At 35.2% G+C, this 71,811-nt stretch overlaps 3 protein-coding genes and 1 long non-coding RNA gene across 6 annotated transcripts; 1 reads left to right on the top strand and 3 right to left on the bottom strand.

The window, feature by feature from the left end:
- Nucleotides 1-7,138: 7,138 nt before the first annotated feature.
- On the bottom strand, nucleotides 7,139-11,565 carry LOC112727138 (CAAX prenyl protease 2). Of its 3 annotated transcripts, none has more exons than XM_025776781.3 (9): nucleotides 11,293-11,565; nucleotides 10,207-10,455; nucleotides 9,690-9,749; nucleotides 9,120-9,332; nucleotides 8,783-8,894; nucleotides 8,115-8,186; nucleotides 7,894-7,956; nucleotides 7,669-7,746; nucleotides 7,139-7,369 (listed from the first exon to the last, which is right to left on the bottom strand). In XM_025776781.3, exons 2-9 carry the CDS (start codon nucleotides 10,411-10,413, stop codon nucleotides 7,215-7,217), a joined length of 960 nt encoding a protein of 319 aa, XP_025632566.1. In that variant the 5' UTR covers nucleotides 10,414-10,455; nucleotides 11,293-11,565; the 3' UTR covers nucleotides 7,139-7,214. The 3 variants fall into 3 exon arrangements, with proteins under 3 accessions (XP_025632566.1, XP_025632565.1, XP_072065132.1); XM_025776780.2 differs by having other exon boundaries at nucleotides 10,207-10,519; nucleotides 11,293-11,529; XM_072209031.1 differs by having other exon boundaries at nucleotides 10,207-10,542; nucleotides 11,293-11,477.
- An 8,950-nt stretch (nucleotides 11,566-20,515) lies between these two features.
- On the bottom strand, nucleotides 20,516-23,105 carry LOC112727137 (photosystem II reaction center PSB28 protein, chloroplastic). Its single transcript, XM_025776779.3, has 2 exons — nucleotides 22,851-23,105; nucleotides 20,516-21,120 (listed from the first exon to the last, which is right to left on the bottom strand). Exons 1-2 carry the CDS (start codon nucleotides 22,921-22,923, stop codon nucleotides 20,654-20,656), a joined length of 540 nt encoding a protein of 179 aa, XP_025632564.1. The 5' UTR covers nucleotides 22,924-23,105; the 3' UTR covers nucleotides 20,516-20,653.
- A 15,530-nt stretch (nucleotides 23,106-38,635) lies between these two features.
- On the top strand, nucleotides 38,636-40,018 carry LOC112729837 (uncharacterized). Its single transcript, XM_025779982.1, has one exon. The coding sequence runs from the start codon at nucleotides 38,636-38,638 to the stop codon at nucleotides 40,016-40,018; it is 1,383 nt and encodes a 460-aa protein (XP_025635767.1).
- A 7,360-nt stretch (nucleotides 40,019-47,378) lies between these two features.
- Nucleotides 47,379-48,688, bottom strand: LOC112729188 (uncharacterized). Its single transcript, XR_003166392.3, has 2 exons — nucleotides 48,352-48,688; nucleotides 47,379-47,641 (listed from the first exon to the last, which is right to left on the bottom strand). It is a non-coding gene; the product is annotated as an uncharacterized lncRNA (long non-coding RNA).
- Nucleotides 48,689-71,811: the final 23,123 nt, after the last annotated feature.

Genomic DNA, 71,811 nt, shown 5'->3' with positions numbered 1-71,811 from the left:
ATCTAGCATATTAGGCTATTATGAGACAATATTACATAATCCGGATGGCTAGTACATCAATAAGTTCAGCAACATAATATGACACGTCACATACCTCTGTATACTGATTTCGTCAGTCAATTCTAAATTCTCTTTTAGATTTCGCAGCCATGTCAGTTTTATGCAACTTGATCTACAGTCCTCCTTACGAGGTGCAACCCCAAATTGAAGGAAACACTCCGCCTCCATAGCTTCAAAACTACTCATTGTCATCCCTGTGACTGGAAGACCATCTGTGGGAAGACCAAGTATTAGAGCCACATCTTCAAGAGTCACGGAACATTCACCAATGGGAAAGTGAAACGTGTGTGTGTCTGGGTGCCAACGTTCGATTAGAGCATTTACCAATGCTTTCTGACACTGAACTATCCCAATCTGAGACACATGATAGAACCCGGTAAAGCATAAATGGTCCTCCACCCTATCGTTATACCGATCCGGAGGCATTGGGTGGTTACATGTCAACATTCTTAACTTCTACAAAAAAACATAACAAATTACTAGTCATATAATTATCAATTACTAACTTCCCATCATCAATCATTTCACTAATTCCTTATATAACTAATTCTTTTAACTTCTAAAATTATTTAATTAATCCTTAAAATTATTCATAATTACAAATAAATTTCATTACCAATACATTTATTCTTAATAAAAATTCTCAACAATATTACAACATCTTAAATAGTATCTAATACTAATTACACATTTGTTAAACATTTTATCCTCAATATTAAAAAATATTAACAATCAGTATATGCCATCATTCGTATTCTACAAAATATTAACATTCATATTCTAAAAACTATAAACATTGTCATAATAAAAGATCTAGCATGGCTTAATTAAAATAATCCTATTAATCATTCAACATTAACACTTTCTCACTCACAATAACAATAACAATAACATTAACACTTAAATTCTTCGATAACAGTTATAGTTACTTTTTTAAATAAACATTTAAATATCATTAACTAACAAATAATTATACTCAAAATTTATAAAAAATTAAAAAAAATAACATTTCTCTACTGAATAAGAGATCTATTTACTTCTTCTCTTCTTTTATTACTACGAGAGCTTTCCATCAATAATAATGATAATGTTTTCTTATTAATAATAATATTTCTTATTAAAAATCTGTAAAAAAAAATTTAGAAAAATCTAACAAATATTGAAAAGTTAGTCATAATCCATCTATTTTTATATTTTTCAACTGCATTTCTAACAACAACCATAAAAATTAAATTCTTAATATTAATAATTATAAATATAAAAAAATTTATAAAATTTAAAAATAATTAAAAAAAACTTACATAATCAGGATCACTGAGATAATGAATAATATGAAGCTCAGATCGATCAACATCTTTCACTTTATATTTTTTGGGCATTATTTCCTCTCCTCCACCATGCAAAGCTCAGCTTCAGAAAGGAAGAAGAAGGTGTGAGTGATGCCTTTGGTTTTCGGATGGTGAGAGAGGGTTAAAGTTGTTTCTTTCTTCAAAAAGGGGCACCGTTCGGGGATAAAGCAGAGAGCGACGCGTGTTCAGTGCATGAAGGAACTCGGACCGTGCGATTGGTTTGATCAGAAATCGGACGGTCCGTAACGCTATGCAACTCGGACGGTCCGAGTTGGGGACTGGCCTCAACGGATTACAACGAACTCGGACCGTGCGTCTTGTGACTCGCACTCGGAGGGTCCGAGTTGTTCCCCCTGACACCACCATTCTGTATAGCACTCCCCTCCCCCATATCAGCGCACTACACCTTCGCTGGTTCCATATGTAAATTCAAAAGCGATCATTTGGATGGAATGGTTTTTCATGCAGGATTATGGATACCTCCAGATCAGAGACAGATTACTTCGGCGTTTCCAATGCATTTGGCAGAAGCATTTACTCCCAAAGAGGATGCACAATCATTTAACAACAGTTAGTCACTTTGAACTCATCTTTTGATTTTACCATTCTAGCACTGAGTAACATTTATCATTTACAGGTGTATATGAAGAATACTCCATTGTCATCAAACAACATGGGTGGTCCGAATCATATAACCTTCAAGTTTATTGACAGATTACTTCATCACTTCAAATTTATAACCTTCAAGTTTATTGTTTTGTTTGGTTTCATGAACGGTGAACTTTGGGTTGTACTCAATTATCTTCAGATAATATGACAAATAATTATTTATTTCATTTTTATTTCTGTAGTCTTGATTAAAATAAAGTTAGTCTTCTTTACTAAAGGTTTGGAATTGTATTCAAAGTTTAGGTTAGGGTGCGCCGGAGAAAATCTAAACCTTACCTGATTTAAAATAGTTATGAAATTAATGACATATCCAAGTAAGTTTTAAACAAAAGATACATTTATTAAAAACACATCTATTAAAGGCACATCGAACAGCAGACACATCTATTAAAGACACATCCCTGTTTATGAAAATCATTTAATCAGAAGACACATCTATTAAAAACACTTCCAATAGAAGACACATTAATTAAAGACACATCCAAATAAGTTTTAAACAAAAGACACATCTATCAGAAGACACATCCATGAAAGACATATCCAAGTATTAATTGGTTAAAACAAAACAAGTGTTTAACAAAAGTAAAATGATATCTTCTGAAGAAGCACTCCTTAACATATCATGAAAATTAGATAAATCTACTCTCTTCATTTCTAACAACTTCTGCTTGTATGATAATTAATCAAACAAAGCATCTTAAGAACCTATAAAAGAATAATTTAACGAAAAATAATGGCTCCACCAAGCTAGTACCATTTCTGCCTAAATGAATTCAAAGGACACAAGAGAATGTTATGACATTCTACTTCTTATTCTGAAGAACATACAAGTTGGCTTTCGACAAGTTTTTGGAGCATCTCATCATTTGTAAGATCAGGTGAGGAAAGGGTCTTATCAAATTTTTCTCTATACTGCACAATCTTTTGTTTCTTCTCCATCTATGCATCTCCCAGAAAATTGGAACAATCCTTCTCTCAGAAATTCATGTCAAACACCATGTGATCAACCACTTACAAGCTCCTACTTTGCTCCTAAATCAACAACAGAAGAAATTCACCATAGTTATAAACAAAGACTAGTCATTCATGATTAATTCAACATCTCATCATAGTGAATTGGTGTTTAGTAATGATAGATTTTTAGTAAATTCAATTCTATGGTGTTTCCATTATAGCATATAATCAATTAAAAGTCAATAAACTCATCATAGCATATAGCTAAAAAACCAAAAATATCAAGAGAAAAAACCAAAAAAACTCTCCAAAAATATCTCTTAATGCTACAATTTTATATGAACAAAATTAAACCCAATTTCAAATATATCTTAATACATGTACACTACCTTATGCAAGAAAAAATTAACAAACATTCAGAACAATAACATAGAAAAATAGGTTCAAATAAAAAACTCAAACATCTCTTTTTGCTTAATGACAACAAAGGAACATATATATATGTCAGTACTTTGTAGTAAAAGACACATACTAATACAACCTATTATTTTGCTTTTTCTATGCTTTACTTCTTCTCTTATTATTCCTCAACAAATCTTACATACAATATAAAATTGTGAAAAAAGAAATATGTGAATCTTAAGAGTAAATTTTGATTTAGCATATGCTTTCAGAAAATCAAACTACTTCTTTTTGCTTAATGACAACAATCAAAGGTCCAAGGGTTACAACCAATTAACAATTCAGCAGTACAAAACCAAAACTAATAGACAATTTAGCACACACAATCACTCTAAAGACACATATGTAGTAATATTCAATTGCTACAATTACAAAAAAAAAAAAAACTTTTTCTCCCTTTTCCTTCTCCTTTTAAATTAGCATTGCAAAACATCGTTCCAAGTATACAATTGATATTTTCAATACCAAATATACCTTTATCACATTCAAAATAAGTTTTATCCAAGACATATAAACACAAGGGAATTAGTTTTCCATTCTTCCTTGTCTAACAGTAGCCAAAATTTCAATGAATCATGTTATATGAATGTAATACCCAATGACATGCTCACATATAAAACCTGTAAAATTCTAGGTTTCTAAAAATCGTAAAGTAGCACTTATCTCTTATTGCAACACTGGCGCCTAAGGAAAGACAGGTTGCATGAAGGGGCTCCACCGCGAAGCAGGAAACGACGGTGCGCTACGGGGCTAGGACGCGAGGCAGGGATCGGCGTTTGCTGGGGACTCACAAGTCGAACAGCAATGGGGCGCAGGTAAACTTCAGCTGCGGCGTGTGTTGAGGCGCAGTCGGAGGAGTGGTGTAGGCTTGACAGGAGGATGCGTCTTCAACGGGGCGCGATGGCAACATGCAACAGAGGCGGCGGCGCTTGGGCGACTGAGCGGAGCAAATCGAGATGGTTGCTGTCTGACGGTCCGGCAACATTGACTACTATTGATGGCGGCGACCGTCGAAGACTGCACGAAGAAGAGGTTGCGCGGCGCTGAAGGTGGAGAGTTTTGGATGTGGCTACACAGTAGAAAGAGGTGGTCAATTTAGGTTTACAATAGTAAATGAGGGACAATAGAATTGACCTAAGTTGATTTTACTGTGGTTTTCTAAATTTTATTGGGCTTTAGGGTCCAGCCCAACTCAAATTGGCAAATCTTGGCAGATACCAAGTTGGTAACGTAACACTACTGTTTCATTTTATTAATTGTGTAAGTTATGCAAAAGGTCATGCATCTAATTAGTTCACTATTGGTAATGCGAATTCCACAAATTTGTTGCTTTGCCTCAGCAAGGAAGCAAAATGCGCAGCTTAGTTATTAGTAGGTCAAAAATCTGTATTTCATCGTTTTGGAGAGATACAATATAAACGTATTCTATGTGCCTTTTTATGTGTTATGAAACATGCTAAACAACTTTAACAGCTATGCAAAATTAAAAAAATATATAAAAATATATAATTAAGAACATAAACATACATTACATATGCATGTCTCTATGTTTTTAAATAATTGCCTCGTCCAATTATCTGTTCCAAGGGACTGTAGGAGTGGAAAGTAGATTCTTAAAGGCTTTTGATTCTATAAACAAGACAGGATTAAAGACTGGACACAAAAAAATAGGGACACAATTAATATATTTATATTTTATTTGATAATAAATTAAATATAAAAAATTATAAAAATTTAACTTTTTATATAAAAAATTTAAGAAAAAAATATAATGATAAAAAATATATTTATAAAAAAATTAATAAAAATTAAAAAAATTATATTTCTTATTAGTGTTTTTATATCTACACAATAATAGTATGGGAGATGGAGAGAATGAAGTGGCTGTGGACTTGTGGTAGTTGACAAATGAAGAGCCTTGGTGGAAATTTGGGAAAATTTGAGAAATTTAGAGAATGAGAGACTAAAGAAACTTGACAATTTCAATTGCTATAAAAGGAGGGTTGTCCCGTGTGCCACACTTAACGTAAAACAAGGTCGCATCTCAAAACATGAACCCAACACAATGACATTTTAATCCGTATAGCTAACTCCACTTGATTAAAAAAGGCTTTGTTAAGTAAGTAAAGCCTTTTTTTACTAGGTTATTGTGTGCGACAAAACACAAATAACTTATTATTTGTATCCATGAATTTTGTGAACGCTGACAAAAGTATCCATTAAACAAGAAAACTAATGTTGTACCCATGAAAGATGGGTTTCATATGACAATAGTACCCAAACTCTGATTTTTTGTTGACTTTTTAATAAAATTTTCAAATTCCTTTTATCTTTCTCCTCAAATTCCAATCTTTTACCACCCTCACCTTGGTCTTCCTCCTCCCCGCCAGCCACCAGCCCCATTCGAGACCCTAACAACTGATGTCTTCCTCCAATCTTTATCCCCAATCTCTATCTCTCTTTTTTCCAATCTCAATTTATTCTCCAACTCAAAATCCAAATCAACTTCAACATCATTACCCTTATTGTTCTTTGCTTCTTCATATGCAACAACACCTAGAGAATTGTTGTTGCTGCAACACACACCATAAATCACACCCTTTTCAAGCTCTTCAATCTAAGTATTGTTGTTCTTCTTCTTCCAAAGCAACAAGTAGCAAAGTTCAGCAACCAAAGCCAACAAGAGGTCGGCGGCCACGGTCTCTTTCCAACGGTGACTCCAAACACTGCTCAACGCTGTCGATCTATAGGGTAAGGGGTTGCTGTTGGAGTATCTTCGTGCCATTTGATGGATTGATATTCGCACCGCAGCCGCCGCCGCCACTCAGGCTAGGCTTCCGAGGCCACCGCAGAACCCTCTAAAAGGTTGTGGTGATGGTAACGTTATTGTTGAAGGGTCTTACTCCTATTTGAGTACTGGAGAACAAAGAGGGATGGTGGTGGCAGATTACATTGATGAGGATGAGCCTTTGAACATGCGGAGTGTGATCGAAGACATGGCTAGGGGAATGCAAGGCGAAGAAGGACCCACGCTCTCAAGCCCGCCTTCGACGACGACTCATCTGCAAGCATTGCTCCTCCGGCGAGTCCTCGACGAAGCTTCTCCTCTGCAACAAATGCAACCGAGGCTGCCACATCTTTTGTCTCCAACCTATTCTTCTCTCAGTTCTCAAAGGTTCTTGGTTCTGCCCCCTTGTTCCCACAGTGACACCAAGAAACTAAAATATACGTTTTTTTTGGTTAATTTCAAATTTCTTTTTCTTTTTCTGCATCAGATCTACAAATTCATAATATTTAAACAATAGCCTCAGATAATAATTCATAGTTTTTAATCTTTTTAATTTTTTGGTGGCTGGTGGTGGCAGAAGAAGTCAAAGGGTGAAGGTGGTGAACATTTGAAATTTGAAGAGGAAGATAAAAAGCGTAATTTGGAAATTTTATTAAAAAGTCAACAAAAAATCAGGATTTGGGTACTATTGTCACACGGAACCCATCTTTCATGGGTACAACGTTAGTTTTCTTATTTGATGGGTACTTTTGTCAGCGTTCACAAAATTCATGGGTACAAATAGTAGTTTATTCCAAAACACAAAGAAAAAACATAAATAGTTTCTTAAGCTTGAATAAGAAAAATAACACAAATATAAAAGAGAATAACTAGTAAGGAAAACCTTGTTCTTATACAATTCATTCTTTGTTCTCTCACCCAGCTTTTATATTTTACATCGATGAAGAATTTCTTACTCTCCATGAGCAATAACCTTGCCAACAACTGCAATTATCTACTCTATCATTATACAAATCTGGGGTTGTTATTGGGAAAAGAAGCCACAAGAAGCCCAAAAGTCCTAATATGAATGCTATACTCGCTGCCGCTGAAACAGAAAAAAATGACATAACTATGGAAGAAAAATCAGAAATACCAGTCAATCATACTAACTAACAGTGTATTCAAACTTATAAAGACAAGTAGTTAATTTTGATTCATTCTTAAGAGTAATATTTGTTAACCAAAAGGGAATCATAAGAATCATAAGCTTGTAAGACCTATTTCATGCAAAGAAAGGAATGTAGCCACGGATTGAAAAAATTAGAAAAGAGGGATAAAATTCGTTTAATATATATCATGTATTTTGAAATTGATTGATCCATGTGAAATTTATTATACACATACCACTTCTCTTCGAAAATAGTACCGGCAGTCCCATAAAATTACAACATATATGTGCAACCAGAGGAGCAATAAGATGTCCTGCTCAGGCAAAAGGAGAAAACAAAAATATGAGCAGGGGAAAGGACAATAAAACCAACAAAACGCAAAAGAACCATGTTGACTTGTCATGAGAACTTAACAGATGTAAAATGTTAGAACTTAGTAAATTGGACAAACATCGCATACCAGTTCGAATGAAAAGAAAAGATGCATATGACCCAAAGACAACAGTGTAACCAAGTTGGAGACCTGCAGCCATAATTTAGTTTTCAGTAAGAATATCATTGCAGGAAACTATTTATATTCTAGAAATGAGCCAAAATCTCAAGATAAGAGAAAACAAATCGGATAGGGGGATTTAGATAACAATTGAGGAACCTGATAAATAAAGTACACATTGGGCGTACCTATAACCATAACAGCCTTCTTTATTCTGTAGTTTTGCTTGGCATAAATCTCCATGAAATGATTTAAATGTGCTGCAAACCAATGATGCAGTAAAACTTCCAATTAGGCACTGCATTTGTAAAGGACAATAATTCTTGCGAGTTTGACCAATCATGCAGCTAAACTTCTCCTTAACCATTTAGTTGAATAAGACAATATAAACTTCTCGTTAAGCATTATGGTTGAAAAGGAAATAGTTTTACTAATTACTTTCTTCATTTTACATCTAGATGGAAGTTATTGAATGTTTTATGGCCTAGCAAGTCTGAGTGCAAGTGCATGGGCTGTGCTACACGTACCCTTAAAATTAGCAGTTAGTATTCATTCAGATGACTGAAATGAAAACTTAGGTACTTATTTTTATTTTAATCAAATAAGACTTGCGAATAAATATTGATCCCTAAAGTAGCATCCAAAAACCATGATGAACTTGAGAACAAACATGGTCTAATGTCAATGATATAAAACCTAACTTACACTAATGAATGCTTGATGACTTCTCTTAAACTGTTAAACATGCTTAATTATTAAGTGCCAGATTAGCATTTGTATATAAACACAAAATTCAGCTCTATAACATAGCTACAAACCAAATCCATTTTTGTAGAACTGACATCTAAGAACTTACCCAGGCTGAAGAAAATAGGGCAAAGAAGTATGACACCATATGGCTTAAATCCTCCACACAGTAGTATAGGTATCATGCATGCCCTAAACACCAACTCCTCGGTAAGGGGTGCCTGTTCAATGAATCATACATAAAAATTCCCAAATTGCATGAATGATATGAAAATGAACCACAAAAGACACATTACTTAAGCTGTACTCACAAATTATGAACTATTATTTGTTGCTGTGCTTTCAACTCTCATCATTGACATGAGAGGACAAAAAAAAGGCATAAGCTCAGCGCAATCTAATGGAAAAGGTTCAAGATGTTACATGACTATAAAATTAGTACCAACCACAATATAGTTTCGCCACGCCATAACATTTGTTGACACTGCAGAAAACCATGCAACAAACTTCTGTGTCGCATATTTACATGAATCAAAGGAAAGGCCACCGCCTGAATTTGTGTGTTCCCTCCAAGAGCCGAGTAGTAAAAGAAACTTGAGGAACAACGAGCCAGCATACATTAGAGAGGTCAGGGTAAGAGGAAAGACCACTGCTTGCCACTGTTCCAGACAGAAAACCGTATTTCAGAAAGGAAATTTTAGGAATGAGGGTGACCCAGATTTCCAATCTGCATATTGTAACAAGAAAATACACTTTCATTTTAGAGAATAATTTCTACGCATTGAAGGTTAGCCAATAGAAATTCAGGAAGCTGACATGGAAAAGCAATCTATATTTCATTTAGTTTATGTAACATGACTTGGTAGTTTCTTAATTTCTACCGGCTGACATTCAATTCACAAAAATCACTCTCTTTAATCTTTATTTTATCCATTCTACTTCACCAAAACATTACCAAAATTTAAAAAAAAAATGCATTGAATTGAACTTGTTTTAATGTGATTCATTATACTCACAATATGATCCATTCTGATGCCATAAACACCAAAAAGGTATAGCAGTTCCTTACTTTGCACCTGCTCACACAGTAAAACAGCTCCATTATTACAGAATATATAGCACCAAAACTAAATAAATCATAGCCCAAAACTAAAGTTATCTTTAACTAAATTACATTTATCACTTAGTTTTATTAAATCAACTGGAAAAAAAAAGCACATTTAGTCCTCCAAGATTGTTATTGCCACATAAATCCTCAAAAACCTCCAAAACAATTAAAAAATTCTGCTTGGCTCACTTCTCTCTAGACTCTAGTGAAGCAGCGATTATCCTTGGATAACTAATATAGCTAGACCAAAATGCAATTTTACTTAAAAAAGTTAACTTTTCTCACTTGTTCGATTGTTTCAAATAAAAAATACTTAGTTATAAGTTACATTTGAATTTAAATTAGAACAAGCTAATGTTCACCGTTGCTAGCAGCCACAGTACATTACCACAAAAAAGGGAAAACTGAAAGAAGTGCGTACTTACAGGGATAATGAGAGCAGAAAGCGAAAGAGAGAGAACGGTCGAAACGACGGCGCATAGGAAGCGTCGGATCATGTAGGCTTCGAATGAGGAAGGCGGAGGGAGGCGGAGGAGCAACGTCGGAGCGTAGAGAACCGCCACGTAGAGCAGCGCCATCGAAACGCAAGCGACAACAGCGAAGGGCTTCGAAACGACACCATCTGGTTCCATTGCAGGATGTCGCTTTTGCAGTTGGAAGAGCAACCCTAGAGACTGAGACTCAGGAGACGGAGAAAAGGGCATAAATGCAATTTTCTTGTTTGTGAATCCCAAACCACTATTTAGAGCACTATTTCAGAACTTCATTGCAGGAACAAGAGAAAAAAAGAACCCACTTTATAATCTTTTGCACAAAACTGCACTTTATAATCAACTGATCTAAATAAGAACAAAATATGTTCCTAAATATTAAATGTTACACCATCCTTAATTTCTTTTCGTCCTTAGTCTTTGCCCCTTAATCTCTTGCTGAACAAGCCTTTTCCATCCCAAGAAGTCAAGAAACAACAAAGGAACTCCAATTTGACATTCAAGAGAATATAATTGTACAAAGAATGAATAAATCAAACCTTATAGATCCAAAATATCAACACATAAATTTTTCCATCTGCATAAAAGACTTCAAAATCCAAAGTTAACTTAATAATTTCCACTGATCAAAGAATCCTATATCTCTTTTGATTCTCAAAATAAAACATTTTCCCTACAATCAAAAGAAGGCACAAACCTAGAGAAATGGATAAGCAATTTCATAATTACAAGATGCCACGGAGGTTCAACAATACTCGGTTCCATTACTACTTGCAAACTAAATATTCCGAATTCAGTTAGCATATTGGTTTCTTCAGAATAAAAGCAATGTAAATGAAAACAAGCATTCATTTTCTTCTTTAATGGTTTCATTATGACATTATGAATAGGGTACCCTGAATCAAGAAGAAACACACTAATTTGAACTAATTTGAAAAATCTCATTTTGAAATCAAGCAGAAATAAGCAAACTAGAAAGGCAGAAACTCTAAGAGAGGGAGAGAAGAAGAAGAAAGTCACCTTTGAAGCTCTGAAGCAGAAACACACTCTCTCTAAAGCAGAAACAAGCTGAATAGCTGATAGGAGGAAGAGAACCGCGTCACGGGGTCAGGGAGGAAGAGGAGCACCGCTTCAGGGAGGAGGAGAAGCACCGCATTCACGTTCAGCGCACGAATTTGTCTTCACCGGGTCAGGACGTTCAGCGCAGGTCTCAGGGAGGAAGAGGCCGAGTCTAGAGCTTTTAGGGCTTGTAGGGCCAGCCCTGTTTAAATTTTTTTTCTGGAGTTTAATTAGGGTTAGGGCTTACAAATATTGATTCTTTTAAATCCAAGCCCAAAAGTGAGTTATTATCTATAAACGTTTTAAAACTCAAAATCTGATATCTCATATCACTTTCAAAAGCTAAATTCAGGTGAAAAAAATTGTATTTGAGAGAGATTTGCTACCAAAAAGAGAAAATATTCCCAAGTCACTAAGAATGTGTTACGATAAGGAAGCCTAGGTGGATGACCATTTTCCCACAGACTCAGGTTTTGAAGAAGAATATTATTTAATGTAGTTTGACAAAATACTATTACATACGCTTATAAATAGAGGCTTTTGCCTCAGAGAAAAACATAAGCAATAAAGCAAATACTTCCTCTCTCCTTTCTTCTTATACAAATGCAATTCTCTCTCTCTTTACTTTTAATACTTCTTTCTATATTTACATATATATACATATTATAACATATAATATTAATGTATATATATAAATCATTATTGAGCTAATTATATTAATGCTAGAGTCTTCTATTTATATATCTTTATTTTATATTTACATCTTCCTTATTTATTTAGTTGTTTTACAACACGTTATCAGCACGAGACTCTGATCAAATTTTTAGGAAGACTCAAGTAACAAATTTTTCATTATGTTGAAACTCTCTCATCTTGAATTCAATGCTCTTGATATATCTGGAAACAATTATTTATCATGGATATTAGATGCTGAAATCCATCTTGATTCAATGGATCTTGAAGATACCATTAAGGCTGAAAATAATGCATCTCAGAAGGATAAAGCTAAAGCCATGATTTTTCTTCGTCGTCATCTTGACGAAGGATTGAAAAATGAATATCTTACATTAAAAGATCCTGCAGATCTTTGGAAAGACCTTGAAGAAAGGTATAATCATCAGAAAACGGTGATACTTCCTCAAGCCCGATATGAATGGACGCATTTGCGTTTACAAGATTTTAAATCTATAAATGAATATAATTCTACAATGTTTCGAATCACCTCACGAATGAAATTGTGTGGGGAAAAAATAACTGATCATGATATGTTGGAGAAAACTTTCTCAACCTTTCATGCCTCGAATGTGCTCCTGCAGCAGCAGTATCGAGAGAAAGGGTTTAAAAAATATTCTGAGTTAATTTCTTGCCTTCTTGTTGCTGAACGCAACAATGAGTTGTTATTGAAAAATCATGAAGCGCGCCCAGCTGGCGCCGCCCCATTTCCTGAAGTAAATGCGGCAAATCATTACCCCAGAAGAGGTAAATGGCAAGCTTTTAATAACAAGAAAAATTATGGAAAGAAAAAGAATTATGTTCAAAAGAGAGGATCTCACCAGAAGTGGGATAGAGAAAGAAATATCGGGTAGAGTAAATCAACAGAGGATAAGTATTTCTGTTGTGGTGGAAAGGGCCATTGGTCTCGTACCTGTCGTACCCCAAGGCACCTAGTTGATCTTTACCAGGCATCTTTGAAAAAGGACGACAAAGAAAAGGAAACAAATTTTGTTTCAAATGATGCTGAGAACTCCACCACTCATTATGATGTATCTGATTTCTTTGAGGATCCTGAAGGAAATATTGGTCATTTGATCAATGATGGAATAGTTTAATATGTGGGACTGTGAATTATATATGTAAATAAATAATGTAAAGAACTTATTGTTAAGTTTTATTTTCTATGTATTTAAGTTTCAAATGTGATGTACATAAATAATGAAATATTAATGTTTATAAATTTTGAAATTATTAAATGTGTCAAATTTTAAAATAAAATTTTAGTATATGACATTATTTTATGTACAGTGTTTCTTAGAAAAATAATTCTGATCAAGTATTCAATTTAACTGTGCATACTACTCATTTTATTATTATTTGTTTTTGAAGAGAATGACAAGGATATGTAATGAAGATGTATGCCTTGCGGATAGTGCAAGCTCGCACACTATTCTCAAAAGTGATATATATTTTACCCATCTTGTGCCAAAAGAGGAATATGTTAATACTATTATTGGCTCAGGCAATGTGATAGAAGGCTCCGGAAGAGCTATAATTTTGTTTCCTGGAGGAACAAAATTTATAATAAATAATGCACTATTGTCTACCAAGTCTCGAAGAAACTTGTTGAGATTTAAAGATATTCGCCGAAATGGATATCATATTGAGACTATGAATGAGGAAAATCATGAGTACTTATGTATCACAACTCATGATTCAAATAAGAAAGTTATATTAGAAAAATTACCCTCACTTTCATCTGGGTTGTATTATACCAAGATTAGTGCAATTGAATCACATGCCATTGTAAACCAGAAGTTTGCTAGCCCAAATGAATTCATAACTTGGCATGATAGATTGGGTCATCCGGGAAAAACCATGATGAGGAGAATTATTGAAAACTCTCATGGACATTCACTAAAGAACCAGAAGATTCTTAAAACTAGTGAATTTTGTTGTGCTGCATATTCTCAAGGAAAGTTAATTTTAAGGCCATCACCAGTAAAGATTGGATTTGAGTCCCCTGAATTCCTAGAAAGGATTCAAGGTGATATATGTGGACCTATTCATCCACCATGTGGATCTTTTAGATATTTTATGGTCCTGATAGACGCATCTTCGAGATGGTCACATGTGTGCTTATTATCTTCTCGCAACCTGGCGTTTGCGAGATTATTGGCTCAAATTATTCGATTAAAAGTACAATTTCCAGAAAATCCAATCAAAGCAATTTGTCTTGATAATGCTGGTGAATTTACTTCCCAAGCTTTTGATGCTTATTGTATGGCTAATGGAATAAGTGTTGAACATCCAGTAGCTTATGTTCACACACAAAATGGGTTAGCATAATCACTTATTAAATGCCTCCAATTAATTGCTAGACCCTTGCTTATGAGAACAAATCTTCCAACCTCGGTTTGGGGGCATGCTATTTTACATGCCGCAGCACTTATTCGTTTGAGGCCAACGAGTTACCATCAGTTCTCTCCTATGCAATTAGCTTTTGGCCAGCAGCCAAATGTCTCCCATTTAAGAATATTTAGGTGTGCGATATATGTTCCCATTGCACCACCTAATCGCACCAAAATGGGACCCTAAAGAAAATTGGGGATATATGTTGGATATGATTCTCCCTCTATAGTAAGGTATCTTGAGATACAAACAGGAGATGTATTTAAAGCCCGGTTTGTGGATTGTCATTTTGATGAATCAAAATTTCCAACATTAGGGGGAGAGAATAAGCTTCCTGAAAAGGAACTTAATTGGAATGCATCATCGTTGATACATTTAGATCCTCGATCAGGGCAATGTGAACTGGAAGTTCAAAAGATTATACATTTGCAAAGAATAGTAAATGAATTGCCTGATGCATTTTCCGATACAAAGAGGATAACTAAATCTTATATACCAGCGAAAAATGTCCCAATTCAAATTGATGTCCCAGTAGGACAAGTAGCCACTGAAGCAAATTCACGCCAGAAGCGTGGCAGGCCTGTCGGTTCCAAAGACAAAAATCCTCGAAAGAGAAAAGAGGTAAATAATATTCCTGTTGAAAAAGACATAGTAGAGACACCTGCAGTTGTCCAAAATTCTGATATAACGCCAGAAGACGTTCAGGTACCTGAAAATTGTGAAAATAACGAGATCTCGATAAATTATGTCTTTACAGGAGCGAAATGGAACCGAAATAAGACAATTGTCAATAAAATATTTGCATATAATGTGGCATTAGATATCATGCATGAAAGTAAGGATCTTGAGCCAAGATCAGTCGAAGAATGTCGACAAAGGAATGATTGGCCAAAATGGAAAGAAGCCATGAAGGCTGAATTAGACTCACTTGCAAAACGTGAAGTCTTTGGACCTGTAGTTCGTACACCTGAAGATGTAAAACCTGTTGGATATAAGTGGGTATTTGTGAGAAAACGAAATGAGAAAAATGAAGTTGTGCGCTGTAAAGCCCGACTTGTGGCACAAGGTTTTTCACAAAGGCCCGGTATAGATTATGAGGAAACGTATTCCCCTGTAGTGGATGCGATAACATTGCGTTATTTGGTCAGTTTATCTGCATATCATAAACTGCATATGCATTTAATGGATGTGGTAACAGCCTATTTGTACGGCTCATTAGATCGGGATATCTATATGAAAGTTCCTGAAGGACTAAAGATATTTAAACCATCCAATGAATATTCGCAAGGGTTATACTCAGTCAAATTGCAAAGATCTTTATATGGTCTAAAGCAATCTGGACGAATGTGGTATAATCGTCTTACTGAGTATCTGGCCAAAAACGGATTCAAAAATGATGATATCTGCCCATGTGTTTTCATAAAGAAAACTACATCTGGGTTCATTATAATTGCTGTGTACGTTGATAATTTAAATATCATTGGGACTCCTGAAGAGATTCCAACAATTATAAAAACTCTAAAAGAAGAGTTTGAGATGAAAGATCTTGGAAAGACTAAATTTTGTCTCGGCCTGCAGATCGAGCATATAAAAGGTGGAATCTTTATTCATCAAACAACATACACAGAAAAGATCTTGAAAAGATTTTATATGGATAAGTCACATCCATTAAGTACCCCAATGATCGTAAGATCTTTGGATGTGAAAAAGGATCTATTCTGTCCTAAAGAAGAAAATGAAGATATCCTTGGTCCTGAAGTACCATATCTTAGTGCCATTGGAGCACTAATGTATCTTGCTAATAATACGCGACCTGACATATCATTCGCGGTGAATTTACTAGCAAGGTATAGTTCCTCTCCAACCAGAAGACATTGGAGTGGAATCAAACAAATTTTTCGATATCTTCATGGAACGATTGATATGGGATTGTTTTATCCCTATGGATCCAAGTCACCACTAGTTGGCTATGCGGATGCTGGATACTTGTCTGATCCACACAAAGGGAGATCTCAAACAGGATATCTGTTCACATATGGTGGTACAGCTATATCATGGAGGTCCACAAAACAGACGATAGCAGCAACCTCCTTTAATCATGCTGAAATACTAGCGATTCATGAAGTTAGTCGCGAGTGTTTTTGGCTAAGGAGCCTGATTCAATATATTCTGTCGTCATGTGGATTGATTGATCATAAGATAGCTCCAACTGTCCTGTTTGAAGATAATACAGCATGCATTGCTCAACTTAAGGGTGGATACATCAAAGGTGATAGAACAAAGCATATTTCTCCCAAATTCTTCTTCACTCATGATCTTCAAAATCAAGGGACAATTGATGTCCAACAGATTCGCTCAAGTGACAATCTGGCAGATTTATTCACAAAGTCACTCCCAAAATCCTCCTTTAAAAGATTGGTACATGAGATTGGAATGCGCCGATTTCGAGACATTAAATGATGTCGGCAAGAAGGGGAGACTGTACTCTTTTTCCCTTGGTCAGGTTTTTTTCCCATTGGATTTTTCTTGACAAGGTTTTTAATGAGGCAGTCTCCATCACTAAAGGATATTGTACTCTTTTTCCTTCACTAAAGTTTTTTTCCCACTGGGTTTTCTTTAGTAAGGTTTTAACGAGGCATAATCCTAAATGGTCATCCAAGGGGGAGTGTTACGATAAGGAAGCCTAGGTGGATGACCATTTTCCCACAAGGCTCAGGTTTTGAAGAAGAATCTTATTTAATGTAGTTTGACAAACTACTATCACATACGCTTATAAATAGAGGCTTTTGCCTCAGAGAAAAACATAAGCAATAAAGCAAATACTTCCTCTCTCCTTTCTTCTTATACAAATGCAATTCTCTCTCTCTTTACTTTTAATACTTCTTTCTATCTTTATATATATATATACATATTACAACATATAATATTAATGTATATATATAAATCATTATTGAGCTAATTATATTAATGCTAGAGTCTTCTATTTATATATCTTTATTTTATATTTACATCTTCCTTATTTATTTAGTTGTTTTACAACAGAATGCGAATTATCCCGGAGATCACCTTGTTAATTATCTTAGTGATTCTAATTATGTAAATATTTATTTTGTAATTTAATATTTTAGTAACAATAAAAGTAATAATATTATAGATTAATAATATTTATGTCGGATTAGTTACTGTGTCTAGGGGGTGTTCATGGGTCGGGTCGGATTTGAGTAGACCCAGTTCTAGCCTTAAAAGGCCACCGAATCCATTTTGACCCGACTCTAAAGTTACCCGAAATAAATCGGGTTAAATTAAGTCGACCCAATATAAAATTAGTATATACACATTTGTAGATTTTATATATTAAAATAATAAAATTTTACTTTTAAAAATTAAATTTAATAAATGTTATATTATATTATATAAAAAATTATTTTAAAATAAAAATAATAAAATATAATATAAAAAATATTAATTGAAGTATAAAAATGTAATATGATATTATTAATTTCACTCTAAAATATATATTTTAATTGTAAAAAATAATTTCGGACCGGCCAGGTAACTCGAAATATAACTCAAACCCAATCCGAAAATAACACCGAATACAAATGATAAATCCAAACCCGGCAAAATAAACCTTAGAACCGAGCCAGACCGAGTCTTAAATATCCCTAAGTGTGTCTAGAAAATGTATGTCAATTCAACTAGATATCCTTTAAAAGTTATACAATATTCAGCCTTTTATTACAATAATTAAAAAAAAGTAGTCAATGAGTAATAGCTCAAATGGCATAGTCTCCCCATACTCAATTAAGAGGTTACGGGTTCGAGTCTCCTATCTTTGGTTAAAAAAAAATTAAAAAAAAGTAAAATAAACACATCTAAAAATTATAAATAGATTTAGTGTCTTTTTAAAATTAAATACACAATCAAAATACAAACTAAATAAAACTAAAATTTAAAATTTCAATTTCAATTTTAAATTTCTGTTTCAGATTTAATATATTTAATTATTAATATATTACAATTTAAATACACATCCAAAAATCAAATTAGTTAGAATTCAAAATTTCGAATTTAAAATTCTAAAATAAATCTTAAACCATCTTAGATCACTAGTAAAATCTTCGCTCCGTAAAGATCCAGAGCTGCAGCGCCTCCCCCTCGTGGCCGCTTTCGTCTTCTCCCACGTTGCGCACTCCTCTGCGACGATCTCCTCCTTCGTCGACGCGCTCCTCCCCGCGACGCGCTTCCCCTGCGCACACCCCGCGCCTCCTCCATCCATGGGCTCCTCTCCGTCCCTGGTCTCCTTCCTCGCGCCACGCGCAATCTCCCCCTTCTCCCGCGCCTCCCCCTGTCTCCTCCCCCACGTCGCACTTCTTCTGTCTCTGGTATTTCTATTTGCAAATTCTAAAAAAAATTTGGTTGAGTTCATCTATGAAGATATGTCATCCCTTTTTTTCGCTTAATAAAAAGTTCTATTTTTTAAAATTTATGTATAATATTGGAAGTGTCAGTATTTTTTTTTCTTTTTTTTTAATGTATTTGTGATTATAATTTTTTTTTTGCACGCGTATGTTTGATTTGGAAGTTGTAATGTTAACCTAATTTAGATGTGTCAATACTTAATTTTGGATGTATTTATGTTGTTCATTATGTTCTTATGTACATATATAAGTTTTTTTACATGAGTTTTGAATGTGTTAATAAAATATTTAGAGTGTATTCTTATAATTTTGGATGTGTATTTGAGTTTAATTTTTTCTGTATTCAATATGTAATTTAGAACTACAATGACAATAATTTAGATGTGTTAATACATAATTTTGAATGTATTTATGTTGTTTATTTAATTTTAGATGTGTTTTTGACATGAGTTTTGAATGTTTTGAATAAAAAAATATTGAAGTGAGTTTAATTGATTTTGAAACTTCACTGATTTTTTAAAAATTAGTACACGAAAAGTTGTTATGAATTTTATGGTTTAATTTGCAAAAAATTAATGTATTGCAAGTGATTTACAAATTTTACAGTGATAAGTATTCAAAATAAAAGTGATTCCTTACAAATAGGAAATATGATTAATTAAAAAATTAAAATAATAAAATATTAAATTTAAAGGCCGAATAAAAACTGAATTTTATTGTACGAATAGTATTTTCCAATGTATATTACTCAATGTATATTACTCAGTGTTGGTAATGGAAACTAGATTATGCATTTTCTGTAATTTAATGTATATTACTCAGTGTTGGTAATGGAAACTAGATTATGCATTTTCTGTAATTTGATTAGTTAGTTAGTTAGTTATTAGAGAAAAACATCAAAGCTTGCATTATGGGATAACACACCTCTGTCACCCATTACCAAAAAAAAAGTTAGCAGTAGAAGTGTAGAACAAATAAAAAAGATATCACATACTGTCCACAAAAAAAAAAAGGAAAAGAAAAAAGCTATCACATATATAATATAATTACCCTGTTGAGAAAATAACCAAGATGCATTAATGTGTTATGTGTATATACTAAGGGTTTGTTTGGGTGAGCTTCTAAAAAAAGATCTTTTTTCTGAGTTATCTTTTTTTAAAAGATCTTATAGAGAAGTAAAAGTAATTTTATGTTTGGATATCTCATGTAAAAATGTCTTTTTATCTATCAATTATGTTTGGGTATAACAGTATAAAAGTACTTTTTTGTTCATTTATTACATGAAAAACATATTTTTTTTAAGGAAAAAAGATCTTTTAAAAAAAAGATGTAAATTACAACTTCTCAAAAAAAATCTTTTTTTGATTTTACTAGTGCTTTTATTTTTACTACTAGAAATTTGCCAAACACGTTAAAAAATAAAAAAAGATCTTTTTTTCATTGAAAAAAAGATATTTTTTTAATAAAATAATGGCGCCCAAACATGCACTAACTATATCACTTGACAATGTTTCTTGACCTTCAAAAACATAATGAGATGCAAAGTTAGTAATGAGATTTCCAAATCGCCAATAAGAAACGGGTACATGGGAAGCATAAAAAAGCAGCAGGACAAGCAAAATTTTACAAGAACATGGTGGTCAAAAGAAGTTACATGCATGCCAATTCAGCATTCACTCATATTTATCATACTATATATATTATTACAGAAAATCAAACTTCATGACAAAAGGGCAAAAGAATAAGAATGGGAAAAAAGTAGTTAGCACAATAGCTCATTTTTTGATGAATTGCAAGCCGTTTGCATTAGAGTATCTCTCCATGAATCTCATGAATCTGTCCCATTCCCTTGGAGTCCGCATTACATACTTCGCTTCGATTCCAGAAGGCTTTCCATTGACAAATTTAGCACTCACATCGACTGACTGAAGGACCCCTTCCTCATCGATCAGGTATAACCCGGTGATGTCACCTACTTCGCCGGAGGAATCGAAAACTGAGGGTTGATCAAACTTGAAGATGGCCATGCCATTTGTTCCATCCCTTGATTTGGTGAGCCTTACATCTGGTATTGTTAATTCATCAGTTCCTTGGATGAACTGTATTGCAGGTTTCACCATCATGACAACCGGAATGCGCATCGGAGAACTCGTAGTTAGCTTAGGTAACCTCAACCGTGGCAAGTTTAAGGATTGACCATTGAATGACGAATGCACGCTTCGATGAACAGCTGAAGTTGGAGCTGCATAAACAAAGACAGAGGACCTTCTAAGATTACTTTGTATATTTGATCAAATTAAAACACTGCAAGTTCTGTCATCAATTACTTCTTAGATTACTTAGTTTGGTAATTATAGTTAAATTCTCACTTCTAAGTATTTGAATACTTTCTAACTTGTGCTCATGAAGTGCATCATCATTCAAAACTTACCATCCTTTTCTTATAAAATTTGGAAAATACATACATCACTCCTGAGCATGACTTCAAGAAGATCACATATTTTACGAAAATAATGTGTTTTGGGGGAAGCACATTTAATACTGTTTCAAGAACACTTACCACCATGATTTCTATTTTTTTATTGTTTCCCAGGGTATCTCCCGACTCGACCGGCTGAGGACTAATGCCTAAGATTTGAGCTCCATTTAAAGTTTTGCCGCTGACTAATAGGTTGTTTTATGCATAAGACAGGATTCGAATCCCTGGCACTTGTTTAAGGAGACGAATGAACTAACCATTCGATAACAATTTCTTGTTTGGGAGATACCTTAACAACAGGACAACATCCTTCGGCTAACTAGCCAAACATAACACTCAGCATTCCTAACTGAACTTACTTGAGAAAGGCAAAAGGATTCGAGCTATGTAAGCCAACCTCCCTCTTGACGTATGGTTAGGAAGGGGGATTAATTACCAAATTTTTCATCACTTTAATCACGGATAAAACTTTATATAATTATCTTATTTTTCATCCATCTGTAACTTTAGAATCCATCCAGATACCATCTAATATAAATGAAACAATGAATAATGTATGTGCATTCATGAAAGTACATTCAATTTACCATGAGCAATTATTGATATTAAAATAGACATGTGCAGTAAATGATAGATTAAGTGACGGCCGTAGTGGTTGGCCTGCGAGCGACGGCAGTGTGGGAGAGGACAGAGCAGTTTTGTGTCCATTAGCCGTTTAGGAGTGCGTTGCTTGGGCCTTTGGAGTATATCGTTCAAATTATAAACCAGTTTATTTTGGTTTTAAACCAAACCAAACCATAAAAAACTGATTTTTTTTTACAAAAACTATAATTTTAGATTAGATATTTTATTTAAAAAAATTGGTTTATCTAAAAATAGGTTAGTTCAGTTTCAATTCAGTTTAGTTAATCCAGTTTTATACAATGTCTATTAACTTTCGTATCCCTTTCAATGCAGGAATTGATATACATTCATTCCCTTACTAGAATGAGATGATGGAAAAAGGTAAAAAAACTAACCACCACAAATGAGATTAAACATTCAACCCCCCCCCCCTCTTTTTCCCTGTTAAGAAATTGTTTTGTTGTTCTAAAGCAGAAAAAAGAAAATGCATCTCCTACTTATTGAATGTAACTTGTCAACTATTTATTATAAATAAATAAATGAACCAATGAATCCATATTCGATAAGCATTTAACCCCACAAAATTAATCTGAATGAAACTATGGAATTTCAGGAGTACAACTTTAGATGAACCTACCATTACTTAGTACTTACTACCCATCAATTGAAGTCCCGAGGCATGCATAATTTAGTGAAATTTCATAAAATGATACAAGCACAGATATTATTAGTGTCCAAATTCAGTTAATAACTCTTAATTGTAAAAGGGTAGTCCTAATAATTTGCACACTTGATGGATATGAAATAAAAGGAACAGTACAAGAATAAAATAAAATCACAGTGAAGCTTAATGGATGAAGTAACTATACCTGTGCTTGAGCGTGAATTGTGTAGAGAGTTGGAGAGTGGAGATGACAATGCAAGAGAGTGCAGAGTTGCCATTGCAATTTGGGGAGAGAGAGAGAGAGAGAGAGAGAGAGAGAGAGTAGTTTGTGTCTAAATAAATAGTGAAAGATTGTGGTCTAAAGGAATAAAGGATATATGTGGCAAGTGGCGTGTAACAAAGACAGCCATTCACTTGAAAATAATTCTTGGCTTTTCAGTTTTCACAAAGGATTTTGTATGCTTGGACTCTGTCTGTGAACGGAAACATTGATCTTAACAAAAATAAATAAAAATAAAATAAAAAGTAAAAAAAAAAAAACTAAAAACATTGATAAATGTTTCGGTTAATTATGTCTTTATTGTTTGTAAATACATGATCAATTGATGCTTGGATTTTTTTAAATAAATAAATTAAATTTTTAATTTATATGTATTTTTAAAATTAACTTATGTTTGCATTTTATTACTTATCGTATTTTTCACTATAAATAAATAGGTATACATATAGATGACATAAATATATAATACAATTTTGTCACTTACTTCATATGCAAATGAGACATGTCGTTACAACAAGCTTAGACCTTTTTTGTCGTAAGGTTTAGGTCAATTAAAAGGTAAACTTAATATGATTTAAAAAATAGATAGTGCAATTTTTTAATAACGTCGAACTTTTTTTTTTTTTACAAATTCATTCAAATATATAAGGAAGGAACACAGGAATTTTTTTTTAATATTGGGCCAAAGGTGGTGTTACCCACCAAAATGACCAAACAGGAGAGTTTAACGTCGCTATAGGAGTCGTCAAATGCCGCAAGAAAAACATCAACGCCGTTATATGGAAAACGTCAGTGACGTTTTGATCAAAACGTTACCACGTTTTGTTGTGCATGATCAACACGTGGTAGGTTCCTCTCTCTTCCCACACATTGATGAAAACGCCAACTTTTTTCTTCTTTCATTCTTTCTTCTTCAGTCCATAGTCTCCATTATTCTTATCCATAGTCTTCATTCTTTTTTCTTCATTTTGTTTACTCCACATCCCCACAACAAAAAAACGACAGTCCCACATTTCCGCAACAAGAAAAATGACAACAGTCAAAGATAGAAAAATGTTAGTATTTTAAACGTATTATTAGTAGTTAGTTAGTGTTAATTTTATTATTTTGAAGTAAAAGTTAAAAAAAAATAGTATATAATATTTTTGAAATAATTTTTTGATTACGTAGATGAATAAATTAATTATTAGTTCTTGATTAAGAGTAGTAAAAAATATATTATCTTTGTTATAGTTATAATAATAGTATTAATTGTTACCGTATCGTTAGTGTATATTATTCGTTGAATGTTAGTATATATTTTTTTAATTTTAATTTTGTTTAATTAATTTTTTTAAAAAACAGAATTTTTATTAATTTTAGTTTGATTTTATATAATTTATGTGAGAAAAAGGTCGCTTTAGAATTTTTGTTTAGTTTTATTTTAATTTTTACTTTTTTGAGAAACAGACGTTCTTAGTAATTTTAATTATATTTTAAATAATTTATTCGAAAAAAATTTAATAATTTTAGTTTTATTTAAAATAATTGATTTCAAAATAGAATTATTTATTTAATTCGGATATAATTTTTTAGTGATTTAGGTTTTTAGGTTAAAATTTAACTAAAATATATAGCCTTAATTATTATCTAATGAGCATGGGATATTTTTTAAATTTTTTTATATAAAATATTAGGTGTTTCAGTTTTTATTAGTTTAAATTTTTAGTTAATTTATATATGTAGTGCGTGAAGTTTTTAATAATAAAATTGAATTATTATTAATTATATATATATACCATTACGTTTTTTTTATTTTATTTAATTATTGGAAAACAAAATCATTGTTATTAAATTTTAGTATGTTTAGTAATTTTAGACATTTTTGCAATATATATTGAAAAATAATGGTAACATATTTAGATCGGATAATTAGTAATTTTTAGGATATGTATTTAGTAAATAGATTAAGAGTTATTATTATTATTGTTTTCAGTAAAAAAGAAAAAAGAAAAAATATAAGTAATTTTTTTCTATATTATTTTAATGTAGCGTTAAAGACAAAAATGAAAAAACGTGACACCACACATGCTGACGAGCATATATTAGAATATCTTCAACAATCCTATATATGTAAGTAATTTTTGTGTTTACTGTTATGCTTAATAATTAATAATTCAATTAGTAATTATAAATTATTTGGATTTTTAGTAATTATTAATTATATTTGTTACTAAACCGAGTATTAGTTTAGTAATATTGACTAGTTCTGGTTATTGACGGTTAGTTATTATTTTTGTTATCAGGGTTCAAGAAATTTGCACACTAGACACTTACACCAAATAGACTCATATGATGCTAGGGTGGAAGAACAACTCAGAGAGAGTGGATTCTATCATATATCTCAGATTGGAAGGATCATGTCTCACGGTCCAACTATAGACGCACTAGTTGAAAGGTGGCGGCCTGAGACGTACACATTTCATCTTCCACACGGTGAGTGCACGATTACGTTGGAGGACGTTGCCATGATTTTTAGACTCCGAACTCACGGCTTGCCAGTTACTGGATCAACTGACCACAGCACAAGTGGGTTAGAGAATGAGTGCATGACCCAATTTGGTATTGCTCCTGGCCCGAACGACCATAGAGGAAGCAGAGTCAAGCTAGCATGGTTCCGCACCCTAAAGCAGCTATTGCCAGTTACTAACACAGGCTGCCTATATAAAATATTGGTCACTCTCTTCCGGCTTTGCTAACCTACACTCTGACAGAGTACACTCTTAAGTCCTTCATATGTTATTGAAAGAGGAACAATAATAACACATGGATTCTCACACAAAAAACTCACACCCTCATGTGTATCATACAAAATCTGACCATTGAAATATATTTTTAAACTAACATAACTCTCCATTTTATACACTTATTACATTTACCCACAACTTATTTCACTCAACAGATGCAGAACAACTTCAACTGCTAAAGAATGAAGAACAATTTCAGCAGCTAAAGAAGTAAGAACAAATTCAACTGCTAAAGAAGAAAGAGCTCTAAGCTCTCTGGAAATTTGAAGGCAAATAACTTTGTGTTGTTCACTTTCTACTCTACTCAAGGTGTTTCTCGCATAACACTAGCATACCTTATATAGCTAATTTTAAATTTTTTTATTCATACTTGTACTAAACGTCACCACCGTTTTGACCATTTTCAATGGTAAAATTTGTTTCAACACAAAATGACACCGCTGTTTTCTATTTTTAAATTAAAAATTTTTTGCCTCCTAGACAAAACGGTAATGCCGTTTTCAGCTATGCTTATTTTTTTAATTATTTATTTCTAACAAAACGGTAGTGCCGTTTTGGTTTTATTTATTAAAAAATTTTAAATCATGTACAAAACGTCTCCAATGTTTTGTATCTTCTGACAAATTTTTTTCTCTCCCATAGCAGTGTTAAACTCACCTAAAGAAAAATATTAAAGAGAAACACACACCTTTTCACAATATTTAAAAAACTCAGCCAGAATCAGAGACGGATGTATCTTATAGTTTTTGGAAGGGATAAGTATTATTTTGGAAACATTATTTTGGATTTAAAATCGTCCCTAACATTTTAAAACGATATTAAAATTAGGGGTGTACATGGGTCGGGTGAAGCCGGATTTGATGTGATTCAGATCCGGTCCGAAATATACACCGGGTCTATTTATTAGACCCGAACCCGACCCTAGACCCGATGAAACCAATACACTTTCGGGCCACAATTATACCGGATAAAAATCGGGTGAAAACCGGGCCGTTAACATTACATTACGTTGATACCTTCTTGTAAGCTAGCATGTAAAAATATCCAAATTTCCAAGACTCCAACCATTATTTAACAAGGTAAAATTCATTTAGAAAAATATAACAAGAACCAACCCTTCTTCAAAATTAAAGCATAACCACAATCAATACTAAAGCATAACCACAATCAATACTAATATTATCTAATAATACCAAATATTTAAATCAATACAAATAACACAATATTATGCATTAGTCTAAAGTCGTATGCATTCTAAACATAAAACATTATAGTCTTATAGTGACTAATAACACAAAATATTAAGGTTTACAATACTTAAATTCCACATAAGAATAGTTATGATCCATCACTAATAACACAAAATATTAATTGTGTATGATGACCGGGCCACCGGGCCGACTTCGGGTGACCCGAGCTATGGCCCGGACCCGACCCGAAATAATGACCGAGTCTATTTTTGAGACCGTTACTCTACCCTAAACCCGATGAAATCAAACCAAATTAGCTCCTAAAGTGTTCGGGACCGGACCGGGTCATATGCACCCCTAATTAAAATCGTCATTTTTAATAAATTTTTTTCTAAATGACAAAAATACCCCTTTTTCACCAGTTCACTTCTTCTCCTTCTTCTTCTTCTATCGTTAACAAAATTCAAAACTACAAATCCTTCTTCTTCCTTCTTTTTCCATTAACAAAATTAAGGGTTGTGATAATCATCAAATTCTTCAAATTCAATAACAACAACCACAGATTCAGAATTAAAAAAAAAAAAACAAAAAGAATGAAAAAAGAAACAGCATCAAGCAATTCAGATCTTCTTCTTTTTCAAATTCTTCAAATCAACAACAACAACCACAGATTCAGAATTAAAAAAAAAAACAAAAAGAATGAAAAAAGCAATAGCATCAAGCAATTCAGATCTTTTTCTTCTTCTTCTTCAAATTTTTCAAATCCAACAACAACAACCACAGATTCAGAATTAAAAAAAAAAACAAAAAGAATGAAAAAAAGTAACAGCAACAAGCAATTCAGATCTTCTTCTTCTTCTTCTTCTTCTTCTTCTTCTTCTTCTTCTTCTTCTTCTTCTTCTTCTTCTTCTTCAAATTCTTCAAATCCAACAACAACAACCACATATTCAGAATTAAAAAAAAAAAACAAAAAGAATGAAAAAAGCAACAGCATCAAGCAATTCAGAAACAACATTAGAAGAAAACAAAAGCAAAAATTATTATTCAAATCCAACAAGAACAACAATAGATTCAGATTAAAAAAAATTAAAAAGGTAACAGCAATCCAGAAACAAGAACATAACAAAAACAAGAACAAAGATTAGAGAAGGTGGTTGAAGTAGCAGCAGCGACGAAGGGAGAGGAGCAGCTCAGCGTCAACCTCCTTCAGCCTCGACGGAAACCACTGCAAGATTTGTGATGAATTTGAAAATTAGGTTTTGTGATGAATTTGAAAATTAGGGATTCTGATAAATAAGAATAGAAATTAGAAACTTGAATCTTAACTTACCTATGATGGCAGTGACGGTAGAGTTACGTGGTGGTGGTGGTAGTAAATCTGGATAGCAGAGATTAGGGAGGGAAGAGAAAGGGAGGCGTGGCAGTGATGCTGGAAATGCGAGCAACACGACCACCACCATCACCACCACCTCCCTGACGACGACGAGAAACAAGAGGCGATGGCGAGGTCCAGGTGCGGTGAGGCAACGCAAGGCGAGGCAAGGGCAAGGCGCGGTGAAGCAAGGGCGACGGGAAAGTCGAGGCGCGGCGAGGTGAGGTCGAGGAAGAGGGCGTCGGCGTCGGCGACGGAGAGACTTTTTTCTCTCCTTCTCTCTCTCTGAGTCTCTACTCGCTTCTCTCTCTCTTCTCTGAATAATGAGACTGAGAATAAATGAAGAACGAAGAAGCAAGGTTGCTTCTAGGGGTGTGCATGGGCCGGGTTTGATGTGACCCAGATTCGGCCCGAAATATATACCGGGCCTATTTATTAGACCCGAACCCGGCCCTAGACCCGATGAAACCTATGCACTTTCGGGCCATGATTATATCGGGTAAAAATCGGGCCGTTAACATTACATTACCTTGATACCTTCTTATAAGTTAGCATGTAAAAATATCCAAATTTCCAAGACTCCAACCATTATTTGACATGGTAAAATTCACTTAGAAAAATATAACAAGAACCAACTCTTCTCTAAAATTAAAGCATAACCACAATCAATACTAATATTATCTAATAATATCAAATATTTAAATCAATACAAATAATACAATATTATGCATTAGTCTAAAGTCGTATGCATTCTAAACATAAAACATTAACTTATAGTCTTATAATGACTAATAACACAAAATATTAAGGTTTACAATACTTAAATTCCACACAAGAATAGTTATGGTCCATCACTAATAACACAAAATATTAATTGTGTATGATGACCGGGCCACCGGACCGACTTCGGCTGACCCGAGCTATAGTTCGGAGCCGACCCGAAATAATGACCGAGTCTATTTTTGAGACCCTTACTCGACCATAAACCCGATTAAATCAAACTAAATTAGCTCCTAAAGTGTTCGGGACCGGGCCGGGCCTTCGGACCAAGCTGGGTCATATGCACCCCTAATTAAAATCGTCCTTTTTAATAAATTTTTTTTCTAAATGACAAAAATATCCCTTTTTCACCAGTTCACTTCTTCTTCTTCTTCTTCTATCGTTAACAAAATTCAAAACTATAAATCCTTCTTCTACCTTCTTTTTCCATTAACAAAATTAAGGGTTTGATAATCATCAAATTCTTCAAATCCAACAACAATAACCACAGATTCAGAATTAAAAAACAAAAACAAAAAGAATGAAAAAAAAAAACAACATCAAGCAATTCAGATCTTCTTTTTCAAATTCTTCAAATCAACAACAACAACTACAGATTCAGAATTAAAAAAAAAACAAAAAGAATGAAAAAAGTAACAGCATCAAGCAATTCAGATCTTCTTCTTCTTCTTCTTCTTCTTCTTCTTCTTCTTCAAATTCTTCAAATCTAACAACAACAACCACAGATTCAGAATTAAAAAAAAAAACAAAAAAAAAATGAAAAAAGTAACAGCAACAAGCAATTCAGATCTTCTTCTTCTTCTGGTTCCAATTCTTCAAATCCAACAACAACAACCACAGATTCAGAATTAAAAAAAAACAAAAAGAATGAAAAAAGCAACAGCATCAAGCAATTCAGAAACAACATTAGAAGAAAATAAAAGCAAAAATTATTCTTCAAATCCAACAAGAACAACAATAGATTCATATTAAAAAAAAACAAAAAAATTAAAAAGGTAACAGCAATCCAGAAACAAGAACATACAAAAACAAGAATAAAGATTAGAAAAGGTGGTTGCAGTAGCAGCAGCGATGAAGGGAGAGGAGCAGCTCAGCGTCAACCTCCTTCAGCCTCGACGGAAACCACTGCAAGATTTGTGATGAATTTGAAAATTAGGTTTTGTGATGAATTTGAAAATTAGGGATTCTGATAAATAAGAATAGGAATTAGGAACTTGAATCTTAATTTACCTATGATGGCAGTGACAGTGGAGTTGCGTGGTTGTGGTGGTAGTAAATCTGGATAGCGGAGATTAGGGAGGGAAGAGAAAGGGAGGCGTGGCGGTGATGCTGGAAACGCGAGCAACACGACGACCACCACCACCACCTCCCCGATGACGACGAGAAACAAGAGGCGAGGGCGAGGTCCAGGTGTGGTGACGCAACGCAAGGCGAGGCAAGGGCAAGGCGCGGTGAAGCAAGGGCGAGGGGAAAGTCGAGGCGCAGCGAGGCGAGGTCGAGGAAGAGGGCGTCAGCGTCGGTGACGGAGAGACTTTTTTTCTCTCCTTCTCTCTCTCTGAGTCTCTACTCGCTTCTCTCTCTCTTCTGTGAAGAATGAGACTGAGAAGAAATGAAGAACGAAGAAGTAAGGTTGCTTGACTTGCTTCTCTCTCTGTCCTGTGATATAAGGGCAAAATCGTCTAAAAGGACGATTTTACCTCTAAATAAAATGTTGGGGACGATTTTAAATCCAAAATAATGTTTGGGACGAATTTGATTCTGACCCTAAACGTCAGGGACCAAAACAATACTTATCCCTTTTTGGAACAAAGATTTTCACTAATATTTTAAAAAAATATATAAAAATATATGCACAAATATATATACTCTTATTAAAAAATTGTGATTGTCTTTAAAAAATATATTTATTAAATTTTGTGTTAAAATATTTTAAAAATTTTGCTCACCTATTCATAAGAGCACGCATATTTTAAAAATATCATAAAAAATAGTTTGACAAAAAATTATTAAATATTTTTTTTTACATTTTCAATGTATTAAATATATTACAAATTTAAAATTTTATTATTATTATATTCTTAACATATTCTTTTAACCACTACACCACATCCAGCAGATAGCAGCGGTTATGTATAGGATTAGCAACGATTTTTAACCGCTGCCAAACGGATAGCAGCGGTTGATAAATCCGCTGAAAGATAGTGTGCGGCTAAACCCTTAGCAGCGGTTATTAGTAACCGCTGGAACAACCGCTACTAAATGGTATTTTGTAGCGGTTTCATCCGCTACTAAATCGTCAAAATATGATTTAAGGAAGATTGAAGCGGTTGTCAACCGCTGCAAAATGCCATACGTTTACTAATCCTGTTATGAATATAGCAGCGGAATTAAAACCGCTGCCAAATGTCGAGTAACACTTTTTTTAAAAAAATACCAGAATTTATAATAGAAAATGACAACTCTTTTATTTTTTATATGTTCATCCACTCAACTGTATTAATTTATTAAAATAACCAACAACCAATCCAAAAACAACACACGAAACAAAACATAATTAATAAATGCAAAGGTGAATCATTATAACGATAATTTGCATCCATTACTATAAACTACAAATAAAGTAAACAAAATAAAAAACTACAAATAAATATCTCAAAAGTCATTACGAAAGTAAATAATAAAAGAGTATTCCGATTCCAACACTGATAAGTCAAATCATTAGTGTCCACACACCATCTTGCATGGGATGAGGTTGGTGCACTTCTCAAAGAATCCAAACCCGTAGCTATTTCAGGTGGCAAATTACCTCCTTGTTGCTGGATTACGTATGTCAACAAATCTCCCATTGTCTGTATTTTTGCCTTCCCTTCAGCTGCCTCTGTCTCCATTATCTGTCTCTTTGCCTTTTCCTCTGCTGCCTCTGTCTCCATTCTCTGTCTCTTTGTCTTTTCCACTACTGCTGCTGCCTTGAGTTCTGCTGCCTCTGCCTTGAGTTCTGCTGCTTCTGCCTTGAGTTTCACAATCTCCATTTGATACTCCTCAATCTGTACAACGTAGTCCGACTGCTCTGGAATGTTACGAAAACACCGACTCGGACATGTACCAATACCGAGTCCACGAACTCTTCCTGGGTGCTCCTTTCCAAGCACTTGTGCAAGAGAATCATTCTGTGAAAATTCCTTGCTAGAGGGGTCTTGGCTCTCAACAAATTCAATTGCTTCCTGCAAACATGTGAGGTCCGAATTTACACTAATCTAAATTCAATGATAGTAATTGCAAAAGGAAATTTGAAAAAATAATGAACATGATTTACCCCAACCAAACGCGCTTCTTCATTCATATACTTTCCATTCTTTTTTTTATGACTCATGGTCCATCCCTCTCCTCTCCCAATAGGCCTTCCCAGTCGTTGCTCCTATAACAATCATCAACACATATTTGTATTAAACACAATACTGTATTACCAGAAACACGTCAATATTGTTGAACTGAAGTTAAATTAATTACTTCTTCGTGTCTCTTTCTTGCCATCGTTTTAGAACCTCCGGTATGTGTGTATTGTTTCTTTGAACGATTAACAACATTTTTTCTACACTTCTCCTGCACACAAAACGAAAAAAAATAAATGTTATCGGAATAAATTACTACACTGTTAATGATTCTATAAATCAGCCTTGAGCGTACAACTTCAGGAAACAAAAAAATGATAAAGTGATGAACTTTTGGGTAGTAGTTTTTCCACTATCACAATAAATTCGGCATATTTAGTAGTAGATCATTACCATTTAAAATCGCATACATTGAAATTTCAACTACATATTTGTTACCTTCGTGTCATCGTCCAATCGATATTGAAGAAACTTTTTCCAGTGATTTGTCTCTATTCCTACTGGCTTACGCTTGATATTTTCCTCAAAAGTTAGTTCTTTGTCATAAACCTTATGGAACAAATGATTTCTTGAATTCCTCCAGCAGTTTCCGATTCTTTGTAAAATTCCCCGCTTTATCCACCCTCTTTTATCATCCTCATAGTGGAAGACTCGCTACAAGTAGTTCAAATCAAAGACAACATATAATAATTAACCACCTCAAAAAGACTTATGTATTATCAAAATACATACTTTATGACATCAACAATTCTCGACAACAAAATTCACAGAAGTCAACTACAAGAAACCCAACATGCACTATCCTTCTCTATTTTACCAGACTAAAACAAATAAAATAGAAAATCAATTGTGTATCCACCTACTAACGGAGAGTTGCTGCATAAAAAACAGCATCCCCATAGAAAGGAAACAATGAAATAATCTCTCAAGAAAAAATTAAAACCACATAATCATTCAAAATTTCAAAGTTAGAACAGTAACATAATCAACTTGTGCAGATGTGTTCCAATTTTAATTTTGAAAGGCATTTTCATCTAACCGAAAATCATAAATAATAGCTAGTCACTCTCTAATTAATAGCAATAGGAGCAGCTTTAACATTCTCATGAGGTTTATAAGTTTCTTCATTATTGTTGTTATTATTATTACTACAATTATTAGTTACATTGCTATACACGAAGGATCAGATTAATTGGGGATTAAGCTGTATAATTATATAGTGCAATTTAAACTATACAAAAAATTCCTTAGAAATTTATCGAATATTCTACGAAAATTCGTATGGTCGATATCATGTGTGTGCGTCTTAACCTTTCCTTCTATTGTTCATTTAATATGTAAAAAAACAGCAATTTAAACCGAGCATTGGTAGCGCCTTACTTTATCAAACAAAAGAGTAAACATTACCTTAACCTAGTCATACGCATGCTCCTTGGAAGCCTTGCTCATTGTCTTCCAACTCTTTGCACAAATTGGTAATTGTTGAAAATCAGACCCCAATGTCCCCAAGAACCCGCTCAATAAGCCCGCTGCCTGACCAACTTGTTGTAACTCTCTGTTATGGTGTAGAACAATCTTCTTTCCAGGAGGAAGTGCTAATGCCTCCTTAACAGTCAGCTCCATAGAAGAGATCACACCATTTTCTAATAGCAATGAACAAAATACAAATGTTAGTTTACTAAGAGAATATAATGCACAGAGAAGAATCATTACATTTACTAAGAAGCAAGCATCAGAAGAATACCTATGACATCAACAACCCAATAATCAGTGTCCTTTTTTTTGCGGTTTACATTGACTTGATGTTCAACTTCATGTGCGGCAAATATGTTGTCTAGATGGTCATCGAATGACTCGATCTCATCCGCCTCCGGGTTATAGTCTTCATCTTCTGAATGGTCATCTACACCTTCATGTGAATCCGGTGGATGCTTTCTATTTGTCGCAGGAGCTCGAGCGTCCCCAACGTCACTTGACGAAGCCATCCGTGTTTCATTGCGAGGTGGTCGAAAGGGTACAGCGTTAACACGGGATTGTCGAGCACCGTTGCCGGAACGCAGAGGTGGAGGGGCTCTTACACGTCGTTGTGCACTCGAAGTTTCTTCCCCCGTATCATGCGTTCCATCCGTTTGCTAAAAACAAAGTAGTTAGAACATCAATTCATTTCATTCGATTTTCCCACAAATTCTATTGAAGAAGTGTATACACTAAAAGGCTAATGAACATTCTAAAAAACTGGTGCATTAAATAACTCACCGGAGTAGCGTGGGTTTGACTATTAGGGCCAGCTACAACTCTGGTTGCATTACTAACGGTGTACTGAGGTTTCCTTGGCATTTGATTATTCCTTAACACAACAAAAGGTCATTAGAGAACCAGCAATAGAACGACAATGGAAAACCAAATAGTGCACAATGACTATACCAATTATATCAATCAAGTTTTAAACAACATTTAAGACATTATATAGCAATTTTGTTGCTGAATAATAATAAATAAATGAAATTAAATAATCATTACAAGTCTGTTATCAACTTTCAAAGGTGCTAATAAAGTAGACAAACTCCGTGGTGTTAAAAATGAAATGGCAACAACTTTTCATCCCCAACAAACAATTGTCTAAGTAAGATGAGAAATTAATGTAACCTTAGCAAATCGAGCATTAGAGAAGTTGTTAAATAGAAATATTTGAGGTGTAAATATCTATCGTATTAAATTTTCTCTAAACCAGTCATTGCCCAGTGTTGAGGCCGTAAACCAAAGATTGGGGGTAAGACTCATTAAAAATTGATACTTATTCAACCTATCTATAGCAACAACTTTTTCAGGTATCTCTAATTAATTTTGTAAATGTTGTAAACGTCTGAATGGTACGTAACAGGTCTATCTTGCATATAAAGAAGCAGATCATCAATAACCAAAGGGAGAAAAATTCAGTTTCATAACATTTAGGTAGGGGTCACCATGGTTTGGATTTTCAAAACTCCAAACAAGATCCACTTTAGAACCAATTTTATGGTTCATGATACCAAACTGGAACCGGATTAAAAAGAGACACCGGTTTAAAACGGGTTTGAAGAAACAAAAATCTGTTTCATGTCGGGTTTAATATTTAAATCTGGTGTCATTTATTAACCTGATGTTAAATCCAATTTTTTAATATCCAAATTAAAAATCCGATTTTACATCTGGTTTTAAAATATCCAAATTTAAAATCTGGTTTTATTTTTAACATCTAATTTTAAAACCAGAATTTAAAAAAAAACTCCATTTTTAATCAAAGTCTGATTTATTTATCCCTCCTGTCCAAACCAAAGGAACAACCAGAACCAACAAAAGCACAACAAAGCTTCTACTTAGCTTATAATTTTCATGTGGACAGAATTAAAAAAAAAACAGATCAACATAAACAAAAAGAGACAGCAACATTTCAGATATCGAGGTAAACAAAAAGCATCAAAGGACGTAAACAAAAAAATGACCAGAACCGAAACACAAAGAACAATAGAATCTTCGAGTCAATGGATGAATGAATAACAACAAAATCATATCTTGTTCCTACAGGTAAAAACACAATCACAGTCAACGCAGATTAATGGTTGGAGAAAGAACTAAGTTTCAAAATTAGTTAATCAAAATGCAGCTCAACCTCAGAAATCCCAGCAGCAATATGTGAACAATATATCAGATAAGCGAACAAACTACAATTCAAACTCAAGAATAGCATGATAGTATGATGAACATAAATCTAAACAGCAATGTTTACACACAATCCAATTGAATCGGTAAGCATATGGCAGCAAAATCAGACACGTTATAGTGGATAAAAAGGATCACACAATCTCAATAGTTACAGCAACAACCATAAGTCCATTTTCAATATATAGGTCCAAAATATGAACTTCTCATGTAACCTATTCAGTAGAGATAGAAAAGTACTGTTCCATTTATAATAAGATTTTTTTTGGGGTCTCATTTATTGAGTTCAAACAACACAAAATAAAATTGAAAAGGGTTTCAATTCTGGGTTAGACTGAGGGAGAGTGTGTATGTTCTGTAAGACGAAAAAAAAGTTAGAGAGAGACAAATAGATAAAAGACATTAATAGATAAAAATAAAAAAATAAATAAATAAATAAATGGGGAAGGAGAAATTGGGCCACAAAAGTATTTGCCTCAAGTTAATTCGAAGATGAATGAAGAACTTTGAGAAGTTGGGCCCAAGTGTGTTCGCTCCAAAATCAAATAATTAACCAAATTAATAAAACTTAGTAAAATTAAACAGGAAAATGGACCAGAATCTGGAAGAATAGAACTAGAACAGGGCAAAAAGAAAAGGGACGGGGTGCTACAGCGGCGGTGGATGGAGGACGCTGATACAGGCAGCAGGCGCCAGTGTGCTGGAACTGTGTCGGACCTCCGTGGAAAGAAGAGAATCAAGGGCTCCTGCTTGTAGTTCTTGTGCTATAACTGCTTGGACTGCTTGTGCTCGAACTCCGTGAAAAGAAGATAAAATAATTTTTGAAGGCACAATTTGGAGAATAAAAAATGATAACAACGTGACCCAGTGCTTATCTTTGTTGTTTCGAACTAAATGTTGCAGTAACAACAGAAAAACATTACGAAAAAGAGCTAATGCAAAAGACGAAAATCTGTTACATAGGAGAAATTCATCATCAAACTATTCATAAATTGCAGAAAGATATAAACAATATAAATTAATCACATAAGAGTGAAAAAGGAACAATGATGGACAAATTTATTCACCTTAAGTGACTGGGCAGAAATTATACAACCAAAAATCACGGTTTCAGAAGCACTTTAACCCTTTGGTTAAATTTAAGAGCTTTCTTCTCAATGATTAGAAGGACATGATTAATGTGCAGAGGAATAAAAGAAGAGTTCGTACAAAATCAATCTGAAATAAGAAGTATAAACTGGTTCGGGGTGAAAGAGGCGCATAGTAGGTTATGAAGAGGGGAGACACTGCTATAATATTGGGCTTCATCTCAATCAGATTCATAGGCTTTTACCTAACTAGCTTTTTTTATTTCAAATTTTGCTAAAACGTTGGGTGGTTTTTTTGAAATCCTAACAACTTCATCTCAATCAGATTTTTAGGCTTTTACTTAACTAGCTTTTTTGATTTCAAATTTTGCTAAAACGTTGGGTGGTTTTTTGAAATCCTAACAACTTCATCTCAATCAGATTTATAGGCTTTTACTTAACTAGCTTATTTGAATTCAAATTTAAATTTATTTGTTATTTGAGTTGAGTAGCCCGTTTCTCCTACTACTTAATTTAACCTTTTTATTTAATTAATTTAGCCTTCTATTTAATTATTTGTAACTGAAAAAAAGGTTTCTGTTCAAAAATAGCCTGTAAATCCGGAGCATATAGGCAAATTCATTTTTTCTATTACTTATCCTCAAAACAGACTTGATAATATCTTATATTTTAAATGAGTTTGGTCGACTATATAATAACAGATTTCACTTAAGTATAATTGTAAACTCATTATCTCTACTCTACTTCTTTTTAAATTTTGGGTGCCAACAACAGTCGTCTGTGGGTTTTTTCAATTTCCAACTACACGTTCATCCAGGTACCACCATTTTCAAAATATTTAAATAATAACTATTTATATGTTACATAACTTGAGTAAAATATGTTATTATTAATAAAAATTTGAGAGACTAATTTAAATAAATATATATATATATATACATATACGTATTAGCAATTTAAAATATTATTTAAATATATGAACTAAATATTCGAATGACAACTTTAAAGTAAAAAATTAAAGTTTAACTAGAATATAAATTCTATTTAATTCAAATTATATTTTATTTGATCAAAATAATTTGAAAACTAAATTTAAAATAGCACGTTACAAATCAAGCATTTGCATAAAATTAAATTACGTGAAAAAATTTAAACCAAATCAATATTATCCAAATTGTTTAAAATTATGTCATTCTTATCTTTTGAATAAGTTCAAAATGTACTACAAAATATATCTAAATTGGCGTACATTTCATCGTCGTTGTATACATGTAATTATGTGCGTTTTTTGGTGTACAATAGATATGGACAAAACCTGGATTCTTAAGCCATGAGATAGCATAGAATATAAACGAGGACTTAATAAGTTCCTAGACTTTGTATTTGCGAATGCATCGTCGGATAACATGATAAAATGTCCATGCCCTCAATGTGGGTTTCAATTTATGCAAACAAGAGAGGATGCATACGACCACCTGTTGATAAAGCCTTTTTCCCCTGGATATACTTTGTGGTTGCGTCATGGTGAAAAACCAGCTGATGAGAGATCTACTTGCACACCGATACTTGAGAAAGTTACAACCGAGGAAAATCCATATCTTCAAATGGTGCAAGAGGCATTTAACTTCACAATGCCTCCTAGAGGTGAGGAGACCACAACAGGGGATCCTGTAGAAGACGATGATCTGGAGTTGCCATACTTGTACGATGGTCAAAGTCGCGAGGCACAGGATTTTCACGATCTTCTTGCGGATGGAGCGGAGGAATTATATCCCGGCTGCTCGAAATACTCAAAGTTGTCTTTTCTGGTGAAACTTTATCACATTAAGTGTATGTGCGGGGTGAGTGACAAGGCTATGTCGATGATCTTGGACTTATTGCGGGATGCATTCGAGCAAGCCAAACTCCCATCCACTTTCTATGAAGCGAAGAAAACTATACGAAAGTTGGGGATTGAATATAAAAACATTGATGCATGCCCGAATGATTGCATGTTGTATCGGGGTGATGATGAAGACGCGACCAAATGCAAACAGTGTGGGACTTCACGATGGAAGCAAAAAACGCAAAAGGGTTCCGTTACGAAACTCAAAATACCGGTCAGGAAGAACAGAAAGCCTCTCCCAGCAAAAACTCTCCATTACTTTCCTCTTATACCACGACTGCAACGGTTATTCATGTGTAGCAAGACTTCAACTGACATGGTATGGCATAAAGAGTCTGACAATAATGATGGGTACTTGAGGCATCCAAGGGACGCTGAAGCATGGAAAGAATTTGATGCAAAGTATCTATGTTTTTCCAACGATCCGCGCAATGTTCGTTTAGCTTTAGCTAGTGACGGATTTAATCCTTTTGGCAATATGAGTACGAAGTATTCCATTTGGCCAGTGATTTTTATTCCGTACAATCTTCCTCCATGGCTTTGCATGAAACAAACATCTTTTATCCTATCTATGATTATTCCCGGTCTTAAAATGTCGGGTAATGACATAGATGTATATTTGGAGCCCTTGGTGGATGAGTTGAAGCAATTGTGGGATGGTGTTGAAACTTATGATGCTAATAAGAGGACCACTTTCAAGATGCGTGCGGCGTTAATGTGGACTATTAGCGATTTTCCGGGGTTGGAAAATTTATCTGGATGGAACACGTACAATGGGTTAGCATGTCCGAACTGTAATATGGACGCTAAGCCTCAGCGACTAACATTCAGTCGAAAATGGTGTTACATGGGACATCGCCGCTTCTTGCCTCAGAGCCATAAGTATAGACTAGACCGTAGTTGATTTGACGGACAAGTTGAGAGCAGGGATCCACCGAAGAAGTATTCTGGAACAGATGTCTTAAGACAGCAGTGTAACATGCAAGTAACGTTTGGGAAGAACTCAACTCTGACAGTCAAAATAAGACGCATTAGTGAAGATGCAGATCAAGATGACTCGTATTGGAAAAAGAGGAGTGTGTTCTTTGATCTCCCGTACTGGAAGGATCACATGTTGCGTCATAACCTTGACATGATGCACATAGAGAAAAACATTTGTGACAATGTGGTCTTCACTATTTTAAACGATAGCGTCAAATCAAAAGATAATCTTAAAGCTCGCAAAGATTTACAAAGCATGGGCATAAGGTCTGAATTGTGGCCGGACGAAGGTGGTAAATATCATTCAGCAATCTTCACTATGTCGAATCCACAGAAGGATGTATTTCTGAAGACTCTACAGAACGTGGTCTTTCCAGATGGTTACTCGAGCAATATTGCTCGTTGTGTTGACATCCGGCAGCGCAAGTTGTATGGGTTTAAGAGTCAGGACTGCCACATTCTAATGGAAAAATTACTTCCAATTTTGGTGAAGAATGCATTGCCAAGTCCGGTATCGAATGTGATTGCGAATCTGTCCTCATTTTTCCGAGAACTCTGTGGAAAAGCTATAAATCCTATGCAGCTTGGTGCCCTTCAGAATCATGTTGTGTAAACTCTGTGTCAGATGGAAATGATATTTCCTCCATCCTTCTTCACTGTCATGGTTCACCTTACGGTGCACCTCGTTGATGAACTAAAACTTGGTGGCCCGGTACATTATCGGTGGATGTATCCAGTAGAAAGGTTAGCGTGCTAATAAACTCATTTAAGAATCCTTTTTCCAATTTTCTTACGTGTATACTAAACGTTATGTCGTATTCATGTAAAAGGTACTTGAGACAATTGAAGCAATACGTGCGTAACAGGGCACAAGCTGAAGGCTCAATTGTGGAGGGCTATTTATCCAAGGAGATTTTGACATTCTGCTCCAGATATTTGGATAATACTGAGACTAGAATCAACCGTCCATCACGAGTTGACGATCGACCTGTTGAGATAACAAACAATGCAGGAAGTACTATGTTCCCTGAAATTGGAAAAGCTTCGGGGGCTGTATCACATTTTGCACTAACCCCAATGGAAAGAGATCAGGCACATCGTCATGTGCTAGTCAATTGCGAGGCCGTCGCTCCATTTATTGAGTAAGTATGCACATGTAATCATTAAGCACGATTATAACCAATTTCAAACACTCAGTCGTTGGACTAATTTCTTGTTATGTCATAAAGTAAATTTAGGTCAGAAACCAAGCGAAAGTTACGGGATCAAACAAGGTCGCACTCTAAGATAGACCGTGTCGTGCATGCAGAATTTCCAAGCCGGTTCAAGTGTGAGGTTCGCTGAAATTTAAGCTGACCAACTTATTTCTGTCCTAGAATTATTTCTTGTAAATTTCAATTTTTAATACGAACAAACTCTAATTTATGGTGCTAGGTTCCAATGGATAGTACCGTACATTCGAAAGAAATGAAGTTGCTGGCATGTGGTCCCATGCTTCAGGCAAGACGGTTTGGGTCATACAACGTCAATGGGTACAAGTTTAGAACTATCACAAGGGAAGATGGGCTGAAAACACAAAATAGTGGAGTTTATGTCTCATCCAATACAAGAAGTTATGCCAGCATGCGTGACAACAGAGTGGCTGTTGGTAGTGTTCCATATTATGAAAAAATTGTGGACATCATCGAACTGAACTACAGCAGCCATTTCACAGTGGTTTTGTTCAAATGTATTTGGGCTGATACAACTACGAGCAGAGGAATCAAAGAAGACCATCTGGGCCTTATCAGCGTTAATTTCGCTCGTCCAATTCACACCGGTGATCGAGAAGAGGATGAACCGTACATATTGGCATCAGAAGCTCAGCTCGTGTACTATGTACGTGATGAAGTAGATCAAGAATGGAGTGTAGTGGTTCATGTAAAACCACGAGACTTGTATGACATGGGAGGAGAGAATGAGGATGTTGAAGCTGCTTTTTCTCCTCAGCCCGGGTTGAACATGTCAGCAGCAGGTGACATCAGTGATTTATAGTTGACAAGAGATGATGATATAGAAGACCTAGTAGCAGATGGTTCTGATAACATAGATTATGTGCCATAGTGAAAATAAGGCAAAACATGTGCAGCATTTTCATAGTATCTGTGTGTTTGATAAGTTTAACAATGTTTATGATGTGCGCAGTTTGCTGGTTACATTACTATCTGTGTTTTCGTATTTGAATTAAGTTTTCATTTCAAGTTGATTTTCATGAATGCCACCAGTTCCTCATCATCATTGTTATTGTTCTTAACATCCAATAAAGAAAATTATGACATCGAGTAAATTATCTTGAATTACAATATTGTTATCATTGACAAGTATAATTAATATAAAAAGGTGTTGTAACAGGAGAAATAAAAACGGAGGATTTCTCATCATGCTGTGCAGGCACAACATTCGCTAACAAAATGGCTATGGCCTCTCCATTCTCTTCATTGGAACATGCAATTATGGTTGCCAGAGACATATGGTCCCGTAAGTTGAATGTTAGGTCTTGGTTGGAGGCTTTATCAGGTCGATCTTGTTCTAATGAATACTTGGAAACGGGAAACGAAGCAACTGTGCAGGTATGTTCATTAGCCGTACTCTTAAACACTTGCGTTCAATATTATTTGAAAAATAAGAATATTAAGTTGCTATATGCTTATGACATTTAACCAGTGATAGTTGTTCCATTAATGCTAAAATTTGTAGGAACTTCATGAATGGGGATCAAGGTACGAGGAGAAATTTGGCTATGTTTTTGTGACATTTGTAGCTGGTAGGACATCTGAAGACATACTTGCTGAATTAAAGGTTGGTAATAAATTTCTAGCACAGTAAGTGAATTACAGAGACACGATATGTTTTACAGAATAGACCATCAACTATACATTTTATTATGGTGCAGATGCGCTTTAATAACTCGCATAGTGTTGAGTTGGAGATTGCTTCAAAAGAGGAATTCAAGTATATAGAACGTGCTATTAAAGAGCTTCTTTCCAAGAAATCTGTCCAAACTATTGAAGAAGGAGACGGTAATATTTAATTTTGCATTTGTTAATTTTGAAAGTCCTCTTCCCATATTTCCGAAAATTTCTTTCCTTAATAACTAGAATGACTTGGAAGTTATCATTATCTTTTAACTAGATTTATATGTTGTTGGTTGCATGTTCATATATTCAGTGTCAGCGGAATATTCAGGCGAAATAGTTGCTGACACTCTAGATGGAGCAGGCACTGATTCAGAAGATGATTTAGATGCTATCTCCTCCGGTGGATATGACATCTCCAGGGATGTTGAGCTCAATAGGATTCCAGAAGAAGACAATGAAACTTTAAACACCCAACACAGAGAAGATGCAGTACATGCTGCAAAAAGGGGTTTCGATCTGAACAAGATGCCATGGTTTGGAGATGACTTATCAGATCCGTTATCACGTCACTGCAGTGCTTTTTTGACAGAGTATTTCTAGCCAGGTCAATACGATGTTGATGAGAAATTTTGACTCAAAACTTGTTTGTCTATTTTAGTAATTCTGATTTTTTTTTCCACTAAACTTTGTCTTGACTTAGTGAATTCGGACGTTTACTTGATTTTTATGTTACCAGTTATGGTTAAATACAAACTCAAAATGGCTGATACTACAAGAGAAAATATGATTCGTAAATTCGGTTTTAGTTATTCATGTATAATTTTTTTTAAGTAATGAATTATTTTTTATGTAACACAAGATTGAAAATCTATTTAATGCATTAATTAAGTTGCAGTATTTGAACCTTATCTTTTCATTAAAAAAAAATAACGAGAATTAGAATAGTTATAAGAAGGCAATAATGTTTATACAAAAAAAATTCAAGTATTAAAAAATATTGCAGCGGTTGGAAAAAAACCGCTGCAAAACGAGTATCAATGTATTCAACAACTGGACATTTAGCAGGGGTTACAGAAAAACCGCTACAAAATGAGATTATTTAGCAGCGTCCCCTAAAACCGCCACAAGAACCGCTGCAAAATAAGCTCATTTGGTAGCGTCCTCTGAAACCGCTACAAGAACCGTTGGCAGAATCTATTTAGCAGCGATTTTATAAAACTGCTGCTAAATAACCGCCGCTATCTGCCGGTTTTCTTGTAGTGAACATACAAGTTAGCTAACTCTTTTATTTTATACGTGCATCTAATTATGTAATATAGAATTAAATTTTAATACATTGTAAAATAAATTTATACGTGCATCTAATTATGTAATATAATGTCATATAATGTCATAATAAATAGCTATTTTTTATATTGATTATATGAATAATTATTTAAAAAAACAGACATAATTAAAAAATTGTATAAAATATTTTATACTATTAGTACATCAAAATTAAACTCTAATTTATATCTAGAAATATAAGATAAAAATATATAAATTAATTTAATAAAACATTACTTTAGCATTATAAACTAATAAATTTATTTAGTTGAAGTTTATATTCTTGAATTTTTTATCCAACTTTTTTATTATTAGTATTATTAATTATTATTATTATTATTTAATTAATAATTATATTATTATTTATTAATAGATCAATATTAATAATAAATAAATAAATAATTATTTAATATTTAATATTTTTATATTATTTATTTCTATATGCGTGCTTTGATATGTTTATAAATTATAAGATTTTTTTTGTTTTTCTATGTGCTATATATTTATCCATACCACTTAAATTTTTTGAATTCGTGGCTGTAAAGAACAATATAAAATAGAAAAAAGTCATATGTAAAGTTATATTATCATTTCACTATGATTTGTTAAAATTTAGATAGTATTGATTTGATTTTTTTTTTCAATTTAATCTAATTTAATTTAAATTATTGTAATTTATATTGTATCGATTTAGATTTATTCTTCAAATTAATCCAATTTAAACTATTGTAATTTTGATTGAATTTATACATATATTTTATTTACATGATTTTATTACGTATCTTGGCCACAAATGAGATAAATAAAAAAATTGTGGTATTTATCTTGTGCGATGAAGTACAGACACAAAGTTAAGTTATTGTGTCTACGTGTTGAACATGATATTTATTGATAAGTGTGTCTGTTATGTTCAACTGTGTCTTAATAAAAAATAAAAAAAATTTTCGGATATGTTTGTACATATTTAAATACTATCATATGTCAGCATATATAATCTTATTCTTAACATGTGTTTCTAAAATAAATTTAGAAATAGTATATATTATTATTTATTAAAACAAAAAATTTTAAATACTTTATATAATTAAAATAAAATATTAAAAATAATTAAAAAATTAATTTAGGTTTTAATATCTTTATTACAATTTATCTGAAAAATACTTTATATTTTATATGTATGCGCGTGTCTCCATATCTTATAAATTTTAAAATTTGCATGTCCTTATATCCCGTGTTATATCGTATTTCGTATCCATGTCAATATCCGTGCATTATAAATCTTACGTGATATCTCATTTGAGTAAAGTATAACAAAAGACAAAATCAATAATAGAGTACAAAAACAAATAATTTTAAAAATACATATAGAAGTAAATATGAAATTTAATTAATTTATTTAAAAAAATCCTTTTTCTTTTGTTCTAATAATTTGATTTAAATTTTAAAAAAAAATTCTTTTTATTTCCAAATATAAATCTAAGCCTTTTTATTCTTGAAAAACAAATAAATAATAGCACATGACATATTAAACATGATTTTCATATACAAGACCATTCAATGATTTAAATTACTTTAATTATTTCTATTAATTTGGGTTAGTTGAGTACTCAATTCACTAATCTGTTTAAGAAAGTATCGAAAATTCAAAGATTGCCTTAGCCTATCGAACATATTGTGAAACAGTTCAGCTACACATTCAAGTATTTTTGGCAACCAAATTTAATCAAGTTGGCTCAAACTCAACAAAAACCACTTCTTCGTCGTCCTCCTTCTCCTCCTCCTCCTCGTTCTTCTTTTAAATTCGCGCACGTAGATTACTGTGTCTTCTTCTTTTTTCTTCTTTTCTTTTTTTATTATCTTTCTTTTTCATTATTTTCATCACCTAACATCTTTATTTATTATGATTCTCTATAGTGACGTTATTAAATAATTTCAAAACCGAAAATGTTATCAAAACGAAACCATTGTATAATATCAAATGAATAAAAAATTGTCCATTATATAAATTCGAATTCATAAACACCTACGTCTCGAATAAACTGAAAATATTATCAAAATGAAACCGTTGTATAATACCAAATAAACCAAAAATTGTCCATTATATAAATTTGAATTCAGAAACACCTCCGCCTCGAATGAACCAAAAATATTATCAAAATGAAATTGTTGTATAATATCAAATGAACCAAAAATGGCGTTCACAAACAACTAGATTTAGCGATTGCATTTCATTCCATTCAATTAAAAATTGAATAATCCAAATCTCGTCCACTTGATTCGATTGAGAAAAAAAATTCAAATCGCTCTCATTCAATTGATTTGAACTTGAATCATTTATTGTTTTGAACGCTGTGATCTGTCTTAAATTTCTGGTTCTGTTTCTGCTTATTTTAGTAATTCGATTCAGATTTAAACAAACAGTTAAAATATTACTTAAAGAATAAGAAGAAGAAGCAACATTAAAAAAGAAAAAGGAGAAGGAGAAGGAAAAGCGTGATTTAAAAAATTGTTATAATAATTTGGTTAAACTTAATTAAATATTTTGTTTGAATGTAAAATTTTATTCTTGAAAGACAAAAAAAAAACTACTTCCAGTTTTTACTTATTAATTGCTCATTAAACAGTTGGATAAACATAGATTTGTGCCAACTAATTAAGTAATTCAAATTAAATTTAGCTAAAAAAAAACGAAAATTGGCTAAAAATTGCAATTATCAAGTGCAATAAATATTTAGAATAAAGTAATATTTTAGTTATAATAGAATTAAATTTTAATTTGGTTTTAATATTTTAAATTTTTTATTTTAGTCCTAAAAAATTTTAAATAGGTTTAATATTGTTTCATAGTTAAATTTAATACAAACAAAATTAGTATATTTAAAAGTAAAATAACGTTCGATTTTAGTATATATGTAAAATTGATCTACCAATAATTACTAATATAAAAAATTTTTAATGATTCAAGCCAAATTTAACGCAGTAAGACAATATTAAATTCTTTTAAAATTTTTAAAATTAAAATAAGACATTTGAAATATTAAAAAGAATTTAACACAAATATTAAAATCAAAATAATACTTTTATCCAAATATTTATTTCCCAATATTTTTTACTACATTTCCTTGCCCTAAGGGGTTACTGTTGTCTTATGGAAAGTACATCAAACTATTGAAATTAGAAAATTAAACAACCTGAATCGAAGAAAAAAAAAGTATTCAAACACCCTGAATCGTCACCCATCAGCCATGTGAATCAGAGTATTCAAATCTTCTTCAATACATCAGAGGATTTATTTAAATTCTAAGTTTCTAACCCCAATAAACCTGCAGCAAAAAGGAAAATTTATGATCATTCTTAAAAACACAACCATTTAGAGTTATCGAAATATTTTGTAACAAAAAAAAATAGCCAAAAATAATCAGAATTGATTTTATTTAGTATTTATTAATTATTACAATAATTAATAAATATTAAATAAAATCAATTTTAACTCTTTTTTTTTTGTCTTTTTAACAATGCATGCCTTTATTCGCCTCATACTAAAATTAATATAGCACAGATCAAACTTAAATTATAAAAATACAGAAACCAAATAGAACATTTATTAAAATGAAAAATAAATCAAAACTAGATTGAACGATTAAAATTTGAGTAACTAAGTAAAAGTACACACGAAAGAATACGAAATAAGCAAAAATAAATTACAAAAATGAAAAGTTAACCCAAAATAAAACTGACTTGCTATTATCTTGAAAAAAGTTTTCTCTTGAGAAAACACTCTTATTTTCTAATCACTGAGGTATAATTTTATCTCTTTTATACTATTTCGTATGTTTTTTTATCTATTTATTCTTAAAATATTTGTTTGTTATTAGGCCTGAGCCTAATTACCACAATTTGCATTCCTAAATATTCCTTTAAAACTTCTTGTATGTGTATTTCATACAGTTGAATAATTTAGATATTTTATAATAATTTATTAAAAATGTTTATAAAACCTCAAAAAGATTTACGACAACTTAAATGTACTTACCATCGCATTTCCAAGAGCATACCCTCAACACTTTGGGTTTCTTAAAATACCGTTTCTGGCATTTTTTGATACACATTTTCTGATCAGATTCAATATAATTAGATGGATTATTCAAAGGTCCTTCAGGAATAGTAACAGCAGAATGAATAAGCACACCAAACAACAACATTATTGCAATAGCATATGTTGTTACCTCGTTCCTAACCATTCTCTTTTCTCTTCTGAATTGCAATAACAAGCTTACAATAAACCTTGTTTAATATATAGGATGAGAATCTTCCTTATCATTCTAGAACTAAGATATTCCCTCACTTAATATATATATATACACACGCCTCTAAACTAAGAGCGGCAATATAAAAATTTAGGAAAAATATAGGTAGACAATGAAAATATTAAATAATGTGAATAATGAATATATCGAATGTTTATTTCATTAGGTGTGCGGATGGTTATTCTAATATTAAGATTTAAGTGGGTAATTTAAAAGTATAGTGTGTTTTAATTTGATTGGTGGTTGTTCATGTTGTTCAAAAAAATTATGAATTACCTAGCATTACTCATTAATTTAAAAGATAAAAAATGAACTTCTCGTTATAACAAAGTGTTGCTTGGGACTAATTTATAAATTTATTAAGTTTGTTGCTTATGAAAATAGTGAAATCCAAAAGAGTGTTTTTGTACAGGAGTAAATTGTGTTTCTTGGTCTTAATCTTTGCCAAAAATTTTAAAATTATTTTTAACGTTTAATTTATATTAATTTTATATTTTAAAAAATAATTAATTTTACTATTTTATTCAAATTAATAATTGTTATTCTTATTATACTCTTTTTTATATCTTCTTCTTTTATCTTTATTCTATTGTAACTATTACTATGTTACTGTATATTTTTTATTGAAAATAAATTCTCTCCATTGTTAAAAAAAAAATTGAGAGTATAAACTATAAAATGTAATTTTTAACTTTTTATTATTTTCTCTCGTATTTATTTTAGGTTCTACTTATAAAATTAATAATAAAAAATTATATTTTATTCTCTCAATTATTAAAAAAAATTGAGAGAATCTATTTCTATTTTTAGACTTTAGACAATACTTGTTTATTCAACTTACCCCTCACATTCACCGTGGGGTCATAATAATCGTTGTCCACCATGACTTTTTCTTCTCTTTGGTTTTGGGATAAACATTTGTTGCTGTATAATATAAATAGAAATAAAGAAGTAGCAAATAAAAAAGACACGCAGAGAGAAGGAAAGATAAATATATAAATAAATAAATAAAACAATGAAAATTTAGATACACAATACAAAGAACAAAATTGCTTGGATTAAGTTAAAAGATATTAAAATATTATTTTAGCTTCTAATGTTAGTTTTGAATCAAATTTTAATTTTGTCTTAACGTTTAGATGATTTTATTTTTGTTTCAAAAGGTTTCAAATAAACTAAATATTATCCCTCCATTACATCCGAAAAAATACTTAATACCTTTAGTAACATTTTACATAATTAGTTAAGTATATATTGTTTGAAATGACTCAGGTATGCACGGGAAAGAATACTAAATAGTGCTATAAAAATGAAATAAGAATTCAGAAAAGATACACTACAATTAGTGCTGGTAATTCATATCCTACCCGCGGGTACCCAATCTGGTCCAATCCGTTCGAATAGGGTAGGATACTCTACCCGCTGCGGGTAGAGTAGGATACGGTCCGAGTATGCCTGCGGGTAGGGTAGGGTACGGGTTTAGGGTGTACCCTACCCTACTCTACCCGCACCTCAAATATAACACATATTTTATAAAAATTAGGTATATAATGAAGGAAGTGAGAGTTAAACCTACAACCTTTTTTATGTAATGACTTACAATAAGTGAACAACCACTAAACTAATTAGTTAATTTAGTAATTTAGAGCATTAGTTTGTTATTTTTTATGTTATTAATATGTATAAAATTTGAAATGATTGAATTTTATATTTAATTTAAAAAAATTTGATATTTCTGCAGGTAGGATAGGGTAGGGTAGGGTTTAGAACTTTAGGGTGCGGGTAGGGTTAGGGTTGAGAGATTCTCAACCCGCGGGTAGGATAGAGTAGAGTTTTAATAGAATTTTCAACCCGTAAGGTAGGGTCCAAACCCTACCCTACCCTACCCATTGCCAGCCCTAACTACAATAGTACAATATCTATTAATTCGGTTGAGATTTACCTATAATTAATTTCCAACAAATATTGAAATTTTCATTATATCTTTAACAGATACAAGATATACTGATTAGTCTTTTCAAGCTAAAGAACTCATATATCCAGTTATTTAAAATTTTTAAATATCTTTTTTAAAACCTTTTTACACTAAGCACTAAATTAAATTAGACATTACATAAGAAACTTAGATATATTTTTTTTCAAACCTTCTCATTCTAAGCAATAATTACTACTAGATTACATTACAAGTTTGATTACAAATTTTGTTGCGATGAAAATCACAAAATCTAATGAGTTTACAACATGTTATTTAATTTGTAGGAGCACTCAACTTTAGTTGGAAATTTGGATTTTTTTTTTTATGTACAAGGAATTGTCCAAGATTACAGATAACTATTCTAAAAGAGAAACAATTTTCTAGCATAAGAGAAAGAACGCAGAGAGTGTGTGATTAGGGGTGGCAACATGCACCCTATCTACAGATACTCAATCCGATTTTACTCGATCAGGTATGATTGTCAATTCGATCCGCAATAGGTAGGATTTTTGTACGTATCGGATAGGGTACGGGTTGAGTCTCAACTCTACTTGACCAATCCGCACACCTTATATATGTATATGTTATATACTTATATAAAAATATATTTTAAGTGGATGTTGAACCAAATACCTCTCACTAAATGCAAAGGATCTTTAGCCACTAAAAGATCATTAATTGATAATTTAATATTTTTTTTACATAAAAGTTAATTCTATTTTAAATTATCATCAAATTATATAATAAGAGCAACTCCAATGGTAGTAAAGGGAAGCTCTATCCTGACATATGGTGTAACACCCTATTACACAGAGTTTTACGCTTAAGTCGTAGAACAGAGGTAATGTGGTGTTACGGACCTCTAGACCGCAAAATAAATACATAATAGAGAATAAGATAATATACTAGGAGCTTTGAAACAAAACGGGTAAGCAAAGATCGCAAAATGAAAAGCGCAACGCTCAAAGGAAGGGATTACTTGTGCGCTAAGGAACCTAATGGGAACAAGATAAAACAATAAACAAAAGGATAAAGGAAAGCCAAGGAACAGCATAACTAGCCCCTGACTCAGCCTGCGAAGCTAAGGCTGGCCGGAGGATATATATATATATATATATATATATATATATATATATATATATATATATATATATATATATATACATAAGTGTCCCCAAAATACATCAAAATATCAAAGTAAACCCCTAACTCTCCCTCAACCTCTAAGAGGAGCAGCATACATAAGTTACTTGGAGAGTAAGCTACACATATATATACATATATACAAATAGAAACCAAAATACACCCAAGGACTACTTCACTTTCCAGGACCAGACGCCTAGCGAGGAGCCTCTCGACCTGCATCTGAAAAATAACAATACAATGTGGAATGAGAACCGGAGGTTTTCAGCATGGTAAAAGTGCCACGCGTATAATAAATAAGGTCCTGAGAATGCCATAGGCAATCCTAGAACTCTGTTATTCAGTTATCCAACATAAGTACTAACCAGAAGCCATAAATAGAGGTAGGTGTTCTAATTCTATCTAACTTACTCAAGTTCAAACTTAACCTAACACCAAACCATTTCCTCCATTTCCTCCATCCTTCCATCATTCAGAATGCAACAAAAACACGCAACCAAACAAGTTCACGCACAAGTAGTAAGCAGATAGTACAAATAGCAAGTATAACAGATAGTATGTGACATATATCAATTAGGCAAACCCAGGAAATGCATAGCAGTCAAACAAACAAATGCATATGATGCATGCCTGTCCTATGGCTGATGGAGCCCATTTGTCGGTTATCCAGCCAACCGACAAGTTCGAAAACCTTAGACTGTCCCCCGTCGTGTATCCCCAAGAGTCTATGCATAGAGTTCACATTCATTTATCATATAGTCACTCAATGGGGGCTATCCATACCCGCGAATTTATACGTGCCCGGTCACCCTTACGACGTAGAGTCAACAGAGTATCGAGAATCAACCTGGAACACGTGGTGGCGAGCCACGGTTCTTACCCAGGGAAACTCATGTCTCAGATATCTTTATTCATAAGTCAGGGCAATTATCATCAATTCATCATCAAATGGCAAGCCTTAACTTTAAACCTCATTAACATTCTTATCTTCCTCATAAAAGCCACCATTTACAACTTTCTTCACCCTCAAGTTATCTTGTTTTCCTAGCTTCTTTTGTCTACTGGACCTAGAACCATACTTAAAGCCTTAAAGGGAAGAAAATGGAGGTTTAGAAGTGGAAAATTGGTTTAAAAATGGCCAAAACTGATTTTTGCAGCAGGCAGCATCCACGCGTATGCGTAGGCCACGCGCACGCGTGGAGTGTACATCAAGTCACGCGTACGCGTGAGTCATGCGTACGCGTGAATATGCACACACGCGTACGCATGCCTCTTGCGCATGCATCGCCAAAATTCCACGCCACGCGCACGCGTGCACCACGCGCACGCGTGGGTGGGCGTTCTTCAAAAAAAACTGGGCAGAATGCCCAGCAAGCTTGCAACAACCTGTTTGGTCATCCTGAATTCAGATTTAAACACTAAAATTGCAACGTCTATAACTTTCTCCACAAAATTCTGTTTTTCACAAAGTTGATATCAATCAAAAGCTCTTAAAACCATCTTTTATTTGCAACAAACCACAATTCAATCCAAAATTTGAGGAGAATATTATGGACATCCAAAGTTCATCAAAATTTGGTTTTAACCAATTTCCAACAAAACCTCACTTTCACCAATTTAAGTTTCTTATCATAAAACTTGCCTTACAATACCATATCAACCCAATTCATCAACAACCAAATCCAATATAACCTATAATCAATTTAACCAACCTTAATCATTAACAATTATCCACATTTACCTCATACATCATTAACCCTTCATTTATTCATATCAATTCTTCACCTATACCAACTTTCATCATATATTTGTCAACCTTCCATCAACATATACCAATTAAATGCTATTAACACAAATCAACCCTTCATACATATTAATCCATCAACTTAACATAATAACTATTTATTAACAATTACCAACCGTAATTCATCAATTTCAACATCAACACAACCCATTATACACAAGTCCAACAACATGAAATCAATAACCTCATCATCCCAATTTATGTTCATCAACATTTATACCAACAACACAAAGCTACTTATTAAATGCCATTAACAAATTCAACTTATCCTATGGTTCTTCTAACCTAAGTTTTCGCAACACCATAAATATTAAACGTGCGAACCTTAAACCATACCTTGGCCGATCACTTAGTTCACCCAAGGCAGCCTCACAACTCAAAATTACAGCCCCTCCAAGTTCAATTAAAACAGCCCCCAAACCAAGCTTGATCACCAACAAGCCTCCATTTACTCCCAAGCCAATTCCAATGCTTATATACCCACTTAATCTACACCTAATACATATACATGCTCCAATTTCAGTTTTTCCATCATAAATACAAGATTGAACTAGGGTTAGGGTGTTCTTACCATACCCATATGCTCAATAGCTTGAGCCCACAAGTTACAAAAGCTAACTTGAACCTAGAATACAAAAATTGGACAAGATTCACCATAGGTTTCTAAGTTTACCAAAGAAAGAGGGATAGAGATTCTGAACTTAATAGGAGACTTACCAGTGAAATTGTTTAGATAGAAAGGTAGAGCTCGACGCGCTGAGTGCGTGGCCGTGAACGGTGCGGCGATCGGAGCCCGGATGAGGAAGTTATGGTAGTTGGAAGGAATGGTGAGGGTTAGGGTTCTTCTTCCGTCTCCCTTGCTGTTATGGCATCCAGCAGCTAATGAGGAAGAAGAAAGCTGCTGTTTCATTTAAGTGTTTGGGTCCAGTTGGACCCACGGGCCTGGTTTGGGCTCCGTCTCAACCGGTTCGGCCCTTTCGGTCCGATTTTGGGCCAAATTTTCGAAATTAGTATCAAAATTCTCGTTTCGACGAGCTCTATCCTATTTTGATATTAGTTTTTCATTTTTAGCTTTTCTAATTAAAATTCAATTTATTCACTAATAATTTACCGATTTTTCGGGGTTTACATCCTACCCACCTAATTAGGAATTTTGTCCTCAAAATTCAGAGGGAGTTACCTGAAAAGAGGTGTGGGTAGTCCTTCCGCATCTCTGATTCAAGCTCCCAGGTATGTTCTTCAATACCAGCCCGACTCTAAGCTACTTTTACTAAGGAAACCTCCTTTCCACGTAGACGCTTAATGCTGGTATCATCAATCCTAACCGGAGTTACTGGAAGCGTCAGATCTTCTCTTACTTGGACTGATTCCGGTTCAAGGACATGACTAGGGTCAAGAGTGTATTTACAAAGCTGCGTAGTACGTGGAAAAAGTTAGGCCAATTAAGAGATTTTAATATAAGAACAGCGTTGCAAGTATAGCTCTTAACCAGCTAAAATCCGCCTCACCAATTTAGAAAGGTGTCACAAAAATTAGAATAAAAATACTGGGAGTATGAGTCCTAGGTCGTCTCCCAATGAGTTGCAAGGAAGGATGCTAATTTATTAATTAGGAGTTTTCAAGAGAGTTTAAGAGTTGAATAACGAGTAATTAAATAATTATAAATTAAAGCAATAAAAACTAAGAATGATTATTAATATTCTAGATAAAAAGCCTTGACTGGGGGAATGATTAATTGGAAGTTCTATCCTTGTTGAGATCTCTTAAGTGTAGTATAAAAAAGGTTGTTGTTTTCACTTACTTAACCCTTACTAAATAAAGGAAAGTCAAGTAATTGAGCTAACTAGAATAGTGTCTTCAACGGAGGTAATGACTCTTCAATATTCAAAAGCAAAACTAATAAACTATGAATGTAAAAGAGAACCTAGAGGGAAAGTAATCCTCTCTAAATTCAGATCTAAAAACCTAAAAAACTATCCTAATGAGAATATGTCAATGTGTATCTCGCTGTATGTTGAGTTTCTGCATGTTCCCTGGCTTTATTTTGTGTTTCTGGGCCGAAAACTGGGTCAAAACACGGACCAAAATCGCCCCCAGCATTTTCTGTTAATTCTGCAGATCGCGCAAGTCACGCGTACGCGTCAGTCACGCGTGCGCGTCATTCAGCGATTTTCCTTGTCACGCGTACGCGTCGTCCACGCGTGCGCGTCATTTGTGCATACTCCAATCCGCGCGTACGCGTCAGGAACGTGCACACATTGCTACAATTTCCTCATTTCCGCGCGCTCGCGTGAGCCATGCACGCGCGTCGATGTTCGCTGGTCATCTCCTTAGTTTCTTGTGTTCCTTCCATTTTTGCAAGCTTCCTCTCCATTCTCTAAGCCATTTCTGCCCTATAAAGCCTAAAACACTTAACACACAGATCACGGCATCGAATAATATAAAAGAGGATTAAAATACACAGATTAAAGATCTCTAGGAAGTAAGTTTTCAACCATAGAACAAAACTAGGAAGGGATTATAAAATCATGCAATTAGTATGAATAAGTGGGTGAAGACTTGATGAAACCACTCAATTAAACACAAGATAAATCATAAAAATAGTGGTTTGTTAACCTCCCCACACTTAAACATTAGCATGTCCTCATGCTTAGCTTAAGGAGATAAAATAAATGAGTAGAAAAAAGTAAGACTCATGCAATGCAATGCAACCTATGAATGCGACTATATGATAAAATGATTCTTGCCTACTTGGTTAAAAATAAATAAGTTCTTCAAGACAAAAATAAATCAAATTCCACTAATTCAAATTATACAGTAAAAACAAGTAAACTTGTAGGAAGACAGCTCATCATGAAAGCAGGGAATCATAGAATTAAGCATTGAACCCTCACTGATGGTGTATATGCACTCTAGTCACTCTAGTGTATAGGGTAATTCACTCTACTCTTCTCTAATCATGCTTTCTAAATCTTGTTCTTCACCTAACCAATCAACAAGTATTTAATGTACTAGTGCAAACATCATGAGGTCTTTTCAAGGTTGTAATGGGACCAAGGTAAAGGTGAGGGTATATATATGACTAAGTGAGCTATAAATTGAATCCTTGATTAACCTAAACTCTTACCTATACATACTCTATATTCTTCTTAAATCATGCATAGCTACCCAAAATTTTCCTACTTTTGTATTACATACTCACGCATCAACTTTTCTCTTAACTTGTATCACATATGCATTGATTTTTATTGAACTTAACTTTGGGGTAATTTTGTCCCCTCATTCATTTATCTAATTACTTATTTATTTGAATATTTTGGGATTTTTTTTAGAAAAATAATCATAGCTTATCAATGCACATGGATTTATAATTTTTCTAGTTTCACATGAGTAGGTACCCAAATTCCCAATATTCGTCAATGTAAGAACCTAACACATTCCCTTGTTAACCCATGTTCCCATAGTTTCCCCACACTTAATTGATACACAATCTCTATCTTAAGCTAACCAAAGATTCAATTCGGGGTATTACTTGTTTTTCCGCTTAAGGCTAGTGATGTGGTAAAATATAGAACAAATGGGATTAAAAGACTCAAATTGGCTAACAAAGGTGATTGAAAGGGTAGGCTATTTGGGATAAGTGAGTTAATAAAATAATGGCCTCAATCATATGCATGTATATAACATATTAAATATTGGACATATAGGATGGAACAAAATATAGATTACAATCATAGAGAAGCAAACACACAAGAATAAAATTTTTATGGTTAAATAATGTAACCATGTAATTAAGCTCAAATCTCACAGGTTGTGTGTTCTAGCTTTTAACTATGTTCCAAATACAACTTCCAAACAAGTTTAACACAAAAGTTTTGATTTAAATTAGTAAAATTTTTCAAAAATAGGGTCTTAAAAAGAAACTTATTGATTTTCAACCAATTAGAGCATGCATGCAGGGGCGAAGCTACATACATTAAAAGGGGGCAATCGCCCCCCTAATTTTAATTTTTTACATGTAAATTATATGTAAATTTCAGTTTAGCCCCTCTTAAAATTTTATTTTAATTTTATTTTATTGTGTAAATATTTTTGGCCCCCCTCTAATATTTCATCTAGCTCCGCCCCTGCATGCATGCAAATAACCTATTACTATGCAATTTATCCTATCCTAAACAAAAGAAAAATTAAATAACTCATATTCTATTGGTGTTAATAAAGAGAAATTACCTCCGGAAGTCAGGTACTGACCGACCTCCCCACACTTAAAGCTTGGCACTGTCCTCGGTGCCATCAGTCAGGAACAGAGGGGGGCTGGTAGCAGCATCTCCACAATCAGGACCGTCATGGCTCCCTGTGCTGGTAAATGAAGTGGAGTCCGGGGTGTTTAGTTCTTCTTCAGTTGGGTGGTTACCAACAAGCAGCTCCTTGAGGTATGTAAATCGGCACTTGTTACGGCGCTCCCTTTGCTTTCCTTTCCGGTCAAGTCGGTCTAGCCTCTCAAGTATCTGATGGAGCAGTTGGTTTATTGAAGGTGCTTGTGATGTGGAGGCAGAAGGAATATCTTCGGCCGGTTCTGCAGGCCGGCTAGTAATGGCTACTGGAGGTCTGATATATTTCCCGTTAGGGACTATCTGATCATCCCGTGGAATCATGGCCTTGGTGTCCCCAGCTCTGTAGGAGACTCCGGCTGCTGAGACTAGATCTGAAGCCAAGGTGGGAAAAGGTAGGTTGCCCGCAATCTGTATGTGTCCCATAGCATGCCGAATGTGTCTTGGTAAATTGAGGTGCTGGTCTGTAAGGATACACCAGAGTAGAACAGCCATGTCTGCGGTGAAGGAAGACTCGTGGGTGCTCGAAAAGACGTAATGGGACATAATCTGTGCCCATACTCGAGCCTCCAAGGTGAGTGCTGAAGCCAATATGCTCTTTGGTCGAGAACGATGGTATCCATAGATCCATCTGCTGCCAGGTTGTGCTATAACTCTGAGAACGGCGTCCTAGTCAAATTGGTATGTCTGGCACTTGAATGAGGCTTTTTGGAATGCGTCCAATCCTTCTGGTGCAGGGGAAAGATCTAGAGCTCTTTGAATTACCTCTTCAGTTATGGGAACTTGCTTCTGACGGACATAGACAGACGGCATGGTTGGCATGTAAAAATTAGAGTAGAATTCAACTACCTATGAGAGATTAACCTGTCGTGACTGTCTCCGTAGGAATCTCCATTGTCTTTATTTAATGCGGGGCTCAAAAAATTCAATAATGTGTGTCGGAAGAATGAGAAGGTGCTCATTGTTATAGTTCCTCTCAGCTAGGATGGGGAACATCTGCTCACAGTAGCGGTTAGTGAACCGCGCAGTGTCGTTTACTGGAAAAGCTTTCTCTTTTTCATCGAACTTGATGATCCTCTTGATTCGCTTTGTTGAGGGCTTTACTGCTGTTGAAGATGGCTCTGCCACTAGTGCTCTTTTTGTTCCTTTCCTCACCGGTTGTTTGGAAGTAGCTTTCTCTTTACCCTTCTTGGTGGCCATCCTGAAAAGGAAAAAAATAAGTGCATGGAAAGGTAAGGGTTTGAGCAAGGAAGAGGATGGTATAGGTGATAATCAATGCACGGTAAAGAAGGATGTCGTTAACACATGGTCATGACTACATGTGAAAAGTTCATCAATGGAAATATAGCAAGTGCATGTGATGGCAAGTAGATGCAAGATGTTTATTGTCATGCCGGCAAAGGCATGAGTAGCATAGATCAAGCATTAAATGTCCAAGTTTGATTATCAACTCTTTCAAACTAACAATCTGTTTGTATTGACAATTATATTTAATCAATAAAATATAAAATGAGTTTTGTAAAAAATAATAGGCATTTAGAGTAGTAGAATAGAATAATTTAAAATAATGTGGAATGCCATACGGACTTTTTTACAAACACATAGCATGCATGATAAAGATGTTAAGGAAAGTATTAAATTGAACATACAAATAACCCTTTAATAACTAATATTAATTTTCAAACAATTCCTTAATATACTCACAAGCAAAATATAGAAGAAAACAATCATCCAATTAAATTTCTAACACCAATTAAAGGAATAAAAAGAAAAAGAGAAAAAAAAGAAAATATAGATAATGAAAGTAAAAAAAAGAAAAGAAAAAGAATATAAATAAAAATAATGGAAAAGTGAAAAGTGAAGAAAGAAAGAAAAGAACCTTGATAATGGATGTGAAAAATAAGGGGGAAAGGTAAAAAAAAAGTAAGAAGGAATAAAGAAGGGAGAAGGGAGAAGAAAGAAATAAGAAGGGAAAAGAAAAGATTTGGATTTGGGGAAGAAAAGATAAGATATCTGGCGCTGATCTGGATAAGCTGTGCGTCGCATGTGACGCGGACGCATGGGGCATGTGTTCGCGTGGTTTGTGATAATTTCAGGTGACGCGGACGCGTGGGTCACGCACACGCGTGACCTTATTTATGCTATTGGCGCGAGTGCAGCCTCACGTACGCACAACTCTCTGTTTTATATGCACATTGCCAAAATTTTGAGTGACGCGTGCGCATGGGTGACGTGCACGCGTGAATGGCCATATTTTGAAAAACGACACGGCCGCGTGGGGCACGCGTTCGTGACTTCGCGTGGTAGGGCTTGTGCTTCCAGCACCATTCCAGCCCCACTCCATCATAACTTTCTGCCATATACCTAGTTACGTCGAGTTTGCAGGGTCACGCGTGCGCGTGGGTGATGCGCTCGCGTGAAAGGCTATTTTGCAATTTGATGCGGACGCGTCAGGGATGCGTACGCGTGGGCGTGTTTTGTGCCTTAGGCATGCCTTCAGCCACGCTCCTGCATAACTCTCTGCTTCTTTTCTTCTTGTTGCGAAAGCACCTATGACGCGGACGCGTCAGCGACGATTGCGCATCGTGTGCCCCTCTTTTTTTTATATATATATATGCAGAATGCAAATGCAAATGCAGGCTATATGCAGCTATATGCAGAAATTATGAGAAGAGTCATTAACAAAAACAAAAATAGAATAAAGTAAAATAAAACTAAGATGGAAATGAAACGATCATACCATGGTGGGTTGTCTCCCACCTAGCACTTTGCTTTTACGTCCTTAAGTTGGACGGTCTTCAGGCTCATTCTGCTTCTGTTGGTGGGTCTTCCAAGAGGAAAACCTCGAGCTCTTTGTGATCCTTCATCTTTTCACCATGATAAAACTTTAGGCGATGTCCATTGACCTTAATGAATTTGGAACTAGAAGGATGACACAGGTGAAAAACTCCGTATGGCTTCGCCTTTTCTACTCTATAGGGACCTTCCCATCTTGATCTCAGTTTACCTAGCATAAGCCTCAGTCTGGCGTTATAAAGAAGAACTAACTCCCCTGGTCTGAATTCTCTCCTTTTTATGTGCTTGGCCTTCATCTTCTCTTTGTATCGCCTGGAGTTGTCATATGCTTCTAGGCGAAGATTCTCCAATTCTGCTAGTTGCAGCTTTCTTTCAGCACCAGCTTCTTCAAAATTCATATTGCATTCCTTCACAACCCAGAAAGCCTTGTGTTCTATCTCTACTGGGAGGTGGCAAGCCTTTCCGTATAGCAAGCGGAAGGGGCTCATCCCAATGGGTGTCTTATACGCTGTTCTATATGCCCAGAGTGCATCTTGTAGCTTGGCACTCCAGTCTTTCCTATGAGGCTTTAATATCTTCTCCAGAATGCATTTGATTTCTCTGTTAGACACTTCTGCTTGTCCATTGGTCTGGGGATGATAAGCTGTTGCTACTTTGTGAATGATCCCATGCTTCTTCAGTAATCCTGTTAGTCTCCTGTTACAGAAGTGAGTGCCTTGATCGCTCACGATTGCTCGTGGTGATCCAAAGCGACAGATAATATGGTTTCTAACAAAGGAAACAACAGTGTTAGCGTCATCAGTACGGGTAGAAATTGCTTCCACCCATTTAGAAACATAATCTACAGCTAACAATATATACAGGTAACCATTAGAGTTTGGAAATGGACCCATGAAGTCAATTCCCCAAACATTAAAAATTTCACAGAAAAGCATAATCTGTTGAGGCATCTCATCCCTCTAGGGTATATTACCAAATCTTTGGCATGGAGAACAAGATTTACAAAATTCAACAGCATCTTTAAAAAGAGTAGGCCACCAGAGTCCACAATCTAAGATTTTTCTAGCTGTTCTTTAAGGGGCAAAATGTCCTCCACTCTCAAAAGAGTGGCAAGCCTCTAAAATGGACTAGAATTCTGTTTGAGGCACACACCTTTTAATTATCTGGTCAGCACCACACCTCCATAAATACGAGTCATCCCATATATAATATTTAGACTCGCTTTTCAGCTTGTCCCTTTGATGTTTAGTGAAATTGGGAGGGAAAGTATGGCTAACTAGATAATTAGCTACATGTGCATACCAAGGAACTACTTCAGATACTACATACAAGCTATCAAATGAAAAATCATCATTTATAGGAGTGGATTCATCCTTAATGTGCTCAAGGTGACTCAAGTGGTCTGCCACTAAATTCTGGTTACCACTTCTATCCTTAATTTCTAAATCAAATTCTTGCAGCAGCAGTATCCAACATATCAACCTTGGTTTGGACTCTTTCTTAGCTAACAAATATTTTAGAGCTGCATGGTCTGAGTACACTACTACCTTAGTACCAAGTAAATAGGCTCGGAATTTATCCAGAGCAAAAATAATAGCAAGAAGCTCTTTTTCAGTAGTAGTGTAATTAGACTGAGCAGCGTCTAAGGTCTTAGACGCATAAGCAATTACGAAGGGATCCTTACCGTCGCGCTGAGCTAGTGCCGCTCCTACTGCATGGTTGGAGGCATCACACATAATTTTGAATTGCTGGCTCCAGTCTGGTCCTCTCATAATCGGAGCTTGAGTCAGGACGATCTTCAACTTATCAAATGCTTGCATGCAATCCTCACTGAACTCGAACTCAATATCTTTTTACAACAGTTTGGATAAAGGTAATGCTACCTTAATGAAGTCCTTAATGAATCTCCTGTAAAAACCTGCATGGCTAAGGAACGAACAGACTTCCCTCACAGAGGAGGGGTAAGGTAAACTAGAAATGACATCCACCTTTGCTGGATCTACAGAAATACCCGTATTAGAAACAACATGTCCTAGAACAATCCTTTGTTTTACCATAAAGTGACATTTTTCAAAATTCAATACAAGGTTTGAACTAACACACCTGTCTAATACTCTAGGTAAACTATCCAAGCAAAGGTCAAATGAATCACCATAAACGCTAAAATCATCCATAAATACTTCCATACAGTTCTCAATAAGATCTGAAAAGATACTTATCATGCATCTTTAGAAAGTAGCTGGTGCATTACATAAGCCAAAAGGCATCCTTTTGTATGCAAACGTTCCAAAGGGACATGTAAAAGTAGTTTTCTCCTGATCTTCAGGAGCTATATGAATTTGAAAGTAGCCTGTATAGCCATCTAAAAAGCAATAATGGGATTTACCTGACAGGTGGTCAAGCATCTGATCAATGAATGGCAAGGGGTAGTGATCCTTGCGAGTAGCTTGGTTGAGACGCCTATAGTTAATACAAACTCTCCATGAATTCTGCACTCAAGTTGTCAGGAGCTCTCCATGCTCATTCTTTACTGTTGTGACTCCAGATTTCTTGGGCACCACTTATACAGGACTGACCCATTCACTGTCTGAGATGGGATAAATGATACCTGCTTCAAGTAGCCTGGTCACTTCTTTCTTGACAACTTCTAAGATGGTGGGATTCAATCTTTTTTGGGGTTGACGGACAGGTTTTGATTCCTCTTCTAAATATATTCTTTGCTCACAAACTTGAGGGCTGATGCCTACTATATCCGCCAAGCTCCATCCAATTGCTTTCTTATGTTTTCTCAGCACACTAAGCAGTTGTTCCTCTTGTTGAGAAGTGAGTTCCCTTGCAATGATAACTGAGAACTTCTGATTATCCTCAAGGTAAGCATACTTGAGGTGTGGAGGAAGGGGCTTCAATTCCAATTTCTGCTCTTGGCTGGGCTCTGGATCATTCGGGGCTAGTGGTAATGGTAAAGTGTCTTCATTATGTTCAGATGGTGTCCCCACACTTGGACCTTGCTCCATGTGCTTCTCTTCTGCTTCTTCTTGGTGAACTTCAACCACAGTTTCATCAATGATGTCACACTGGAAGATAGAATGATCTTTCAGAGGGTGCTTCATAGCTTCATTTAAACTGAAACTTACTGTTCTGCCATCTATCTCAAAGGAGTAAGTTCCTGAGAATGCATCCAGCTTGAACTTCGAGGTTTTCAGGAATGGTCTTCCAAGCAGGATTGATGATGGTCTTCCTGAGTCATTAGGGGGCATTTCTAGGATATAGAAGTCAATGGAGAATGTGAGCCCCTTAATGCTCACTAACACATCTTCAGCAATTCCAACTACTGTAATAATGCTTTTATCTGCTAACACAAAACGAGCTGCCGACCTTTTTAAGGAGGGAGCCTTAGAGTATCATATATAGACAATGGCATTATACTAACACACGCTCCTAAGTCACACATGCAATCAAAAAATATTACACCTCCAATGGTACAGTTAACCATGCATGGACCTGGATCACTACATTTTTCAGGTATACCTCCCATTAAAGCAGATATAGAACTACCTAAAGGGATAGTTTCTAATTCATTAATTTTCTCTTTATGAATGCATACATCTTTCAGAAATTTTGCATATTTAGGTACTTGCTGAATAACATAAAAAAGGGGAACAGTTACCTCAACTTTTTTGAAAATTTCTACCATTTTGGGATCAAGTTCTATCTGCTTTCTGGACTTCCTTGCAAGGTGTGGGAATGAGATAGGGATGGCGCCACTTGCAGCCTCTGCATCTTTTGGTGCTCCATTCCTTGGCTGAGCTACTTCTGTAAGACCCGGTTAATTAACGGCTAATTAATCCATAAATGAGAATTTATTCTAGAAAGCCAAAAATGTTATTTTTATGGCTTAATATGATAGAGGAGATTGAGACGAGAATTTCGGTACCAATTTTATAGAAATCGGACCAAGATTGGACCGAACGGGCCAAACCGGACCGACCGGACCCAAAGTAGGCCCTTGGCCCAACATAACTAAACCAAAACCCTAGTTTTCAGCACTCTCTCTCCTCACACAACACCAAAACACGCTGAAAATTGAGATGGAAGGGGGAAGAACACTCTCTCAACTTCCTTCTCTCATTTGATCTTCAAACTACCATAACTTTTGATCTAGAGCTCCGATTGCCGCTCCGTTTGCGGCCACGCGTTCACCGCGGAGAGCTCTACAAAACCCATACAATCAATCTTGAGGTAAGCCACGTTTTACTGTTCGAAATTCCAGCCCTTGATTTCGAGTTTCATGAGCAAAAATGTTGAGATTTTGGGTTCTTTGATGTTATAGGACCCAATTCTCTTGAAGGAGAAGGTTAATCTTGTCTCCTTGGACCTTGGGTGTGGTAAGATTCTCAACCCTAGTGTAATTTGTTGTTCTATGAGGTTTGGGTATTGAGATGTTGTGTATGGATATGATGATTGTGGCTTAGGTTGTGTATATGTGAATATTGGAGCTTGATTGGTGATTTTGGAAAGCTTGGAAGGGGGTTTTGTGTGATAAAATCTGTTCTTGGAGGTGTTGAGACCTTGAGAGCTTAAGGAGAAGTGGTTTGGAAGTGCTCCGGTTAAGCGTGGGAAATCGGCTAAGGTATGGTTTCGATTTCCCGTATCTAATATGTAATGTGGTAGGAAATACTTAGGCTAGAGGCCCTAAGATAGGCATTGGATTGTTGATGTTGTTGAATGGTTGAGATATATGATGTGTTCATATATGTGATTATGAATATTGATGCCTTGATTGTGTGATATATGAGAAATGCATGTTGTGATATATGCTTGATGAATGATTGAGGTTGAATTGATGGGTGGTACCATGTTGATGGTGAGTATGATGTTGATCATGTATAATGATGGTTGATTGGAAATGGTATTATTGGAAATTGGGATGAGGAAGGATGTATGACATGATATTGTGTTTGTCCTTTAGCCATTTGGTTGAGAAGTGTTAAAATGGTTGGATGTGGTTTTGGGAATTTTGGTAAAGGGTCAATATGTGAGTTGAGGATGGCTTGTTGTTAATTTTGGTACATTTTTGAATGATTTCAAAGAGAAGGGTTGAAATTGGCATGTTTTGATTGATTTTGAAAAGAGTTGAAAGTGGCTTGTTTTGAAAATGGCACTTTGTGGTTTTGTATGAAAACATGGTTTTTGGGCATACTTTGACGGGACATAACTTGGACTACGGATCTTTGATTTGTGCCAAATCTATTTAGAAATGAAATTGGATCCGGGATGTCCATGCCGTTCGAAGAACGGGTGAAAAACGATTTAAAATGAGTAAGTTATGTCCGTCGGACGATTGGGGGTTGAATCTGTGAATTCTGCAGTTTTTAACTTAGAAAATTTTTAGCAGAATGACCCCCCGCACGTAGGCGCACTTGGCGCGTAAGCGCCGTTCTTCCAGGAAGCGCCATCCACACGTGCGCGTGATGTGCGCGGGCGCGCCGAATGTGTTGCACCCAATGCCCAGCCATTTTCCCGAGAGTTGTGCCAAAGTTGTGCCAGTTTTGTGCCTGGGGAGCAAGAGTACCCACGCGTATGCGTGGCTGACGCGTGCGCGTCGTTTGGCTAATTTTCAATCCGCGCGTTCGCGCGTATGACGCTTGCGCGTCGATGAATTTTAAGGCCATCCACGCATGCGCGTGGAGTGCGCGTACGCGTGGACCTGTTTTCATCCCAAAGTTGATTTTTGAGTTTTAAAAGCCAAATTTCATACTTCTAAGCCTCCGATCTCACCACGTATGTCTTAAGTCATTATGATATGCCTAGCATGAGAAAAAGGGCTAGTGAATGTGGTAACTTGCGAGTGAAGCAAGGGGAAAAATGAATGATCATTGAGGATCAAAGATGATTATGTGAGATGCGGAGGATGGCGGTGGAAGTGCTTGTTGTGCCATGGGCCGAAGGGCCGTAATTGTTAATGAATTGGCTGGTTATGGATTTAACCGTGAGCCGGATGGCTAGATTATTGCCGTGTTACGGCGGAGCCATGATTATGGCTAAGTATAAATGCATATATGCTGTTGAATGAATTGTGAATGTTTGCACTTCCACCATCGGAGATGAGGGTTTCCCTGGGTAGTAGCAGTGGCTAGCCACCACGTGCTCCAGGTTGAGACTCGAAGCTCTGTTAACCCAATGTCGTAAGTGTGGCCGGGCACTGTGAAAGGCCCGGATGAGCTCGCCCCCATAAATATTCACCAGTGATGGTGATGGATAAATATTCACCAGTGAGAGTGATGGATATGGATCATGATTATGATCAAGTTTATGACGAGTATAACTCGAGTTGGGGATACGCGACAGAGGGTCAGTCCAATGGTTAGCTACCAGGACTTGTCGGGTTGGCTCTATAACCGACAGATGATATCATCAGCCACTAGGGACAGGCATGCATCATAAGCATACTACATGAATTGTTTGAGATTGCCTATTTGACTGCATATTACTTGCTATTTGTCTAAATGTCTTAATTGTTCTTATTTGTAAATCTCTTGTCTGATATAACTGTGTTTGCTATATTATACTCCTGCTGGTGGTTGGGAGGTCTGAAGGAATTGGAAAGGGAAGTATTAGTTAGACTGAAGAATCTTTAGTCAGTTGCCACTTACGGTTTAGCTTGTTTATAAGCTTTGATATTATCTGGAGGAAGTTCTAGGATTGCCTTCGGCTTTCCTCTATTATTATGTATTATATATGTAGAAGTTGTTACCGTGCTGGGGACCTCTGGTTCTCACCCATGCGGATTTTGTGGTCTTCAGATGCAGGACGCGAGGCTTCTCGTTGAGGCATGCTGGAGACTTCTGGATTAGCGAAGATCCTTTGTTCTCGGGACTCTGTTTTGGGATATATATTTTGTTTAGATACTTTTATCTCCACTAAATAATACAAACTGTGATGACTCCTTCTAGAGGGGGATTTTGGAGATTAGATTTCTGTATTTGTGTCCCTTTGGGTTTCCTTTGGGGTTTCCCTTATTTTATTATATGTATATATTGCTATGCTCGAACCGGTTATCTTCGCCGCCGGATTTTGAGTCTTGATATTCCTGTTTTTGATACTCTTTATATATATGATCTTGCGTTAGCTTATCCTTTTCTCGTTGTGTTAGTGATCGGAGTGTTGCGCTTTCGAGTTGCGGTTTTTGTCTACCCCTTTTTCTACAAGGCTCCTAGTTATAATCAATCATTCATACTACTATACGTACTAAATTTTTGTTTTAGAGGTCGTAATACCTTGCCATCTCTGAATTATGACTTAAGCATAAGTCTCTGTATGGTAGGGTGTTACATTATGGTATCAGAGCAGTTCGTTCCTGTAGAGCCTGATGAATGGATTGACTATGCTTCTGTGCATTCTCTGTATGTGTGTTATGTGCTGTTAGTATATCTACTTGATATAGTTGGCATAAACGTTCATGAGCATGCATTTGGGACTTTGAAGCACTAAACTTCGGATATTGAGACTGATCAACTTAATATCGATTTTTTGGTGTGTATAGGAACCAAATGGCGCCTCGTGGACGCGGTAGAGGTCGTGGGAGGAGTCGTAATAATACTCGTGCGCCGGAGACTAACCCTAATGATTCGGTGAACTTTATGACTGCGTTGGAGAACATGGCTGCTGCTATGCAAGCCACTGCTGAGGCTCTTGGTCAACAGATGAATAACCATGGTAATGATGGAGGTGGAGTTCAGGGCCCGATGACACTGGCAAACTTTTTGAAGGTTAATCCACCTAAGTTCAAGGGAACTACTAGCCCGACTGAAGCCGATACGTGGTTTCAGGCTATGGAACGAGCACTGCAAGCACAGGTGGTACCTGAAGGGCAGCGTGTGGAGTTCGCTACCTATTTGCTCACTGGTGAAGCGTCGCATTGGTGGCAGGGTATCCGACGCCTTCTGCAGCAGGGTGATGATTATATCATCTGGGATGTCTTCCAAGAGGAGTTCTATAAGAAGTACTTTCCGACTTCTGCTAGGACGGCCAAGGAGCTTGAATTGTTGCAGCTGAAGCAGGGTACTATGTCCGTATCTGAGTATACTGACAAGTTTGAGTAGCTGTTCAGATTCTCTCGTATGTGTCAAGGGACTCCGGTGGAATATGAGGAATGGAAGTGTGTTAAGTACAAAGGAGGACTCCGGAGCGATATTTTCAGTTCAGTGGGACCAATGGAGATTAGGACTTTCTCCGAATTGGTGAACAAGTGTAGGGTTACTGAAGAATGTGTGAAGAGGGCAGCCACTGAGAAAGGAAATCACAAGGGATCATTTCCACAAAATCGAGGGAAGAGCTTTGCACCTAGAGGTCCGCCCTTCAAGAGGGGAGGTTCTTTTAGGAGGCCCAACAACAACAACTCCCAAGGGAAAAGGTTTGGGAAGCAGCCTCAGAATGATCAAGCTTGTACTAGGTGTGGAAGTCACCATCCGGGAGTACCATGCAAGGCCGGATGGGGTTTGTGCTACAATTGTGGAAAGGCGGGGCATAAAGCCGCAAGTTGTCCGGGGAAGCAAAAGCAAGGTGCTGGGAAAGCACAACAGACTGGTCGGGTGTTCACCACCTCAGCTGTGGGTGCAGAGGGATCCGAGACACTCATTCGAGGTAACTGTGAAATGGCTGGTCAAACTTTAAATGCTTTATTTGATTCGGGAGCATCGCATTCATTTATTGCATTTGAGAAAGCCCATGAGTTAGGATTGAAGATCGTAACCTTAGGTTATGACCTAAAGGTACATAATGCTACCCATGAAGCCATGGTAACTAGGCTAGGATGCCCGAAAGTTTCGTTCAGGTTCAAGCAGCGTGATTTTGTCCATAATTTAATCTGCTTACCGATGATCGGTCTTGATCTTATCTTGGGATTGGACTGGTTATCTGAGAACCATGTCCTGCTTGATTGTTCTACAAAGTCGGTGTACTTTATGTCGGAGGATACAGAAGGGCCGGTTGTGGTGAATAATTATTACTTGAATTCGATGATGGTGAACTGTTCTGGAATCGAATGTCAGGGTATCCTGTTGTTAACTGCGGGTGTTTCGGGTGATGATCAAAGGTTGGATCAGATTCCGGTAGTGTGTGAGTTTCCAGAAGTGTTTCCCGATGATATTGGGGAATTTCCACCTAACCGAGAGGTCGAGTTTGCTATTGAGTTGGTGCCTGGGGCGGGACCAATCTCAAGTGCTCCTTATAGAATGTCACCATTAGAGATGGCCGAGCTAAAGTCTCAGTTAGAGGAATTGTTGGGTAAGAACTTTATTCGACCAAGTGTTTCCCCGTGGGGTGCTCCAGTGTTACTGGTGAAGAAGAAAGATGGAAGTATGCGGCTCTGTGTGGATTACAGGCAGCTGAACAAGGTTACAATAAAGAATAAGTACCCATTGCCGAGGATTGATGATCTCATGGATCAGTTACAAGGAGCTGGGGTTTTCTCTAAGATCGATTTGCGATTCGGTTATCACCAGATAAGGGTGAGGGGTGAGGATATCCCTAAGACCGCTTTCAGGACTCATTATGGTCATTACGAGTACACTGTAATGTCCTTTGGGTTGACGAACGCTCCTGTAGTATTCATGGATTACATGAATAGAGTATTCCGTCCGTTTTTGGATAAATTCGTTGTTGTCTTCATTGACGACATACTGATTTACTCCAAGACTGAAGAAGAGCATGCGGAACACCTGAGGACCGTGTTGCAGATTCTAAAGGAGAAGAAACTCTATGCGAAACTGTCTAAGTGTGAGTTTTGGAAGGATGAGGTGAAGTTTTTGGGTCACGTGGTGAGTAAGAAGGGAATAGCCGTAGATCCAACTAAGGTAGAAGCTGTGATGGATTGGAAGCAACCAACCACAGTAACTAAGATAAGGAGTTTTCTGGGTTTAGCTGGCTACTATCGAAGGTTCATCAAAGGCTTTTCGCAATTAGCTTTGCCGTTGACAAAGTTAACTCGCAAAGACACTCCGTTTGTTTGGACTCCTGAGTGCGAGGAGAGCTTTCAGACATTGAAGAAAAAGTTGACCACTGCACCTGTGTTAGTGTTACCTGAGCCGAACGAGCCTTTTGAGGTGTACTGTGATGCATCGTTAAAGGGCCTAGGATGCGTGCTGATGCAGCATCATAATGTGGTGGCGTATGCCTCACGACAGTTGAGACCTCATGAAGTTATTTACCCTACGCGTGATCTGGAACTCGCTGCGGTCGTGTTTGCCTTGAAGGTGTGGAGGCATTATCTCTATGGCGTTAAGTTCCAAGTCTTCTCCGATCACAAGAGCTTGAAATACCTCTTTGATCAGAAAGAGCTTAATATGAGGCAAAGGAGGTGGATGGAATTGTTGAAAGACTATGACTTTGAGTTAAATTACCATCCTGGAAAGGCGAATATAGTGGCGGATGCGTTAAGTCGGAAGTCGTTGTATGCGTCTTGGATGATGCTTCAAGAGGAAAAGTTGCTCAAGGAATTCGAGAGTCTAAAAATTGGTGCTCGAGAAGTATCTGGAACCTTGTGTTTGAGCCGATTAGAAATCTCAAGTGACTTTAAGTCCGAACTCCTAAAGGCTCATGAAAACGATGAAGCGTTATGGAAGGTTTTACCGGCTATCGAGCAAGAAAAACAGTGGAGAGTGTCGGAAGAAAAAGATGGGTTATGGAGATTCAAGGGTAGGATCATTGTGCCGGATGTTGGCACTTTGAGGCAAGATATCTTAAAGGAGGCACACAAAAGCGGATTCTCCATTCACCCGGGGAGTACTAAGATGTACCATGATTTAAAGGCGATGTTTTGGTGGCCGGGTATGAAGAATGATGTGGCAGAATATGTTTCAAAGTGCTTAACTTTTCAAAAGGTAAAGATTGAACATCAAAGACCTTCCGGGATGTTGCAACCTTTAGAGGTTCCGCAATGGAAATGGGAAAGTATTGCAATGGACTTTGTGTTGGGATTGCCAAGGACTAGGACTGGTTTTGATGCTATATGGGTGATTGTGGACCGACTGACGAAGTCAGCTCACTTTTTGCCCATTCGGATGACTTACACCCTTGAGGAGCTAGCTCGGTTATACATAAAGGAGATTGTGAGACTCCATGGTGTACCTTCTACTAT

This window comes from Arachis hypogaea, chromosome 12, assembly GCF_003086295.3.
Source record: "Arachis hypogaea cultivar Tifrunner chromosome 12, arahy.Tifrunner.gnm2.J5K5, whole genome shotgun sequence".
Classification (NCBI taxonomy): domain Eukaryota; kingdom Viridiplantae; phylum Streptophyta; class Magnoliopsida; order Fabales; family Fabaceae; genus Arachis; species Arachis hypogaea.
This window is presented reverse-complemented; position numbering and strand designations above follow the sequence as displayed.

Bases quoted from the DNA above. Each gene is read 5' to 3' on its own strand.
- LOC112727138 (XM_025776780.2), bottom strand. From the start codon at position 10,485: ATGCCCTTTTCTCCGTCTCCTGAGTCTCAGTCTCTAGGGTTGCTCTTC. The intron at 9,750-10,206 runs GTAAGTACGCAC...CTGTGTGAGCAG, and splicing joins TTTCTGCTCTCATTATCCCT to GTGCAAAGTAAGGAACTGCT. The intron at 8,895-9,119 runs GTTGGTACTAAT...TTCATTGAACAG, and splicing joins CGTGGCGAAACTATATTGTG to GCACCCCTTACCGAGGAGTT.
- LOC112727137 (XM_025776779.3), bottom strand. From the start codon at position 22,923: ATGGCAACTCTGCACTCTCTTGCATTGTCATCTCCACTCTCCAACTCT. The intron at 21,121-22,850 runs GTATAGTTACTT...TTGTTTATGCAG, and splicing joins CAATTCACGCTCAAGCACAG to CTCCAACTTCAGCTGTTCAT.
- LOC112729837 (XM_025779982.1), top strand. From the start codon at position 38,636: ATGATAAAATGTCCATGCCCTCAATGTGGGTTTCAATTTATGCAAACA.